The sequence below is a fragment of the Momordica charantia genome (genome assembly GCF_013281855.1).
Source record: "Momordica charantia cultivar OHB3-1 chromosome 11 unlocalized genomic scaffold, Mcharantia_2.0 BLBB01000011.1, whole genome shotgun sequence".
In the NCBI taxonomy this organism is placed as follows: domain Eukaryota; kingdom Viridiplantae; phylum Streptophyta; class Magnoliopsida; order Cucurbitales; family Cucurbitaceae; genus Momordica; species Momordica charantia.
In genome coordinates, this window is record NW_028275159.1 from 10,445,209 (window position 1) to 10,517,297 (window position 72,089).

At 32.2% G+C, this 72,089-nt stretch overlaps 3 protein-coding genes across 5 annotated transcripts; all 3 read left to right on the top strand.

Annotated features, from left to right (window-relative positions):
- The first annotated feature begins 31,836 nt into the window (after positions 1-31,836).
- LOC111021699 (thylakoid lumenal protein (Mog1/PsbP/DUF1795-like photosystem II reaction center PsbP family protein)) lies at positions 31,837-34,538 on the top strand. The gene is made up of 5 exons (XM_022298736.2): positions 31,837-32,226; positions 33,107-33,210; positions 33,727-33,838; positions 33,922-34,149; positions 34,248-34,538. The coding sequence occupies exons 1-5, from the start codon at positions 31,956-31,958 to the stop codon at positions 34,310-34,312; spliced, it is 780 nt and encodes a 259-aa protein (XP_022154428.1). The 5' UTR covers positions 31,837-31,955; the 3' UTR covers positions 34,313-34,538.
- An 11,570-nt stretch (positions 34,539-46,108) lies between these two features.
- SCL1 (SCARECROW-like 1) lies at positions 46,109-49,191 on the top strand. Of its 3 annotated transcripts, none has more exons than XM_022298743.2 (3): positions 46,109-46,263; positions 46,373-46,498; positions 47,158-49,191. In XM_022298743.2, exon 3 carries the CDS (start codon positions 47,234-47,236, stop codon positions 48,959-48,961), a length of 1,728 nt encoding a protein of 575 aa, XP_022154435.1. In that variant the 5' UTR covers positions 46,109-46,263; positions 46,373-46,498; positions 47,158-47,233; the 3' UTR covers positions 48,962-49,191. The 3 variants fall into 3 exon arrangements, with proteins under 3 accessions (XP_022154435.1, XP_022154434.1, XP_087976213.1); XM_022298742.2 differs by having other exon boundaries at positions 46,461-46,498; XM_088120087.1 differs by lacking the exon at positions 46,109-46,263 and having other exon boundaries at positions 46,270-46,498.
- A 13,283-nt stretch (positions 49,192-62,474) lies between these two features.
- Positions 62,475-71,976, top strand: PIN6 (Auxin efflux carrier family protein). Its single transcript, XM_088120019.1, has 7 exons — positions 62,475-63,028; positions 63,670-64,235; positions 67,256-67,445; positions 68,268-68,353; positions 68,451-68,608; positions 69,887-69,963; positions 71,567-71,976. Exons 1-7 carry the CDS (start codon positions 62,595-62,597, stop codon positions 71,631-71,633), a joined length of 1,578 nt encoding a protein of 525 aa, XP_087976145.1. The 5' UTR covers positions 62,475-62,594; the 3' UTR covers positions 71,634-71,976.
- Positions 71,977-72,089: the final 113 nt, after the last annotated feature.

Here is a 72,089-nt window from a genome sequence, read left to right on the forward strand (position 1 = left end):
CCTTGTGCAGGTCCACTCTAATGTTCAGGTCAGATCCGGAGACCAGGTTCGAGTTCAATTCGTGAAGAACCGTTGTGCAAATTCCTGTATAAACAAATGTAAATTGCATTGGAGTTTATAAATATATTATGAATAATATACTAGACTAATTATTTAATTTTATACTATTATTTCTGTCATGATTTGCATGTTTCAGTATTGGCGTTCAAAATAAATAGGTCAAATTATTTTTTGTTTTTGTGATGAATTTTGCCTCAATTGAAATTATTAAAATATTGTATTTTCAATTCAATTTATTACATAAAAATCAATACATAAATCGTAAAATTAAAACATTTAAAATTTTAGGTAGCAAACTTTTTGGTAAGATATATCAAATGGTCCCGTAATTCTCAATTTTTGTCCTCCATATTTTAAAAATTTTTATTTTACTCTTGAGGTATTAAAAATTTTCAATAAAAAGAATTTGTTAAAATATGTGAGTAGAAAGCTTATATGTCATTAAAATTATTGTTTTATTAACCTATTTGGATATTAAATTTGTACATGTCACTTGAAAGAAATTGGTACAACATATGTGAAGTGAGATTTGAACTTATGAATTATGAGGTTGAAAAAATATTGAATTTTATTAATATATCGGTCGGATTTTACTGACAATGTGGATTGAGTTTCGTGTGTGTCAAATGATATCCAACTCGTATGTCGGTTCTATAATAAATATATATCATGTGCAATAAAGATACTAAATATAAAATAGATTTTTTAAATAATATTTGTTTGCAAAAATAATGTTTTTGAAATTATTCTGCCACTTGGTCGTCTTTTCAAAGACGATCAAGCCATTTTCAGCACTTGGTCAGAGGACCATAAGCTTTTTTTTTTTTTTTTTAATCAAAAGATAGTTGACCATCTATTGACACGCATTTGTGATCGTCTCTCCAAGAGACGACTACCCAATTGTTGATTTTTAGAAAAATAAAAAATAAAAAATAATGTTATATTAAATATTATGTAGTGGTTTTATAAGCAAGATAACTCTTAGTGGTAGTGGGTCAAGGGCTTTTTAACTTAATGAATTTTATTGATATATGGGTCGGATTTTGCTGACAATGTGGATTGAGTTTCGTGTGTGTCAAATAATATCCAACTCGTACGTCGGTTCTATGAATATATATCATGTGCAATAAAGATACTAAATATAAAGTGGGTTTTTTCTTAATAATATTTTATTAAAAACTTATTTTGAAAATAATGTTCGTTTAAATAAAATTAAATAAAAAATATGTTTTTTCAAATCTATTCTAAAAATAATGCTTTTGAAATTATTCCGCCACTTGATCGTCTTTTCAAAAGAGGATCAAGCCAACTTGGTGGATCATAAGCTGGTGTGTGTGTGTGTGTTTTTTTTTTTAATTCAAGAGATGGTCGTCTCTAATTCACACGCATTTGTGGTCGTCTGTGCGGGAGGAAAAGGAAACAACGGAGGTAGAGCGATTGCCGGGAATAGCAGGACAAAGACTCTCTTTTTCATATGTTGTGAAAACCGGACTCTGGTCTTCGGCCTCCAACTATCTTTCTTTCTTTAGCGTTTTTCTCCATTCCTCTCGTATATCGTCGTAACGCCCTTAATGCTAGGTTTTGAAAAAGACTTTTCATGTCATTCCCATTTAGGTCTAATTCGGATCCCTCCGTTGTTTCCTTTTCCTGTTTCATCCAAACCCACCGAAGCATCCAAACCAAAAGCTCTTGTTTCCCCCTAATTGTCGATCTTCTAAGTCGGCTATCAAGCACAGTGCCTTCAGCAGGGATCCTTCCCGAAAGCGTGTCAATCCCTATGTTGTGCGGAGAGAGAAGAAAAAGGGAAGGTTCCGCTGAGACTCAAGTCCCCCTGCCAGGGAAGTGCATCAATTCTTGGAAAAAGAGGGAGCGAGCCGCAGGTGTTCGTCAACGATGAAAGCCGCTGAACTTCAGACTCGAGAATTGGCTCCACGATTCCTTGGTGACGCCGGCCGAGTCGCACTCATGAAACCTTGGATGGTCGTCAGGTATAAAAATCCGGAATTAATCGAACTGGAGGGAGCAGAGCTTACTGCTAGTAGAACAAAAGCCAGGAAAGGGGGTTGGCTGATGATGTGCAAATTCTCATTGGATCTCGGTTGTTCTTAAAAGCGATGGCTATTCATTTAAGTCTTCGGGTAGCACCACTAGATCTTCAACAAGGTGGAAATTGATTTTGGATTAGCTCCTGGGATTTCGGGTCGTTTTACTCTCTTTCAAACAGCCTTTCGATACAATCAAATAGAAAGCCCCAAGGGCGCCATATTCTAGGAGCCCAAACTATGTGATTGAATAAATCCACCTCGAGATGTTGCGGGTCGAGGACTCCTTCTCCTTCCCCGTCAAAGGGTGACTGAGAGAGAATTTGGGCCTGGCGTGCATCCGGTTCGGTCAACAATAAGGTACAAAGCGGATTTCATGGATGATAAGGCATGCCTATCCATGTTTTATCCAGCCTTTGCTCCACTATCAACTACCGGTCATTTCTCTTTCCTATCGTGACAACTCTTGTTCCCCCACCTTTTTAGCGTTCTGGGGCCCTACTACGATTAAACTATATATATACCTTTCTTCCACCTCTACCTCATATAGCTTATCGTTAAAGTTCCATGAGCTGGAGTTCGTCGCTTGCTGATCTTAATGACAGCTTCATCATCTTCGAACTTGATCTTTGAAGCTAGAGTGGCCAAAGAATCAGCGGAGAGATCAGAGGAAAGGAAGGCTCAACTCGTCATGGAAGAAACCCAACCCATTCATTTAGGGACCGCAGACGAATCGTTGCTTCTGTCGGCCTTTCTGTGCAACAGTCCACCAGTAGCGTAGGAGAGGGTTACCGTACATACAAGAGTCTTCCCGTTTTTACGTGGAGTGCATAAGCCCCCTTAGAGATAGGAGCGACTTTCTTGTGGTAGTCATTTCGAATGAGCAAGTAGGGGGCGGCAGGAGAACAAGAGAGGTCAACTGGAGTGGAAGCCAAACGACGGGAGGCAAGAACCATGCTTTCAGAGAAGTGGCGGTCCGAAACTCATTCCTTTTTATTATGTTGTGACGCTTTGGTTACCGGCGAACGCTTCCAAAGGCGACCCAGGGAATGGCGCAGATGGATCAATCACGCGGTTCTGCAGCGTCCTCCAACTTGCTGTCCGCTCCCCTTCACTTTCTTTGCTGGACAGTAGACGAAACCTTGGACTTCTATCGGACTTATAGCATTGCCTGGTGAGCGGCATCCGGGCTATTACCCTGAACCAGGGCTTACTGTGGGACTCCTCTGCCCCTTAAGAAAGTAAAGAATAACAATGGTCGGACACTCTATCCTCTGTTTTCCCGCAATAAACCCTTAAAAAACTAAGTATAGGCTGTGCACTCCCTAAAAACACTCTTGTTTCGGCTCTCCCCTTTTATATAGCATATTTCTCTCCCAACAAGTCTTTCTTCCTTCATTTTCACTAGCCGCTTCCCGGAAAAGAAGTTGTTTTCTATTTCGACTCACAAGGAGGTCTTGTGCACCTTAGCGTTACAATGAAAAAAGAACTTTCTCATCATTGCATCCTTTTTTCTAGAGCTAGGCTATCTTTCTTCAAGTGAGAGATCGGATCGTGAAACCTCCGCCTTTGGGCTCCTCTGAAATCCTATGCTGATCGTACATGGACGGTAGTTGGAGTCGGCGGCTCTCTTAGGGTTGATTTTTAGGAAAAACAAAATATTATGTTATATTAAATATTATGTAGTAGTTTTATAAGCAAGATAACCAGGTGTAGTGGGTGCAAGAGCTTTTTTTTAATAATGTTTTTTTTAACTTATTTCTAAAATAATACTGGTTTAAATAAAATCAAATAAAAAATACATTTTTTTCAAACTTATTCCAAAAATAATGTTTTTGAAATTACTCGGACACTTAGTTGTCGTTTAAAGAAAGAAACGACCATGTTTTCAGCACTTGACGCCACGTTTGATTTTTTTGGCACCATGTCTGATTTTTATTTTTATTTTTAAATCAAGACATGGTCGTCTTTTGGACCATGTGTTGGCAGACGACGACTACTCGGACATTATTTTTTAGTAAATTAATAAAATATTATTATGTTTTATATATTATATAGTAGCCGTAATTACAAGGACGACGACTACTCGGACATTATTTTTTAGTAAATTAATAAAATATTATTATGTTTTATATATTATATAGTAGCCGTAATTACAAAATAACTATTGGTAGTGTAGTGGATGAAACACCTATCTTATATCCCTTCGAATGGGGCACATGCTTTTTTTTTTTTAAATTAATCATTTCTTTTACTTATTATTATCATTGTATTTTCTTTTCTTTTATATATTATTATTTAATTATAATAATAAGTTTATTGTTTTTTCTTTTCTATTTTTTAACTATTAATAAACTTTTTTACTTATTATATTAAATAAATAATAATATATTATTATTTATTTAATAATAATAATAAGTTTATTATTTTTTCTTTTCTATTTTTTTAACTATTAATCAACTTTCTACTTATTATATTGAATATATATATATAAAACACTTGATCTCCATCTCAAACCTGAGAAAGCAAGGATGAGGGGTTGGCATCAAATCCACTGTAATATTACCAACTATATTGTATTTAGAACTACTGTTTAATATATAATAATATATTTTTTTCCCTAAAATTCAGCATTTGGTAGAGACTACCACAAATGCGTGTCAATAAATGGTTGTCTCTTGATTTAAATGGTGTCAATAAATGGTGTCAATAAATGGTTGTCTCTTGATTTAAATGGTGTCAATAAATGGTGCCAAGAAAGTGCCACTTCTTATGCGAGAGACGACCAAGTGGCAGAATAATTTCAAAAAGTATTCCTTTTGGATTAAGTTTTAAAAAATGCATTTTTTATTTAATTTTATTTAAACCAGCATTATTTTAAAAATAAATTTAAAAAAACATTATTAAAACAAACAAGCCCATATAAAATTGTTTAATACATAATATGATAGGAAAATTGAATCTGTATCATAGAGACAACGAAACCTTAAAAAATAATAATAATAAAAGAAAATTAAATTTTGATCTCTTAGTTTAACTATATTGTTAAAACGTTTTGAAATTCAAAAAACGAGAGAGAGACTTAGGATTAAAAAAAAAAAAAATCCTTTGTGGATGAGATTTTTGTGGGAGGGAAATCTATTTTATGAACGTCCTTGAGAGGCCACCGACAGTTAAAAGTGGGACTATAATTGTCATAATCTTGTAGACAAATCTCTTATTTTAGTGATCAGCCATCAATTATTTACTGTTTTCGGTTCTCAAAAAAAAAAAAAAAATATATATATATATATATATATATTTACTGTTTTCTACTGGTGATGAGAGTGAATTTTTTAACCTAGGATGTGTTTTTAACCTAGGATGTGACCCAATGATTGGATGGATCAATATATTTAACTTTGATATATATCACGACATTAGCCAATTTAAACATAATTCAGTTAGTTAGAGATTTATTTCTGACCCGAACGTCGGAATTCAAATCCTCCCCATGTAAAAAATCATGATATTAATTTTTTGTCCACATGTCAACATTTCTATATGTCATGGGTTTAACATCGATATTTTCCTAGTTTACCAAAAAAATTGTCAAAATATTAAAAAAATATCAATCCAATGTTACTAAATAATTTTTAAACTTATTTAAAACCGGTGAAATGCTTATTTATTATTGTAAATATTTGTTATGAATTTTTTATTTTTATAACATTTTCATAAATATCTATCCACAACGATATTTTATTGAAATTTCCATAAAATTGAGATCTCAACATTTCTATCGACATCAACATTTAAATAAATGGGTACATTTTCTTTTTCACACTCAAGAGATCGTATAAAAAGAAAAAATAGTTATGCTTAATTTAATAAATGTCCAATTGTTCCGTTTCATTAAATATTATTATTTTGAAAAAGCCTATTAATTAGGCTAGTATAGCATGTCCAATAACTCAACAAAAAAATGCAAGCTTTCAATTTTGTGGTTTAATAAATTATTTTGTATTCATGTTTTTAGGGTCACAATCTAAATCACTTGAGTTATGTTTAAGTTTTTATTTATTTATTTATTTATTTTCTTGACATTATTTTGTTTAATTTTAATTTTAATTTTTTTATATATGTCAATTATAGCTGAGTTATAATCGTTTTGATTTTTTTCCTTTGTTTATAGTATATGCATTGCATCGGTTTTGATTAGGATATTAGTCCCCAAAATTAATGTCTAGTAAACCTATGTTTATTTAAATTGATTTATAACGTCAAAAGTTTAATATTTAAGGCCCCATTAAGAATAGGACTTAGATTACATCTTTTTTTAATTTAATAGTGAAAATTTATAATTAATAATATGTACTAAACTAAAGTTATTTTTCAAAAAAAAATCTTAAAAAAAATGTTTGTGAAGACAATTTTGTTTTTTTAGTTTAAACATTTTTGCTATAATTTCAAAACAATTTTTGAGGGCGGAATAGTAAATAAAGAAAAAAAAGTAAGCATAATTTAAAAATCCTTTAAGTAAATCTTTTTTTATAATTCAAGATGTTTTTTTTACGATAATATATGGGGTGATGATTTAAACTCTCAATTTTTTCGATGAGATATAGATGCTTTAATCGTTTGAGTTTAAGTTGATACAAAATATATATATATATATATTTAATTATTTATTTATTTACATTTAAAACTAATTTGTACTAATGAGATAGAATTGTCCCCTCATTCTTAAATTCTTAATTGAATTATGTTAGAGGTAATTTCATGTAGAAAATTTTGAAACACATTATTTCTTTATTTTCTACTAGTCAACTTTGACTATTCGTCTATATTTATTGTACTGTCAGAATAAATTATTGCACTCATTTAATAACTATTGGACAACCTTTAGACTTTGGGGAAAACGAATTTCTTCCCTTTTACATAGAACACCATCTTTATGAGAAAAAATAATAATAAAAAATAAAAATAAAAAAGATCAAATAAAGATAATGGTAGGATTTATAATTGCAAAGTTAGGGAGTTGTGAGCCACAAATGTTGTAAAAAATATCCAATAAGGGTTTACTTTTGTGAAATATGTAGGCAAAATATATAATTTCGTCTCCTAATTTTGCTAACTTTTAAAAAAACTTATCGTCATTCTTTAAGCATTGGATTTTATTTTAATTAATTAAGTTCTCAATATTGTTGTTGAAGGTAAAAATCGAGCAGGATGCGTATCAGTCACGGAGAGGTACGAGACCACAAACGATTACACACTGTACACTACGACGACGGGGAGAGATGTGCCACTTTACTCTTGCGGTATGGGGAGCATATCAAGCCTCGCTACATGTGGATGGCAGGTGAGGCCTACAGGTGGAGGCGCGATCAACCAATTGTCAGGGGGCGTGCACTCTGTTAGGCATCGTACAACGCGACGCATCCCTGCCACACCAACCGTCGTCCTTACTGGTCGACCATCCAAACTTATAAATGGGGAGGACCCACCTCCACCAAATAAGTGAAAAACCTATCACTTATACCTAAGGTTTCTTGATTGCAGGATCATTTGTTCTTCGATAACATCACTCGTCCGAGAGACACGTGGACCCCCCAGAATTCACCATCAATCATTGTAACTAAATGTTAAGACAACAGCAATATATAAATTTAAAAATGATAAGTTTACGAGGTTGTAAATTGTTTAGTATACCAATTTAATGTCTATTTTATCAAATTATTAAAATATATTGTATTTTTCAATTCAATTAATAAAACTTATTTTAATATTACATCAATCATTTTGCCAATTAATGAACTTTAACATTTTGTGACATTAACAATTTTCAATAAAAAGAATTTTTAAAATTTATTAACCTATTTTAGATAGGAATGGATAAATTGATTTTTTTAATACAACAATACACGTGATGGTGGAGATTTGAAACGAAAACCTTTTCATTAGAGATATATATCTCAAACAGTCGAGCTATGTTTAAGTTGACTAAAAGAAATAGATTTTATTGATAGGTGTGAGTTGAATTTTGTTGTGGGTTGGATTTCGTGTGTAAAATAACATCCAAGTCGCAGTTTAATATTTACAAATAGTTTAATAAAACAATAATTTAATAATACAAAACATTTTTCTTTTAACAAAATTTAACATTTTTTTTAACAGAAAGCCTTGAAATTTTCAATACATTAAGGTAAGATTGATAATTTTTAATACAGTAATGACTAATTTAGAATTATCTAAAATATCATGGCCATAACCTAACAAAACTCAAACATTAACTGTTAGTGATTACATTATACATTTAGCAAAAGATATAACATATTTTTAACCATGATACAAATAGTGATGTACTTTCCATAAATTAAAATAAGTGTAGTATCTTTATTAATATGTCTACTCAAATGATGAACTTTATCTTTCCCTTGAAAGATAAAAAGAATATATATATATATATATATATATATATATATATATATATTGTTCACATGGTTAAGCACCAAAAATAAAAAAGAATAATAGGTGAGTAAAAAATTATTGTAAAAAATTTTAATTCAATAGCTACAATCTTTTTGTTATAGTTATAATTATTTACTCGATGAATGATTTTACAGTCAAATCGAGCATAACTCAACAGTAATTGACATATATTTTCGATCAAGAGGTTGTAAGTTCGAACCCTCACCCCACGTGTACTAAAAAAATGAAGATTTCACTTTTCAAAAAATGCATGTTTATGTTTTTTAATATTAAAAAAGAAAAAAGGAAAAATGCATGTTTAGAACTATCTACCGAGATGATTTCAACATTATTTTATTTATCTAGTTTTAACAATTTTTTTAGTACGATATGTGGGGTGGGGATCGAACTCACATCTCTTGGTTGAAGATATATGTCAATTACCATTGAGGTATGCTCACTTTGGCTAGTTTTAACAAAATTAACGGCCATATTTTAGAGTCATGTATTTCAAACTATTCTACATATCTAAATTGTCTTCAAAATTATCAAAACTAAGAAAATTCAAATTAGCTAAGAGAAGAACATGGTAGACTTTTCAAAGGGATACTTGTTCAAATGCCAGAAGATGGAAAAAGAGAAAATAAAAATTTGTTGATAACATGTGGTATTAAATTTCTATCAACAATGTCTAATATTTTATATGCTTATGGGTTCAACATTGACACAAGGAAATAATATAATTTTTATAGTAGTATAGCATAAAACTTGACAAAATATCACCAATATTGATAGGTGAAATGTTTTATTTGTTATAAATGTTTTATTTTTATAATGAAATATCCATTAATACCAATATTTCCATAAAATTGAGACCTTAATATTTTATCGACATTGACATTTTTAAAACCTTAGCTGAGAATTGCATAGGGGGTTAGGGTTAGGGTTAGGCCCTTGTCTTTTGCTTTGGAATTCATTATGATTTGGCTTTTTTCTCTTTTCTTTTTCTCTTTTGGTGTGAAGAGGGACCCTTCATTTCTCTCTTTTTGAATGCAATAATTAATTACATGGGAGAGGGGAGACCCCATTCTCCCACCATATTATGCATTTTTCTCCATATTTGGAGTAGTTTGGTGGAAGAGTTTGGACAAAATAGAGTTCAGGTGCCCATCTCTTTGTCAACATGCAAGTTTGATAAAGAAAGATGATGGGTCCTATTTTATGTTCATTATTTTGTTGCAATGGTAAAAGTAACTTAATAATGGCTTTTGAATATTCGTAGAACATTAGAGAAAATTTATGGGCTACTATCGCTCGTGGTACAAAAAAGAGAAATGCATGACTAATACCCATGAAGCAAGAAATATAAATAGTTGTCAAATTCTTAATCTTTTTAATAAAAATAAAAACGAAAAACAAGAAATAGGAATGTTACCAACTGAGCCACTTTTCTTGTTTTTGTTTCCTCTTTTTTAACAAGGAAAAAAATAAAATTATATGACCTCTTCGATAATACCCATGAATTCAAGAATGATAAAACAAGATCTTTATTTATGTGGAAACAAAATGGGATTGAGAACAAGAAACAAAAAAAAATTGTTTTGTTATTTTCAAAGTTTCTATATAGTTTTGAAAATCTTTAAAAACATAAATAGTCTTCAAATGCTTAAATTTCTTACTAAAATTAGAAACGAGAAATAAGAAATAGGAACATTACCAAACAGGCTCTATAATATATAGGTTGGTTTAGCGCATAGTGTCAACTAAACATACTACTGCTCTAATATGTCTAGATTGTTAATGATTCCACGTTGAAAAGAAAAGAAACCTTATAAAGGTTCATGGACTATTTCCTTCATAGCCAATTGATCTTGAGATAAAACCGTGAATATTATTATGACATTAGAAGCTCAAATGAGTATCCGGTCAAAAACTGGGATCTAATCAAGATAGTGACTAAAAAGAGACGACCTTACAAAGGTTTATAATAAACATATATGCTACTCTTATCGGTGCCAATTGATTTTGAGATCCCACCAAAAATATTATTATAACTAACTCAAAACTTTTCATGCTCAACATACTTTGGTATGTATTTGCTTTCTACCTGTCTCATTAGTTTGTCCATTTCAAAAATCATACACATATTTGAAAATGGTCTCGATAAAATCAAATCAAAATATTTTTTTTACAGTTTTATTACTTTCTGGGGGCAATGAATTCAAAAATTATATCCTTTTATTAGTTAATTAGTAACAGATTTGTCACGTAAACAATAAAATTTGGTTAATAAAAGGTGATAGCTTGGAATTATATTATTAATTTAGTCTTTAATTTTGTTAGTTTTTTTAATTATATATTTTGAGTTACTTTAATATCTTTTTCTCTCTTGTAGGTATTTGAGGGTGCTTTGTTGTTTGGTTAGAATCTGATAACATAAATGTAAAAAAAAGAACAAGAAAAAAAAATCAATGAATAATAATTGTATTCTATATTTTTAAGTGTTTTTAGATATCCGTTTAAATTTAAAAAGTTCTGGATGGTGTTTAATAATTAATATATTAGTAAATGAGGGTAGTTATCAATTACATATTAATGAGTTATATCTAAAATAATATTAATTACTTTATTAATATATATGTTATAAATTTTCTAGAATTATTATTTTATAATATTAGGTAGCTTATAATATATCATATTTTACATATTTTAATTTCAACAAAAATGAAATAAGTTTATAAATACTGTATTTATGAAAATTTTTAATCTTTTTAATATAATTTTGTACTTTAAAATTTCACATTCAAAATATGAAAATAGGAAAAATTATTTTTAGAATTTCCATTATTTAGTTCATGGAACAAAAAAAAAGTTTTTAAAAATAAATGATAGAATGAATTTGAAAACAAGAAACAGAATTTGAATTGCATGCCACGGTAAGAAAAGAGATTTTCTGCAGCATGGTTTTAGCGACATGTTACAAAACACGTCGCTAAAAAAACTTTTCAACTGACGGCATCACTAAAACGCTACTTTCAGCGACACCATGTGGACCTACACCTTCTTGCGCCTCGTCGTTGCTGCTCCGTCGCCCATCATTATTTCTCCGTCGCGCTCGCCGTTCCTTGCAAAAAATCACATTAGGTAAATGAATTAAATAAAATAGAAAATAATTAAACAAAATCATGCCTAATTTAATTAGGTTAAAAGAGTGACCTACACCTATTTTCTGCCTTGAAAAGAATCGGTTTGAATTATTATGTTCTTAAATGCTTCTTTCTTAGTTGATTTTAGGCTACATTTTAATAATTCAACAGAGGAGTTTGGTTGAATGAGGACCTACAAAATCCTACGCAAGACAAATAAAAGTTTTGTTTTTAATCAATTTCTAATTTTTAATTCTTGATAGGAATATTAGAATTGAATCAGATATTAGGCCTAACTTGCTCGGGAGAGATAATTAGATAAATTAGAATTCTTGCCTGGGAATCAATAATTGAAGATTAATTGGCATGATTTTATAAGTCAATCAGGTGAAATCCATTCTGCATGAGTTTGTTTTTACCATTTTTATCTTTTATCTTATTTTATCTTTTTTAGTTGAAATTTCAAAATTCTTTTAATTTTGTGGTCCGAAACCTCTGGAATTATTATCCGGGTCTCCCTTCCTGTCTAATAAGATGGAAGGGAGAAAATTTTGGTGCCATAAATAAAAGAATATGGAAGATGGTCCAAGGCTGGAGAGTAAATCTTTTTTCATGAGTATTGCCCAAGTCATTCAAACATATGCCATGAGTTGTTTGAAGCTTCTGAAAAGTTTTTGCAAAGACGTAACTAGAATTTTTGTAAGGTTCTGGTGGGGAGCAACATATGGTAAACGTTGAACTAATCGAAAGAGCTGGGAGAATATCTGTTTGCCTAAAGAGCTTGATGGTTTAAACTTCTGGGATCTAGAGGTTTTCAATCAGCAAAACAAGTTTGGTGTTTAATCAAATATCTAAACCTAATGGTATCAAGGTTCCTTAAAGAGTGTTAACGTTTCAGACACATATATACTTGATGCCGACTGGCTCTACTACATCCTACCTGTGGAAATGTCTTATGTGGGGCGTGATCTGTTGATTCATGATCTAAGATTTCGAATGAGACATGAGCGATCTATCCGCTTTTTCAAAGATAAATGGATTCCATGCTAATCTAATTTCTGACCTATATCTCTTTTTGAAATAGGATCACATGCTATGAAAAGTGGCTATAAATTAGCCATGAATCTCAAATTCTAAGAATCGTCAGCCAGTGTTAATAAAAATGGAATGTGGTGGAAATGTTTATGGAATCTACAAATTCCCCTAAAGATAAAGACTTTTATTTGGAGAGCTTTCAATGACAGCTTATTGCCAACGATGGGCAATGTTGATAAAGAAAGGTGTTGATGTGCATTCAAAATGCCTAGTGCGTGCGAAACGCTTGGAAATAATAGACCATGCATTATTTAGTTGTAAAAGAGCAAAGAAAGTTTGGAATTTCTCTTGTCCAAATTTCCTCTAAGCCAGGACCTCCAAAATTTTTCATACTTATTTGGTTGATGTTGACGTTTTATTTAGGGCTTCGCCAATTAGTCCTTAGTTTTTTTATTTTTTATTTTGGGTCAAGTGTGACCTTACTATTATTTAATTATTTTTGTTTAGTTATTTTTGTTATTTCCTTTTTACCATAATAAATTGAGATTAGGATTAGTATTTGATGCCACCTAGGTTTGCATTTCTTTTTTCCTTTTTTTTTTCCGCCATATATAAACTTATCATTTAGGTTGTAAAATAGATTAGTTTTGAATGAAATATTGGGTCTTTTGCGCCATATCTTTCAAACCATCCAGAACACTTTGAAACCTTTTGCAACTCTTTGTCTAAATTGCAATCTTGGAACATTCAAGGTAGGTTTGATTAATCTCTCGTCTAGACTAGTGTTCAACATTGAGTACGAAATTGATTCTTGTAACCTCGTCGTTTTCGATCAACAAGGTAACTCTATTCTAACTCTTTCCCTGAATTGATTTTGAGAGGTTTTAGTGTATTTATAAATTAGGTGTTCACATACCCAAAAAATATATTCCTAATACCAATTCGTTAGGATTTTCATATAAAAACAATTCTATTTCTGTCTATGTACGTGTATTAAATCACGTCTATGGAATAAGATTATTGAACCAAAAAGTAAGTATAGTTACAATTAATATCGATTCATGCATAACATAAACAAAAGAATTTCTTACTCAGAGTTGATGTCTCAATAATATATCATTGAAAAAGTCAGGTCACTGTCTCTATTACTCTTTATTCCTCTCCTTTTTATGCGAATATTCGTGCGCCAAAGCAATTCAAACAACTTTTCCAATCGAATTCGAAAAGTGAAAGCAAAACTAAAGATTTCATTTCATTGGAAGATTCATTCAGGTCCATGATCTTTGTTATTTGAAGTTATATTATATACTTTTTGTTTTTGAATTGTATAAATGATTAACTTTAAATTCTTTTTAACTTCCCTATCTACCATTTAACTTTTGAATAATCTTAAATTTACCTCTACTGACGGTTGGAAATTAACGGTCCTGTATAATTTTTCCCTTCCATAGAAACTATGGAAACACAACCATAATATATATTCAAATAGGAAAAAAAACTGTAAAGTACAAGAAAACGACACAACATATTATACTGATTCACCATTAAGGGCTACGTTCACTCTTAAATTCACTAATATTGTTAAGGATGAGTTACAACAACTCTCTCAAAAATATCCCCTAGAAATTCCAACAAAAGTCCCCTAACTTCTAAGTAATCTAATACAATTATTGACTCATTTTCAACACTGCCCACAACCACTCAAGTTTCTTTTATTTTGATTATGTACCAATGAGGTCTTAACATAAGTGCTCTATTTATAACAGGCCAAATATCATAATTCTTATAGGAAAACAATTATATGTCAATTACTGTTGAGCTGCTTGCTTTGTCTAATTATTTTAGTTTTTGAAGGATATAAAAACATTCAACATAAATTAGAAAATCAAAGAAAAATGTTAATAAATAAGAACAGTTATTAAAAATAGAAAGTTCAAAAAATATATTATTAACCTTTGTACAATATGTGAAAGTAGGAGATCGAATTTACAACCTCTTAATTGGAAAATAATTACCGCTGAACTATACTTGTTTTGACTATATCATACCATTTTTAAAGTTTAAAGGATTTTTATTTAACGTGAAAATTATAGTTTACCTTATATATATATATATTATTTATTTAGATTCACCCTAATTAAATGGGTAAAAGAAGGTGTTATGTGGTTTCCTCATATTTTATTTTTCTTTTGTTTTTTTCTCTCACTTTTGAAAAGAAAGGCAAGGTGGATCTACTAACTTTATTCTTCTGTCATAATCTATCATCTGCTTTTTGTATTCTTTTAAAGAATTCACAAGTAATAACAAAAACTCCTATTACCAAAAAAAAAGAAAAGGCTCCCTTTATCACACAGATTGGAAGAAAAAGAAAAGATAAGATATGCAAAGTGATGGGATTTAGGGGAACAAACCAAATTAAAAAAAAGGTGTAATTATAAATGTTTTACCATTTCAAACCATTTGATCAATAATTATTCAAATGATGGGTGAAACAGTATGTGATGGATCATTCATTTCTAAACCTCTTATCTTGTTTGGTTATCTTTTGGGCACTAATCAATCTACTATATCTTCTTTTTTCTATTTATTCAAATATGTGAATAGTGGTTTTCTATTTATTCAAATATGTGAATAGTGGAGCGAAATGATATGTTTGTCTCTTAAAATGGGACTACTTGATCAGAAAAACGATCAACTCCGCGAACGTCGGATCGTCTAGAATGAGCTGGATGGTGAGCTCTGGATACCGCACAGAAGACCTGCAAAACAAAGTAAGCAATCCGATGCCAAAGTCAGTAAGTGTCCAAATCAACTCGAGAGAGAGAATTGGGTTGCTCGAGTACCTCAAAATGAAGCGGAGTGGTTCTATTTATAGGTAGAGTCCCCGACAACATTCCCAGCAAAGCCTCAACGGTTCTTTAAAGTAATTGTGAAGTGCAGCGTGATGTCATAAAGTCTGTTGGAGAATTGGCTGAGTTGAAGTGGTCCAAGTAACTTATTTGGTAAGCTCAGTCGTTTCAGGAGGTCGGCTCGACATGAGAATTCATGACCAAAGCGAGTAAACATACTTCTTAGTAAGGGGAGACACATGTACTTCTGAACATGCAATCATAGCACGCCATGTGTGAGCTGAGAAATCATCTCCAACAAGTACTAAGATTGAAGTTCACGAATAAGGATCTTGTTTGAAGAAATGAAAAGTGATATGATCACTATTCAAAATGATATGTTTGCCTCTTAAAATGATACTAAGATTGAAATTTACGAATAAGGATCTTGTTTGAAGAATGAAAAGTGATATGAAAACACTAAGTGAATTGAAATTAGGAACTCTTTGATATGTGAACCCCCTCTTCTATATAAAGAGTCTGCAGTTATATTGGTAAAATAGATGAGAAATTCAATGTCTTATGGTCAGTATGGATTTTGTACTCATACTAATATTGTGTTATGGTATCATAGCTATAGCTTTACAGCAATGGCTTCCTTAAGCTCAACACCAATTAACGATGGAGTCACATCCCTTCTAGGGCAGAGTAATCTAGTGACAAACATGAGAAATCGTATTCTAGTGATTAAACTCACTGACAACAATTACTTGTTGTGGAAATTTCAAGTATTAACAACCATTCAAGGGCTTTGCCTACTGAAATACATCAAAGGAGCTGAAGAACCAACATCACAATTTCTCAACCAGACAACTCAAGAATGCTCCAGTTCTGAAATAAATCCAGCATACGATTCTTGGGTTCAACAAGACAAAATACTCTCATCATGGCTCTTAGGATCTATGACAGAAGATATTCTTGTGCAAATGGTTGAATGATCCTCTGTCCGAGAGATTTGGGAGTCACTAGAACAGAAATTTGCCACCGCAAATACGGCAAAAATTATGCAAATCAAAGTAGAACTTCAGAATATGAAGAAAGAAGGTTCAAGTATCAAGGATTATGTCGTAAAGGTAAAAAATCTTGTAAATTCACTCACTGCTGTGGGATGCAAAGTTACTTTACAAGAGCATATTGTTTTTTTTATCCTTCGGGTCTAGGGTCCGATTATGATTCAATTGTCTCTGTGATTTCTGCTAAGACAAAAACGAAACCACTACAAGAAGTTTATGCGCTTCTAATGTCTCATGAAAGTAGACTTGAAAGAAATTCTGCAATTAATCCAGATGGTTCAACCCCAATAGTTCAACCTTATATTTCAGAATCATGAAAAGAAATCTGCAGAAGAATGGTAACAGTCATAACAACAATAGAGGAAATATAACAAATGGTAGTAGATTTAATCGTGGAGGAAGAACTTGGAATAATGGTAACAGGATTCAGTGTCAAATTTGCGGTAAATTTGGCTATACGGCATCAAAATGTTACTTTAGATTTAATGGTCAACAACAGCGAAATGGAATGAACAATTACTTCCAACAATCATTAAACAATCAGAATTTTCAATTCAATGGTCAGAATGAGTCTCATGGACCAAATTGTCAGATGTAGGTTATGATAGTTACTCCTAACCCAAGTATAGACAATTGTTTGGTATCGTGATTCTGGTGCAACAAATCACATCACCAACACTTTTGATAACTTCACAACTGGTAATGAGTATTCCGGTGGCAGTCAAATTCATGTGGGTAATGGTGCAGAATATTCTTTACACTGACAAAACCTTTCTCACTCCCATAAATTCTTCTTTAGTTAATTCTATCTCTCCCTTATCTCATGTCTTTCATGTTCAAAATCTACTACATGTACTTAAAATGACCAAAAATCTCCTCAATGTAAGCCAATTTGCAAAAGATAATAATGTGTTTTTTGAATTTCATCCCTCTACTTACTTTTGTGAAGGATCAACTTCACTGGGAAAATTATGCTCCAAGGACAACTCCGTGGAGGACTTTACAAAGTATGATGAAAGCTCATCCTAGACATGACTCTTCTTCCACATTCAATTCTACTGCTCTTATTGCTTCATGCATGCAGTTCTTCGCCAAACTCTAATTTTGATGTATCTTGCACTAATAAAATACATTTATCTTATCATTCTGCTACTTCTTCTAGTATAGACTTGTGGCATAACCGCTTAGGTCACCCTACTTCTGCTATTGTTTCCAAAATTCTCAAAGATTGTAATGTTTCCTATTCACCTAATAAGATACATCAAATTTGTCACTGATAACTCTCCAAAACAGAGTTATTCTAGCGTTTATTTGGGTAGTTTTATACAAGGAATTGTCAAAGTGTATCGGTTTTGGTGCGCAATTAGCATAGAAAAGAGTAGAAAATGGAATCCGAGCTAAAAGTCCAATGTATTGAATGTTGTGGCTAAATATTGCACTAAATGCTTTTATTTCTGGTATAAATGCACAGGTTTGGATGCAAAAGACTAAGCATAAAGGAAGTGCGAAAATCCAGAGAAGAGCGCAGGATAATTTCGAGGCAGAGCAAATAAATGCTGGAGCGAAGCAGAGTTGGAGCATGGATTCACTGTGTAGTAACAGCCCAGACACGGGATTTACCGTGTCTGTACAATTTTCAGCTTGGTGCCCTAAATTTGGAACCCAATATAAAAGGGGAATGTTGCCCTAGCCGCCACATACAGAGATCCCTAGAGAAGCATGTTTTTTAGAGCTGAAAAGATAAAGAGAACTATTCTCTCCATTTCGGGAGAAAGTTGACAACAGAAGGAGACATTTCTCTACGATTTCGAGCTAACAACTTCTTTCTTCGGTTTTCTGTTGTCTCCCTAGGATGAGTTGTCTTCTTCTTCTACCCATTTTATTTTCTTCTTCATTTATGGGCTAAACCCCATTTCGGGGGAGATTCTCATGCTGTAACTATTGTAAACTGAACCTCTAACTACTATATTTGTTTTTAAATGAAGCTGTATTAATTTCTGATATCTTATTGAGCATTTTTGGCCACTATGTTTTATTTGCTTGCTTCTATATTCACCCGGGAGGGCTTATGGTTGTTGACTTGCTTCATTTGGGATTAACGCTTTTCTATAGCTTTGTGGATTCTCAGGAATGGGGTCCCTTAATCTTGCCTAGAGCTTATTTTTACTACTTGGAACTTAGGAACGAGAGTTGTGGGTTTTCAGGTTCGGGTGTCTCGGAAGGGAACCAAGTCGAGCTAGGCATTAACGCATGTTTGTTGGTTAGAGGGTAGGTTGATAGGTTTGTGAATGCATATGAGTCTCCCCCACTTTTCCATATCTGTATTCTCCCCGTTTTCATATTCTGTGCTGGTTCTTTTGCTTGTTATCAGCTTCACGAAGTGTGTCTGCTGCTGTGATCTGTTTAGTGCTTGTTTATTTTATGTTTAGAGCTTGGAATATATTGTAGATCACGAGACAGGACGCATATTTCATAAGAATCGAAGAGAACAATGGAGAATCCAAGCTGAAGCAAACATGAATCCACCCAACCCAAATATGCGCTAGCCACCGAATGTGAGGATCGAAGAAATAGTAGATGGGGTTCCTGTTGCTGCTGACCCTGAGGTAGCAGTCCACCAACGACAGAGAAATCGGGGCGTATGCTGCTCCAACATTTTATAATTTCAACCCAATAATCATGGAGCCAGAAATTGCAGCCGTAAAATTTGAGCTTAAGCCAGTTATGTTTCAGATGCTCCAAACGGTGGGCCAATTTCTCGGACATTCTACGAAGGACCTGCATCAACATCTGAAGTTTTTTATAGGAGTTTGCAATTCTTTTAAGGATGAATGATGCAGCAAAGAAGTGCTGTTCCCTTATTCAATCAGAGATGAAGCATGGACTTGGTTAGAGTCACTCCCTTCATAATCGATTACAAGCTGGGACGACTTGGCTGGAAAATTTTTGATTAAGTACTTCCCACCAAGCAATAATGCTAAGTACATAAGTGAAATCAACAATTTTTAGCAATTTGTTGGGGAGTTGGTTAGTGAGTATTGGGAGTGTTTTAAACGGCTTCTACAAAAATGCCCTCACCATGGGATTCCAAGATGCATCCAGATCGAAACATACTATAATGGATTGGATAACACCACCCGTCTTGTCATCGATGCGTCAGTAAATAGGGCTTTGCTAGCAAAACCTTATGCTGAAGCATTCAATATCTTAGAGTGGATATCATCGAACAATCATTCATGGTCTGACCTTAGAGCCATTCAAGGAAGAGGAAGCAAGGGACTGAACGAATTCGAGTCATACTCTACATTAAATTCAAAGATTGGAAATTTGACAAATTTGGTTATGAAGAGCATGACATAGTAAAGCACAGTGGGAGCATCTCATGGTAAGGCAAATTTTAGCCACATCCAAGGGATTTCTTGCTCTTTTTGCGAAGGAGATCACCATTACAACAATTGCCATGACAATCCAGAGTCAATGTACTATTTGGGTAATCCGCAGAATAGTAGGAACAATCCATACTCCAATATGTACAATCCGGGCTAAAGGAACCATCCCAACTTATTTTGAAGCGAACATCAGGGAGGAAACAATGCTGGTACATCTAATGCTCCAGCATATCAGCAAAAAGGAGGTTATCCCCAAGGCTTCTCAAACCAAAGTCAGGTAGTAGTGCAAAGATCATCTGAAAGATCATTCGCATCTTTGGAGAATTTGATGAAACAGTATATGGAAAAGAATGATACCACGATGCAAAGTTAGGCAGCATCGTTGAGGAATCTAGAAATGCAAGTGGGTCAATTGGCAACAGACTTGAAAAGTAAACCCAATGGAGCGCTGCCCAGTGATATTAAGGTGCCCAAGAGGGATGGGAAGGAGCAATGTAATGCTCTGACATTGCAGAGTGGCAAGACATTACCTACTGCACATCCAAATGCTCCAAGATTCCGTAAAGAATTAAATCGAGATGAAATAAGTGGGCTACAAACAGAAGAATGAGAGTCAGCCGAAACACTTGTAATCATGCCAGTCAAAAAAAGGGCAAACCTACTGCACATCAGATAGTGGGCAGTGATATTAAGGTGCCCAAGAGGGATGGGAAGGAGCAATGTAATGCTCTGACATTGCAGAGTGGCAAGACATTACCTACTGCACATCCAAATGCTCCAAGATTCCGTAAAGAATTAAATCGAGATGAAATAAGTGGGCTACAAACAGAAGAATGAGAGTCAGCCGAAACACCTGTAATCATGCCAGTCAAAAAAAGGGCAAACCTCAGGCAGTTAGTGAACAGTAGCGATCAGATAGTGGAACTGCAAAGCAACACAAGCAAAGAGGTCGCCTAGTAGAAGCAAGGGCAGCCAAAACAGAAGCATCACATCTGCACATGACTGGAAAATAGAAGCAGACAGAGCAAAAAAGTGCTCCAGCCGAGTATTGACCCGCACCACCATACCCAAAACGACTGCAAAAGAAAGAGTAGGATGTGCAATTTAGAAAGTTCCTTGATGTGTTGAAGTAGCTGCATGTGATCATACCTTTGGTGGAAGCTTCATAGCAAATGCCAAATTATGTGAGATTCTTGAAAGAGATACTCACAAAGAAGAGAAAGCTGGGAGAATATGAAACTGTAGTAATGTCTAAGGCCTGCAGCACTATCTTCACAAGTAAAATTCTAGTAAAGATGAAGGACCCTGGGAGCTTCACCATACCTATTTCCATTGGAAGACAGAAAATAGGGCTTGCACTGTGTGATCTGAGAGCGAGCATCAATTTTATGCCCTTATCCATTTACAACAAGCTGTGAATAGGAGAAGCAAGACCCACCACGTCACCTTGCAGCTAGCAGATCGATCCATCACCTATCTAAAGGGAAAAATTGAAGATGTTATGGTACAAGTAGATAAATTCATTTTCCCTGCTGACTTTATTATTTTGGATTATGATGTAGATAAGGAGGTTCCTATCATTCTTGGGAGGCCATTCCTTGCAATGGGAAGAGCACCCGTGGACGTCCACAAAGGGGAGTTAACAATGCACGTTTAAGATCAGGAAGTGAAGTTCTCAGTCTATGATTCCATGAAGTTTCCTGCTGAATGAGAAGAATTCTCAGTGTTGAAGATTTTGGATGAAGCCTTAATGGAGGAATCGAGTGCAGAAGCAATGCTGGAGCTCAAGAAGGTTTTGGTGATGAGAATAAAAAGATGATGGTAAAGGAAGATCTTACCACTAAGATAGAAACCCCCAGCACCTGGAGAATAGTATAAAAATGTTGAGCCGTCAGATGCCCCAGCACAGCATGCAGAAGCCAGTGAGGGTGAACCAAGTGGAGAGAGAGTAGATGCTCCAGCATCTTGTGCCATCAATAAAAAACAAAACCTTACAGCCTCGGTTGATAAAGTGCACATCATTGTAGAGGAAAAGCCATAAAACTTACCTAAAAAAGAGCCACCCGACATCAAACCGACTCCAAAAGGTTCAGAAGCAAGGATGAGGAGACCAAAAAGAGAGTTAGAAGCATCATGCAGCAAAGAGAAAAAGGCAAAACCTTCCAAGACATCGACCAAGGTACGAATCGAGCAAGCGAGAGCAACTCCAGTCACCACTTCCAAGAAAAACAAAAAGGTAAAAAAGAGAAATTTCATTTCCCCAACTGAGGGGAAGGGGTATGCTACAGCTATTCCACAGGAGCATGCCCCAACTGTAAAGAAAGGGAAGAAGACAATAGATCTAGAGAGGAAGATCTGTCTTTCAAACCTATCTTTGCATATTTTTCTTTTTGTAGTTCAGTATGTGAATCCTCCCCGAAAGTAATGATACAAAGAAAGTTGTTAGCAATCTTGTGTTCTCAACATCTACCTTTTGCCTTGCCTTTTGTGAATAATCTTGATGCTAGAGTCTGCTAGTGCACAGTTTTCCCTGTTGATGCTGGAGCATTTTAATGAGTGTTAGCCTTATTTTGTTCACCTCTGGTTCATGTTTGCCTGCCCATGCCCTAGCATCCCTCTCGTAGTACTGGCCCTAGGTAGCGCTTACCCTAGGGAGGAATTTCAATGGCTATCTATCCAAAGCCGCCCTTATCTTTGTATAGCTATCATGGACCTCTTTCTTTAAGATCCCCCTAGTTGTTAGCAAACACCCCTTACTCCTCTATGTATACACTTAGCGACCATTCCTCTCAAGCTCATATTAGTCGCGCTTTAAGTTTCGGGGTGTGTTAGAGCATTACAGTCTAGATGTCCTTAGCTGCATTGAAGACAATGCAACTTTTTAAGTTTGAGGGAGTGAATGTTCAGTTCTTACATCTTTATTAGTGATTGTATAGAACCATGAATCTTTCTAATCCTGTAATTCAGCCTCTTCAAAAAAAAAAAAACTCAATAGAGGGGCTAGTAGCCCACATCCAGTACATAAAGAGGCTGCAAGATTAGGAAGGGCTAGTAACTCATGGTTAAGAAGCCCAAGTGGGTCATACAAGGTTTAAAGGTTTAGGCTAGTGAAAGGGGCTTGAGAAAGGAATCCCTAAGAGAAATTAAGCTTGAGATTGGGAAGTAGAAGGAAGTTAGAGTTGGGTAGAAAATAGCATCTTCCAGAGTGTGAACAAACTTAGGTTTCTTTCATTTCTTCGCTCTAACTAAAGCACTATAGCAAAGTATGTAAGTTCTAGCATTTTTGATCAAACTGAAATGGTGAGGCATGGGGCTGCATACTTGAAGTGCAGGTTTCTAAAATTCTTCTTTTGTTAACAGAGGTAAAATACATGCTCTTGATTAAGGACAAGCAAGATTTTAAGTTTGAAGGTGTGATAACTCTCCAAAAGAGAGTTATTCTAGTGTTTATTTGGGTAGTTTTATACAAGGAATTGTTAAAGTATGTCGGTTTTGTTTCACAATTAGCATAGAAAAGAGTAGAAAATGGAATCCGAGCTAAAAGCCTCAGGTCTTGAATGCTATAGCTAAATATTGCACTAAATGCTCTTATTTCTGGTGTAAATGCACAGGTTTTGATGCAAAAAACTAAGCATAAAGGAAATGTAAAATTCCAGAGAAGAGTGGGCAGGATAATTTCGAGGCAAAGCAGATAAATGCTGGAGAGAAGCAGAGCTGGAGCATGGATTCATTACGCAGTAACACCCAGACATGAGATTTACCGTGTCCGTAAAATTTTCAGTTAGGTGCCCTAAATTTGGAACCCGATATAAAAGCGGAATGTTGCCCTAGCCGCCACATACAAAGATCCCTAGAGAAGCACGTTTTTTAGTGTCGAAAAGACAAGAAGAACGATTCTCTCCATTTCGAGGGAGAAATCTGACAACAGAAGGAGACATTTCTCTACGATTTCGAGCTGACAATTTCTTGTTCTTCGATTTTCTGTTGTCTCCCTAAGATGAGTTGTCTTCTTCTTCTACCCATTTTATTTTCTTCTTCATTTATGAGCTAAACCCCATTTCGAGGGAGATTCTCATGCTGTAACTACTGTAAACTGAACCTCTACCTACTATATTTGCGAAACTGTATTAATTTCTGAAATCTTATTGAGCACTGTTGGTCACTATGTTCTGTTTGCTTGCTTCTTTATTGACCCGGGAAAGCTTATGGTTGCTGACTTGCTTCATTTGGGATTGGCGCTTTTCTATAACTTTGTGGATTCTCAGGAATGGGGTCTCCTAATCTTGCTTAGAGCTTGTTTTTACTGCTTGGAACTTAGCAACAGGAGTTGTGGGTTTTCATGTTCGGGTGTCTCGGAAGGGAATCAAGTCGAGCTGGGCATTAACGGATGTTTGTTGGTTAGAGGGTAGGTTGTAGGTTTGTGAATGCATGTGAGTCTCTCCCACTTATCCATATCTGTATTCTCCCCTTTTCGTATTGTGTGCTGGTTCTTTTGCTTGTTATCAGCTTCACGAAGTGTGTCTGCTGCTGTGATCTATTTACTACTTGTTTATTTTATGTTTAATTGTTCAAGTCACGAAACAACATCTATACTTCTTTATTTTACGCTTTTGGTATTCGTGAACGCTGTTTAAAATATAATCCAAAGTCTTTGTGGATTCAACCTTGTTACGTACTGCAATCGACATTTCGTGTATACTTGCATGTGTTGTCAACACGGTTGTGTGGACACAACAGTCACTCATGTGCTGTTGGTAAAATTCATAAACTGCCCTTCTCTTCCTCTACTACTAATACATAACCTTTGCAACTTATTAAATCAGATCTCTGGGTTTCGGCTGGCACCATATCTAGAAATGGTTTTCAATATTATTATGAGTTTTTGTCGATGTTTATTCTAGATATACTTGGATTTATTTCCTTCGCTCTAAATTTGAGGCATTACAAACGTTTACCTCCTTTAAAACTCATATTAAAAGCTTCTCAATCGACCCATTAAAATGCTTCAAACTGATTGGGGAGGTGAATATAGATCCTTTACATCTTTTCTTAAAACTCATGGCATTGTTCATCATTTTACTTGTCCACATACATCTAAACAAAATGGCCTAGTTGAAAGAAAATATCGTCATATTGTTGACGCCGGACTGACACTCTTATCACATGCCTCGTTACCTATGTCTTTTTAGGATGATGTTTTCTCTACTTCTGTCTAACTTATTAATAGACTTCCTACGTATGTTCTTCATGGAAAATGTCCTATGGAGCTCCTTTTTTAAACCAAACCAAATGACCATCTTCTTAAAGTCTTTGGATGCCTTTGCTTTCTCTATCTCCGTCCTTATCATAATCACAAGTTGAGTTTACGTCCCTCTCCATGTATTTTCCTTGGATATAACAACCTTCATCGAGGTTATAAATGTCTCAATTCCTCTGGTAAATTATTTATCTTTAGGCATGTTCGGTTTGATGAACTTGTTTTTCCTTATTCAAATAAGTCCATTTTAACAACTTCTCCTTCCTCACACTCTATCTTTATCTGCCCTACCAATTTTTCCAACTTCTGAATCTACTTCTTTCACACCTTCTCACAACAATTCTACTTTCTACTTCCTATGCACCATCACCCTTGCCTACTGCATCCACTTCTCCCATTTCACCTACCTTATCCTCATCACCCAATCCTACTCCAAATTCCACTTATACATCTACTAATCCTAATCTTTCACTATCTCCACCACAACCCAATTCATGTTTTGATTCTGCATCCTTACCCACTGAATTTCCATCCTTAAATAATCATGCTATGACCACTAAGTCCAAAAATGGTATATAGAAGTCAATGGTATTTTTATCTGAAATCCTTGATTCTGAGCCTCCTATAGTAAAAGCTTCCTTATGTTGTCCTCATTGGAAACATGCTATGCAACGGAAGTATGATGCTTTGTTAGCAAATTGTACTTGGGAGCTTATTCCATTACCTAAAGATAAAAAAATAATTGGTTGCAAATGGGTTTTCAAAATCAAAAGGAATTCTGATGGTTTTATTTCAAGATACAAAGCTCGTCTAGTTACACAAGGGTTTCATCAGGTTGCTGACATTGACTACTCTGAAACATTCAGTCCGGTGATTAAACTTGTCACCATTCGAGTTCTCTTAACTCTAGCCTTTCAAACAACTAGGGTGATTCGATAGTTAGACATTAATAATGCATTTCTTCATGGTTTATTGTCTGAAACCTTATGGCGCAACCATCTGGTTTTGTTATTCATAGTTCATGTCATATCCCTTGGTTTGCAAGCTAAAGAAAGCCTTATATGGCCTCAAACAAGCCCCCGAGCTTGGTTCGAGAGACTGAAAATTTTTCTTCTATTTGTTGGCTTCAGTAATTAGAGGGCTGATACATCTTTGTTTAGGAGAATTAACTTTGATGAGTGTTGTTATGTACTGATCTATGTTGATGATATTATAATTACTGGGTCTTTAGTTGCCTCTCTCCAAACTCTCATTATTGCTTTAAATTCAACCTTTACACTTAAAGACCTTGGTGATTTGAACTATTTTCTCGGCATTGAGGTATCTCGCACAAAGGGTGGAGGTATGTACCTTTCACAATCAATGTATATTTCTGATGTTCTTCATTGCTCGAGTATGTCTACTACCAACTCCATTTCAACACCCATGGTTAGTAGTTCTATTTTGTCAGCTAGAGGTGGTGAATTGTTTCCTGATCCATCTCTTTATATAAGTATTGCTGGCTCCTTACAATATGTCATAGTTACGCGACTTGAAATCGCTTATGCTGTTAATCGTGTGTGTCAGTTTATGCATCAACCTTCTTCATTGGCAAGCGGTTAAACGGATCCTTCGTTACTTGAAAGGTACATTACATCATGGTTTGTTATTATCTAAACTTTCCCATCTTATCAATGGATTTGCTGATGCCGATTGGGCCTCCGACCCGGATGATATAGAAAGTCCACCTCCGACTATTGTATATATTTTGGAGGTAATCTTGTTACTAGGGGATCCAAGAAGCAACAAATTATTTCACGGTCAAGCACCAAAGCTGAGTTTCGTTGAATTGCTAATGTTGCTACGGAACTTATTTGGTTGCATTCTCTTTTAAAGGAGTTTCCACTATTTCCAGTCAACCTCCAGTATTGTGGTGTGACAATTTGGAGGCTGTACATCTTAGTGCGAATCCAGTTTTGCACTCGCGAACAAAACATGTTGAGTTAGATATTTACTTTGTTCGTGATTTTGTTAGAATCTGTTTCTCCCTATTTGTGACAAGCTCATTGTCTTTTCTCGTGAAGTTATTAGCTTGAGGGGATATTAAGGTAGCACACTAAGTTTGTTGAGGTGGCTTTTTACGTGATTATCTTTATTTTGGTTGAACCTATAATAACAACTAAATGCATATTTGTTGCCGTTAGTTGGACCGGTGATTTTGTCAAATTGAATTTGTTAGATTTTGTAATCTTTTTGTAATATTTTGACTGCACCTCTTCTATATAAAGAGTCTGCAGTTATATTGATAAAATAGATAAGAAATTCAATGTCTTACTGTTAGTATTGGTTGTACTCATATCAATATTGTGTCAAGGGGTCAGTATTGGTTGTACTCATATCAATATTGCGTTAAGGGGGTAGATGTCACCTTGATAAAAGAAGCCATCGATCCAAAAATGGGATCCGGCAAAAATCGACAAACCAAAAGAGTCACAATCTTGAGGGAGCATGTTAAGGATCTCGCATTGATAAAAAAAAAGGATATAATAGACATGACCTACTCCTCTCATTGTCGATTGATTTTGAGATGGACCACATGATTGATAAAGAGCAACACATCGTTGTACCTATCAAGTTTGACAACACACCAATACAACATTTTATCTTCCTGACTTATTAATCAATTCCAGTTCCAAATTTTTAGCGTTATTCTTATGATCGACCACCTCCTAACCTGCTCATACCAACACATAATTCCTTAGCAAAATTTTCTATAAGTAATAGCTTCATGCATAGACATTTAATATCATGATATTACATGCGTTTCAAACTTTGTATGGCTCCCAACACATAATAAAGATATTGCAATACAAAGCCATAAATTAATGCTTCCACCAACACATGTTTAAAAACTATATCGACCACGCATGACCAACACATCTTTGTTCACTTTATTCCTAACAACGTGACTTCGCACTCTCACACTTATTAAACACACGCTTCAAATCCTAAAAACTCTCTCAACCATAAATATCAACACAACTCTTAATTAACTACCATCACTTGCAAGATAGCCCACACAACTATTCACTCCACATCACAAATATCATAACTGGTTCTTAATTGGCTACCACAACTGAAGGATAGCTACACAACTTTGTCACACCACAATATCCAACCAGCATCAAAACTATATACATGTAATTTAAATCGATTAGAAGTAGATTATTCATACATATCCAAACAATGGACATGATCCTGAGCTTCGTTGACTACTAACAAAACTAACTCTGGACGCATCTCATTTTCGTTCTCCTTAATAGCAACCAATCCTTGTCTAGTTTTGGCTAAGGTTGTTTGAGTCTGGGCTAATTCTCCTTATTTTTTGTTAGGTCTTCGCTATTTTGTTGTATGGTCAATTTTTTTTTCAAAATTCTTGATATTTTAAAATATATATATGTGTGCGTACTAGTCACTAAATCAAATAATACCGAAAAAACCTACAGGACAAATTCTGAGTATATACACCTTTTTTACCAAACGAAAAAAACGTCCAAAAAAATAGAGTAAAACATGGTAATTAAAGCAAAAAATAAAAAATAAAAAAATAACGTCAATCATAGTTGTCGGCGACCCGAGGAAAAAAATGATAAATAAATCCAATAATATTTTTTATCAGAAAGGGCACTTGGAAATATGGTAGAAAGTTGTAGTAAAATAAGCAAAATAACAACTCATTTAGTTTTTTCAAATACAGCAGTTTCTTCAACAAAAAGAAAAGGAGGTCTAATTGTAAAATTACAAATTCACCCTTTAATATATTTAATATATATCTGTAATATATCTGACTACTGATATATATCTCTAATATACTATTGATATAATAATGTATACAATTGATTTAGTTCTGATATAACTATGATATCTACTGAACTTCTAACATGTCTTACCACTTATACACGTATGATAACCATTGATTTACCACACTGATACAATACATATATATGTGATATATATTTTATATGACTTTAATTTATCATTGATATACAAATGATATACCACTGATATAACTATGGTATCTACTTATATAACTTCTTATACGATTATATGATCTACCACTAATATAACACTGATATATACTTAATATGCTTGCAATTTACCACTTATATACCTCTGATATAACCATTATATCTACTAATATAACTACCATATATGTGTGTTGATATCATACTATTATATCCAATATTTTTTTCATATGAAAACAATGATGCAAGATTTTTTATTTTTTATTTTTGAAATATAAAGTTATTATATAAAAGGTTTATGTGAACCATGCACGTCCAAAAAGACGAGTTAAAATTTTGATATACTTTATAAATTTAAATAGTTTATATCGCTTATATTTAATATCTAATTAATATTAATATTGAATAAATAGTAGTGATATAGTATTCAACATTATTTATAATATTAGTATATTAATCAACAAATTGAAATGATAAACTATAATTTAAACAGTTGATATACCACTAAAAATTAAACATTTGATATACCTTATATTTAGTATATCCGTTGCAAATATGTTGCAAATATATTTAGTATATCAGTTAGAAATTTATTTAGTAAATTAGAAGTACATCATACATATATATATATATATATATTATGTATAATACGTACATTTGATGTATATCAGTGGTATATCTGATAATGTATATCATGGTACATCTGATACTGTCTATTAGAGGTACATTGAATGCATATCGGAAGTATATCAGAGTTAGATCAGATGTACATTAGATATAGATTTGATGTATATCATATACAAATTTATGTATATCATACATAAATTGGATGTATATCAGATATAAATATACATTGGATAAATATCAAATATAGATATACATTGGATATATATCAGATATGATAAGGGTAAAATTGGAATAATAAAAATTCTGAAAAAAAAAATTCAAATATTTTGCTATATTTGAAATTTTGAAAAGTTGGTGACATTTCTTTAAATATATAAAATATTTTTGCTAACCACCACAATTACACGAACAAACGATAATGATTTTTTACAAAAAAAAAAAAAGGCGTAAACTACAAAATAAAAAATAAAAAAAAGATGTTTGTCAACACAATAAATGGAAAGAAAATGGGTTAATAGAGAAATTCATAAGATTAATTATACTGTTTTATTAGGAATTATATTCCATTAATTAATAAAAATTCAATATTTTAAATATTAATTATTAATAAATATATTTGGAAAATCAAATTATTAGGAAAGTATAATTTAAAATCTCATGTGGTAGGAGAATCATAAATGAAGGTATTTTGATGACAAAAATCATGTTTTAGAGTTGAAAATATAAAAGTGTAAATAATTATAAAATTAGACATTTGTGAAACATTCATTTCTTACAAGAATTTCTCAAAACAAAAGGCTAAAGACATCGGCTTCCACAAACTACAAAGAAAGTCAGCCCCATACCTCTTGGCCTTTCACAAATAAAAATTTCCAGTCCAAACTTCTTCGTTCCAAGTTAAAAAGGCTGATCTTCTCAAAACTTTAATTTTCTTTTCCAGTTTGATTTTTAACAAGAATTTTCCAATGTCTAACGGTTTCAAAAGTATCACTAATGCTTTTCAAGTTAAACATCCACAATTTCCTAGAGAAATTATCAACAAATACTTATAACATATTTTGTTCCTTCAAGGATTGAAACCCCACAAATCCCATAAGTCCGAGTGAATATAATCTACCATATATTCCTTTACATAGCTCTCTACTTTTTCAAAAAATTTCATCTTGGTTGATTTTCCAATAGTTCAATGCTCACGTAATTCCAGAGATTTGAATTTACTAAATAAAACTTGTTTGTGTGATTCATTTAAGTCTCTTTGAGAGACGAGCTAATCTGTAGTGTCAAACAACATTTCTTCTTTATCGCTTTGTCCTAAAACCACAATGAATTTGAGGTTCTATTTAAAACATTCAAACCATTTCTAAGACTAACTTTCTTTTTTATAAGTGGACATTTATAAATTTGAACTTATGACTTATAACTAAAACCTCCTTTATCGAGTTGTCTAAGTGTGGAACAAATCGAAACAACTATTGGAACATTCTCCATTCCATCATATCATGCAAGTTTAATCATTAACTAATTTAAAATTTTGGAGAAAGAATTAGAAACTTCCCTCTTTTAGATATCATTTTACTTCTTCAAATGATTTATAAATTTATCATCAATCAATTTTAACATTCATTCTCTATGAATAGAGACTACTATGAATTAACACCCAAATATGAGGGACTAAAAATATATGAAAGGCGAATCTAAAGACGAGTGGATAAGACATTTTTTTACCTTCTTACATATCAAAGGTTCGATCTTCCGATCCCGCATTCAACTCAAAACAGAAAAAACTATTTGGAGTTAATTTCTTGAATGGATTGAATTGAACACTTTGAACTACATTGAAGTAAATTATTAATTTTTGATGAAGAAAACCTCTTTATCTACATGGCTCCAAACAGATGCAAAGCTCAGGTTGTGGTCTTTAAAACGTCTATAGTCCACACAAAATCAAACAACCAAATCCCTCTCTGGGCTTCCAATTTCTAATCTCTTCCATTTCATTTCATCATCCGCCATTCCTCCATTCCCAAATTCATCCGATTCAATGGGAACTTCATTATTCACCAGTTACAGATTCTCCTGCAACTTCCACCACCCAAAACTCCCTTCTCCCATTCTCCATCCCCAGTCCATTTCAGTCGCCGATGGAGAGAACCAGAGGCCGCTAGGGGATTTGAATCGGAGATCGATTTTGGCATCGGGGATTTCTTTGCTTTCTACTGCGCCATTGGGGCTGCACGACCACTGTTTGGCTGCGGTTAAGCAAGGTCTTCTGGCAGGGAGGATACCGGGATTATCCGAACCAGATGAACAGGGTTGGCTTTTATCATCTCATTGATTGCTATTTTGTAGTACCCATTTCTAGTTGGAATGTATGTGTGATTTGTGTATGTGTTTGCTTTGGTGAAATCTTCGGATTCTGTGCCATGTAGTTGTGTTGGTGAATGAGATTTAGAATGTGAATGTGGTGGATAATTTTCTGTTTCCTTTTAGGTGATGGATGTAGTTTGTTAATTGAACAGTTTCGTTTGGACTTTCAATTGTTTTATTTTGGCAACTCTGTTTTTGTAGATGTATTAATTTAGTCTCTTTTAAGTTTTATTAGTTAAAGTAAATTGTGATACAGAGGTATGGTGGTATCATATCAAGTTACCATGTCAAATTAATATTAAGGACTGAATTGATATATTTAGATAAACATAGTAGCTAAACTTAAACAATAGGGACTAAAATGTTAAAAACCACAACATACAAGGGTTAGAGTGATAATTTTGTTAAGGACAACGATACCTAAAGTGGCTTTGCTTTTGGTTTTACCCACCAAAAGGCCTCATAACAATATAGATAATTGTCCTTGATCTATATATTATGGATCACTCTCTTTCCTAACCAATGTGGGATTTTGTTTGAACACCTTGCTTTTTTGTTGGGAGGGGCCTATAGCTGAATCTCCACCGTCACTGAGAAAACAAACAGGGCTGATCATGCCATATTTTTCCATATCAAGTTGCATAGTGTTTATGCTATGCTTATGCAGTGGCAGTGCCTTGTGATCAACATAGAAAAAGTTCTACTTCATGAATCAACATCCATCTAGAAAATTCCATTTTGAGCATTTGAATGTTTTGTAACTGCTTTCCCTTTTCAACTCAAGCTCAGCATATCTGGTTTCTTGTTTGTTGCCTGCTCAGACAGGTTGGAGGACATATCGTAGACCCGACGAGAAGTCCGGTGGGCATGGCGTCGGATGGAGTCCTATTATTCCTTATGTCTTTTCAGTTCCACAAGACTGGGAAGAGGTACATGCTTTGCTTGATTTTGCCCTTATCGTCCCTGTTGAAAATGCTGATGCAAACGGAAACAAATCGCTTCTACTCTAATCAGCTTCTTCATTAAATGAAAAAACTACTTAAACTAGATCAACCATTGAAACTGATAAGATACTAACACAATCCCCTCGAGGTCGCCCCATCTGTTAGGTTGGTGCTTCAGGTGGGCTTGTGTACGTAGTCTAGGTCCTCTGTTAGGTTGGTGCTTCTACTCTACTCAGTTTCCTGACAATCAAATATTGTAGGGGCAGACAGTTGTCCTCTAAAGAGTTAATTAAAGAAAATTCAAGATATCTTCTACAATTGGCTTTGGGCCACGTCATGTTTTTCGTTGACTAGTGGGGTGAAGTGTATATATATAAGCAGAGAAAAATCCCATTGACATAGAATCTAAAATTCTCATGCTAGTTAGATAACTCTATGGAAGTTAATTTCATGTTCGTCTTGACTAAAGCATACATGATACAATGTGCATTTATGTAACAGGTTCCTGTATCAATTGCTGATCTTGGTGGGACAGAGATTGATCTTAGATTTGGAAGCTCAAAGGAAGGCCGACTCTTTGTTATCGTTGCACCTGTTCGTCGATTTTCCGATGGTGCATTTCCTCGAAATTTATGCTTCTTGTTTAGTTTGTGCATTCCCTCAAACTGATGCTTTTATTTTCATTGTCCTGTGAAGTTATCGGTGAGGATGCAACCATCGAAATGGTCGGACCCCCAGAGAAAGTAATCAACGCATTCGGGCCTGAAGTGATCGGAGAAAATGTAGAAGGAAAGGTGATAAACATGAATGTGGCAGAGCATTCTGGAAGAACATATTATCAGTTTGAATTGGAGCCTCCTCACGTTTTAATCACGGCGACAGCGGCGGGAAATCGTCTATATCTCTTCAATGTAACAGCAAATGGTAAGAGCCTTTATCAAGAACCTTGCTGATATGATATGGCTTAAATTACATAAGTTTTCCAGCTGAACTGAAGAAGCTTTTCTCCCGGGATTTTACAGGTCTTCAATGGAAGAGACATTACGGCGACTTGAAAAGGATAGCGGATTCTTTCCGTGTCGTGTGATGAAGTTCTTTGGGAGCTGAAATGGAAGTACATATACAGTGTGATTTACAGGGCAAACTTTAAGGATTATGTTAAAGCCTTCAAGTTTTTGCTTGATTTGTTGCCTCTTTTAGTCATATGGTGGCTGAGACATGGCTTTGATATATACCTAGTTGTAGTTGTATCGATGAGAGATAATTCAAATTATTATGTTAAGTAATTGCAAGTGAAAGAGTTTGATGGAAAATTATGAGCCCGGTAATGCTCCCATTTCTTGTTTCTCCCTTTTAATTCTTGAGTAACCATTTTATATTTCTCGGTTCTCATTTATAAGAAACTTTCCAACATTTTTGTTTTGATTCTTACTTTTTCCCCTAAAAACATAAATAAAAACATTTATTTTATTATTCTTAATGATAAAATGTATAATAAATATTTATAAATAAATAATAAAATGTAGAAAATTTGAATATTTAATCTAAATTTTTAATTTTCATATAATTTTTTTAAAATTTGAAATTGTAAAGAACCAGAAATGGTTACCACAAAACATAAACGTTATGAAACTGGTCTTAATATAATTTTCAACGCAAGTGTAACATCAATAATGACAATATACATTTCATTGTTGTCTAAGTGGTTAGTCATGATATAGGAAAAAAGAAGGATGTTCGCCTTAATTCTAATTAAAATTTTGGTTGAGAATATACACACATAATGTTAACTAATAAATTTTAATATTCAAAGTAAGTATGAGAATGAACAAGTGCAAAAGTGTAGAAAATGAAGGCCTAAGAGTTTTGACATGTTGGCCAAAAGGATTCCACTTGCCTAATTAGCTCGATGCTACATAAATTTCAGATTCAATTACAGGTGTAGTCACGAACTTGTAAGTTTGTATATAATAGGTTCTTGAACTTTCGATTTTGTGTCTAATAACTCCTAAATTTTAAAAGTATGTCGATCTTTGAACTTTCAATTGTTGCATCTAATAGATCTCTCACATATTCAACATTTTAAAATTAATGGATCTATTAGACATAAAATTATTTTTTTTTTTATGTCTAATGCGATCCTCAAAATTTCAAAATGCAAATTCGATATCAATGATTTATTAGATACAAAATTAAAAGTTACGAGGAATTTGAAGAAGGAATTAGAGGGGAGATGGGGGCAATTGCCAACGATGGAATACTAAAAAATTTTTGTAGTTTTTTTTTTTTCTATACATTGCCCCCCTCTAAATTTTTATAAAAATTTGTCCCCCTTTTAAAAAAACCTTCTAACTTTGTTCTTTACTTATTAGACACCAAATTAAGACCTTAAAATGTATTAGATACCTTTTAAAAAAATTATACCAAAAATGTATATTTTCTTGAAAGATCTAAAAGAAAAAAGAAGCTAAGTTCAATTATTAATTTGAAAAAGTATTAGAAGTTAATCACTCCCGCTGTGAGATGAATTGTTCATTCTTCGTTAATGGAGACCTTACACATCATTTTTCCCTAGTCCTAGCCAAACCCCAACTTAGGCCATAATTTGTCTTCCACCACCTTGCAATTGATGAAACTTGTATAATATATGGAGATGTTGACATGTTGACGTAAATTTAATATACCTTAATTTCAATTTAGAAACCCTCTTTATTATTATCCTCTAAAGGATGACACATGGATAAGAAGTATTGTCTTCGGGTCCTGCACTGGTCATAGTATTATATAGCTTAGGCAACGAGCCCCAATTATAGAAATCTACTAGTGTAAGCCACAGGACATAAATTCCGAGAAATTTAAAAGAGAAAAGAAAAGAAAACAGCGTTATCTATATTATTATTCTTACTAATTTTGTTCCATTGAACTAAATTTGTATAAAAGGACCAAAATACCCTTGACCTCTTTTTCTCTCCATTGACTGATCTCCTACTTCCATTTCTAATCCAACCTCTCTCTCCATGCAATTGGTAGTTAGTGATCAACTCAAAATGGTAGTTAGAATTAGGTAACATCTTACAATTAATATATATTTTATTTATTTATTTATTTATGTATATGGTTTCCAACTCCAACCGCTATTTTGAATTGGCAATCAACACCACATTATCTTCTTTTTCATCTCATAATCATTTATTTTTACTTGATAATCTTAAAAGGAGAATGACAAACAGAAAAGAAAAATTATATATAATAACCAAAAGAACAGAACAAAATTCTACTCCTGAAAATCAAAAGGAAAGAACATCCTTTTAAAAACAAAAGACAAAAAAGGGTGAAAAATCACTTTTGGGTAAAGTGCGAAACAAATTGTTCGAAATTTGGGTAAATTGTCTTTCTCATCATAAGGAAGAGAGAGACAGAATGAACCCTAAATTTCTGTGGTCGCCTCTGGTTTTTACTTTTTTCCTTTTTGTTTTGTTTTGAGGAGAATTTGTACACAGGCATTATGAAGTTTACCAAGTCAAAAGTTTTTTTTTTTCTCTTTAATTCTTCCAACTTTAAAATTATTTTATTTTGGTAAGTGCCCATTTTGTAGTATTGTTTTATAAAATTGGAAAATTGTTTCTTATTTTCAATTGTTTACAAACATACAATTTAAAAGTTTATGTTTATTATTTGTAAGAAATGTTTTCAACATTGTGTAGAAATTTTGAGAACAAAATATTTTTTTCTAATTTGTTGTACAAAACATAGATAAAAATATTATTTTATACTTAAAAAATGTATAATAAATTTCGAAAAATAAATATAACATAAAAAGTTTTAATAGTAATCTGAATTATGTAATTTCCATATAAAATTTTTACTTTTTCTAATTTAAGAGAATAACAAACAAACCATGATCGTGGAAGAATCAGAAACAATAAATAGTTATAAAAAATAATTATATTTTGCTTAATTGGAGGATGAATAAATAATAAATAAGAACCTAGAAAAGAAAGTTGTAAAAAGTGACCTTAAATTTTTTAAGTATCTATATTTTAATATTTAAATTTTTCTAGGAGATAATTATTTTGATCTTTTTGTTATTTAACACGGAGTAAATGAATAACGTTACTTCAAATATATATTAATTCGCGGACTTGAAAATCATTTCAACCACATCAATTATTTTGGTCAAATTTCTTTTTGTATTTTTGCTATTTTGTAAGGTCCATAGATAATATATTTACAATATCTACAGAATCTTGCCTTTTTCTTTATTTAATAAAAAAAACTTTCAGATAAACAAAAGAATTTAGTGGACGAAAATCATTAATCCTTAAAAATTACTATCATTATTAGATTAACATTCTTCTTCTTCTTAAAAAATAAAAAAATAAAAAAATAAAAATCTTTTTTTCAAAGGTTAAATTTAGGAATAACCGAAGTACATCTCTATCTTTCTGGTTAATACTTATACCACTAAAAAAACAAAACTAAATATACAAAAATGGTCCTAATCTTTGTGTCATTTCTTAATTTCATCCTCAAATTTTTCAAAATTTTCCATTTTATGTTTAATGTATTAAGAATTCTCCATTGCTAAAATTTTGTTAAGAAAAAAAAAATATTTGCCATTAGATTATTGTCTCAATAAGATATATTTAAACATATGAACATCCTCTTAAATATACTATTTTGACACCTAAAATGCAATCTATATATCAACAAAATTCGGTCAGTGCCGATTAAAAAAATCTATTATTATCAAGTGACATTGTCTAAATCTAAGCATCTATTATTATCCGGTGACATTGTCTGAATCACATGTCTAAATATGTTAATAGAATAATAATTTAATAATGTTAACTTTATGTTACAAATTTTAACGATTTTCTTTACGAAAGAATCTAATGGAGATTTTTAATATACTGAAGGTAAAATTGATAATTTCAAAAAAATTAAGACCAAATTGAGAAAAGCTACCAAGATTAGTAACCAATTGATATATTTAGTAAAAAAAGAAAAATGATACGCAGTGTAAAATACATAACAAATATTAATTTTAAGAAAAAAAAAACCCCATAATAACTATTTAAGTTAAATTATTATTCTAGTCGTTTAGGTTTTATGCTGGTGCTAGAAGGGATGAATAGGATTACTTGCCAACTTTTCAAATTTAGAAATAAATTCAAGAGAAATCAAACCATTAGACAATCAACAAAATTAATTAACAATTAAGAAGAGTTATTATGTGCAAAATAGTTAAATAGTCATATCATGCAATGTAGCAAAATTAACTCAAAAAAAAAATTAAATACGATAAACTAAGAAGATAAGAGAAGAAAAGATAAGAGGTGACACTATAAATTTTTATAGTGGTTTGGCAATGCCTACTCTACTACTCAAGACTCATTCTCAAGTATTTTACTGTAATTGTTCAACGGGTGAAAACGAAATCGATCGACCATCTTATTATCTTAAGGCTCTAAGCCAAAGAGAAACCTCATGGCCGATCCAACCAATTGAGTTTTCTCCCAGAGATTTTTTACTAGTTCAAGATCCAAACATAAGATTTTTTTCTTAAATATTGTTTTTCTTAAACTATTTCTAGAAATATGCTCCCTACCAGATTATTTCGAAGAATAATGCTTTGAAAATAGTTTGTCTTTTGTTCTTGAATAGTTAGAAGAATGTTATCTTTTGTCTCTCATTTTTTTCCTAAATCCTAGGAGTTCTTGGGTTCAAGTTTTTCCACCCGACTATTTCTAATAATAATGCTCGAAAAATTAGGCATGTTGTCTATTCAAGAGACAATCCTGAATCACCACCAAGCATGATTGTCTTTTTAAGAGAGTTCATATATCTCTCATAGTTTATATACTTTGTTTGGTGGGGTGGGTAGACCATTATCTTTTATTTTGGAGTTCTTGGGTTCAAGTATTCTTATTTGCTAAAAAAGAAAATAAAGTGCAATATAAAAATTTGAATCTTCATATTTGAAAGCGCCACATGTCGTCCTCTCATGTGTTTTCTGAATGGTTCACTTGAACACGTCATCCGCCATGTAGGATTTTTCTCCTCATCTATTTTGACTATAACTTACTCGTCTGAACTCTCATTTGAGTGATTCGAAAGACGTTGTATTTGTATTTTCGAGCTCTACACTATGATTATTTTGAAACATTCAAATTCTCAGTGTATACTTTGGTGTAATCATCAAAATATTTTTGGTTGAAGCCATAAAATTAAGACCTATAATTTTAAGATCTACAATAAAAGTTTTGCAAAATTTCCAACATGTCTCTATCATTAAAATGATAAATTTAACCAAATTTCAAGAACTAAACAGAAAGCATCTACAATAACAAATATGATAGTTTGACCTAATATTTAAAATAATTATAATACGTCATGTGGTGCGTCGATGTGAACAGTGAATATATGATAAGGCCGAATTTGGAATAAGCTATAAAGTAATATAACAAAACAAAGAATTTTTGGGTGGCGATAAGCACAACAAAACATTGGTGGGTGTAACCTTTTTCCAACTTATACAGATTGCCATTTTGACCCTTTAATAGTAATGGGAAATGAATCACCAAATGGCCATAATTTGTCATTGTCGATGCTTTGGATAACATGGCACTCTAATTATTTTATGGGTTTGAAAACCCCACTAAAATGGTGACTTTAACCTAGATTATGCTCTCCATTTCCACCACTCAACTTTTACTGCTTTTCCAACCGTATTGTCGGATATCTCACAGATAAGAGATCTAACAAAGGTTTATAATAGATATGATTTACTTCTTTCATTGTCAATTGATTTTGAAATGGAATTAAAATGAAATTCGATCAAGATCGATGAGTCAAAAGAATCGATCTTGAAGGAGCGTGTTAAGGATCTCATATTGTTGGGGACATAAAATAACACTGCCACATAGAGGACATAGAATGCACAATTACTCAACGATTCGAGATGGTCGAACCAGGAGAGCACCAACCATCTGGTTGGTCTTGAATGCAAGGGTATTAAATTCAGAACAACTAGCACGAGCATCTCCAACAGGAATAGTTGAAACCAAGCATGCTTAATCGCTGGTCGGACGCACTGTCAGACACTCAAAGCTATAAATAGGAAGTCTCACTCCAAAATCAGGTATCTTATTCTATCTCGGTCTTAATATCAAGGTCAATCTCTTTACTGATTTGAGCATTGAAGTGTTTGCTCCCTTGGACATGTCCTTTATGATCAAGAGATACGATTTTTTGATATCTCCGGTTCGCTCAAGTTCGCTCTTTCGACTTATCTCCACCTAGTCGGTCTAGAATATTAATTTTATTGTATAAACACAGATTAAAAATATGGCGTCTTACAAAAATTTATAATAATATGTATTATGGTTTAAAGTTTTGGGAGCGGGAGCTAGAAGAAAGTATAAATCTCTATTTTGTCAATTTCCATGTGCTACAGTCAAACTCGGTGATTTGAAAAGAGGAAGAAATGGAATATTTAAGAGTGTATATGATTGATACTTGAGAAAAATTTATTGTTATACTTTTGACCATGGGTTATTGATGTGGCTTATAGAGGTTAGGCTAAGATTCGCTAGGACTACATGACGTAAAGACTACGGGACATGATTCAACCTTAACTTCCTTTTAAAGTACATTCACGGACTTGAAGAGTGATATATATTAATGGCTTCTTGAACTATTCGATAATGTGATCGTAGTGCTTGTTCATATATAATAGAGAAGATACTAGAGTGACATACCATCCCAATTCAAGACTTTGAAGATTTACGAGCGCGACTGAATTTCGATGTTCATCCATCCGAAATATAGAATAAAAAGAAGTTTCTTATATGACCAAATCTGATCAATTTGCCTATAGGATGACATTTTCTTTAATTATTAAGACAGTAATAAGTTGAACCAAATTGACGAAGAATAATAAATGTTTGACATTTCATATATTACTTTAACATTAATTAATTCGAAATTTTAATGCACAAGAAAAATAAAAACAACTATTATTCATGTGTCATATATTGATAATTTTCTTTGATAAGATATAGGTCAGTCCACGTTTTAGTTGAAATGTCTAGATTTAAATCTCATTCTCTTCTCATTTAGGAAAGAGAAATAAAAAGAGTCATATTTTCATTTTAGTACTTTTATTTAGTTTTTATTTTTTAACTTTTGGATAATTTTAATCTTTCATATATCTCACGCAGTTCTCGTCTCAAAACAATATTAGTAATGAGACGAGTAACCATGTACCATGACCAACAAATTAATATTTATTTTAATATATATATTATATACAAATTACCGTCAATAATAAATATTTTAGAAAAAACCCAAACCCGATATCAAGAGAATTTATTTAATCAGAAAACTCCAAGTTAGATTATTTAAAACTATTATCGTAAAAGATATTTTGTTCGACACTTACCAACAAGGTTAAATTAGGGGCATGAGTGTAATACATCTTCAACATTTCTACAATAGTATCATATCGTTCACTTTGAACCTAAACTCTGATTCCTTTGTTTCTTCATTCACTCAAAAACAAATTCATACCAATAGAGATGTTATCCTTCACTTATATACCATATATATTTTTCCTTTATTTAGTCAATTTGAGACTTTAGTCGCATTTTCAACATCATTGTAAGTTGTTTAAGTTTATATCCAGTAACCCTAATATTTTCAAATATCGTTTAAATAAAATATTTCATATTAATGGTAGAAAATATCAAAGTGTTAATATGATAAATTTTATTGTATTCACATATTCAATAAAGTATATGAATTATTACACTACTTTTTTAAGACTAAATCCTTTCAAATTTAGGCCTACTGATATAAAATCATATCAAGCTTATGATAGGCAATGCTAAATAATTATGAGCATGAGGACTCATCACGCCAAGTAGAGAAAATTATTACATTTCAGCAACCGTGTTACAGTATGGTTTTGTTTAAGTTAATTCACTAGTTGTAATAGGCTGAATTTTGTAGATTCGACGACATAACATGGCAACCGAGCTAACTAGTTGTAGCTACTGATCATATACATAATTTAATTCGTGAATATTGGCGGCTTGCAACGTGTGTCACGGAGATGCTACATACGTGTTTGTCTCTTAGCTCTTGATTACTTCGCACACAGAAACCTAGCACCGATGTGATACTTTATCTAATGCACTCTGATTCTTTAGTTAGAACTCAAGACGATAGCAAATGGTTATGAAGTAAGTAGAGCAAAGAAGAAGTAATCTCCGAGTGAGAATCTGCTTGAGAGTATATGCCGAATTCTCACGAGGAGTTATGTAGGAAAATTCGACTTACATTCATTAGAGTTTTCTTCTCCTTTATATATGGAGGGAGAGAGAGAGGTTGTGGAGGCAGATATAAAGGGCAGAATGCGCCGCGTCAGGAGTAGTGGGTACCAGCAACATCCTCTTTCCCTCAGTGTACTGTAAAATGGAGAGGGGGCAACATCCTGGATGATTCTCTAAAATATATCGTAGTTTGGGCACAAGGTGTTGGTGCCTTAGCTGTTGGCTATCTCTTGTACAAGTTGTCCAGGTGCACTTTTAACCCCTCAAATCGGTGAGCTCGTAATTGGACCCAGTACAATATTCGTCCGATTCTCATTGACTTGGTCCACGTGGCTTATTGAAGCTTGGACACTTGTCGCCTTTGATTTGCCAGATAACAAACATATTGGACGCAAATTCTATAACTAAAATATTTGTAAAACAAAATGGCGAAAATATGCCATTTGCTTAAAATATGAAAATTTAAAATATTTTATCTTTAACTTATTTTGAAGATTCACATAATAATCAAAGTACTTAATAAATATTAAATATTAAAAAAAATAAATATTAAATACATCAAAATGTCAATTTGAACCTAATTTAATTGATTAAGGTATATATTTTCGATCAAAAAGTCGCGAGTTCGAATCTTCAGTCCTATATGTTATACTAAAAAAAAATTAAAATATGCGGTGGTGGAAAGAAGAAAAAACTACAAAATTTAACCTTTGTTTTTAATTGGTAAAATAAGATAAATAGAGATTATTTACTATAGTTGGAAAAGTTTGTTAAAAAAAAACATCGTTATAAATATTTCAAAAATGGTCTTTACATTGTAAAAGTATCAATGTCATATCTCAAACTCACCCACGTCAACAAAATCATCCAATATCGAACAAAAAAGTTGTGAACTTTTTAGATGTAGTCATATAAATTTATGGATGAATCTATTAAAGTGAACTATAATTATGTCAACAATATAATTTAAAATAAAGCTTAAAAAAATCAACAAGCAAAATGAAAGATTATTGTTGAAATTAGGAGACACTTGATAGATTTTTGTTTAAAGGAAGGATGTTGAAGTGTGTGATAAAATAGCGGTCGTCAACTAATGTAATCTGTGATTGAGTTCTGCCAAGACAAGCAATGTGCTTTATAGATTACAAGTCGACATGAATAAGAGAGCAATCTTTTATAATGTACTCAAAAGTACTAAATTACAGATTGGATAACTACTTGAGGGAGGCTCGGTAATGTTTTATTCCAAAGGGAGGATTAATTATTGGATATTTAATAAAGACAAATTGAAATCAATTATAAAGGGGAAGATCCTTAATTTATAGATAATGACAACATCTTATTTAGTAACAAGACGTTTGGATAGAAGTCAAACCGAACATAGCTCAAATGGTTAAGACATTTATCTCTGATCAAGAGATCATAAGTTCGAACCCTCACCTCCACATATTGCCCAATCTCTTGACTACTATATTGAATCACTCACTTTTTTTGTTTTTATACATATTATTTGAGAGTTGAAATTTGTGTTTTGAGTGTTTTTGGGGACACACGTATTTGAAAAAATAGGTGTAATCACAGAGTAAATGGAAAGAAATGGTGGTTCGAGGAGTTGGTAAAGTCAAAGGGGAGCGTCCGAAAACATTGACTTCATTGCACCAAATTCAATATTCTAATAATTAATATTCTGTACTGCCATTCCAAATTTATTTATTTATTTATTTTTATTATTTTTGCAAAACTAATTAATTCCGCGTTATTCCCAACACTCTCTACTCATGCATCTTTGATTTTCTCTTTTCTTTTTCAAGAGAATTCATTAGTTTTTTTTTTTTTTTTCTAATGATGAAATTTTGGTTTGGGTGGTCAAAGATAGTATGTGCACAATTTGTTTGTATCAATTATTTTTTTTAGTAATAAAAAATCTATCCTTTAAATTTTATTTTCATCTTTAATTTTTGTCCATTTTAATTTATTGAGTAGTTTCAAAAAAGTGGAAATGAATGTTAAAGAGATTAGATTTTTATTCAAAAAGTAAATTAGATAAAATTTGAGTGCACGGTTATTCTAAAAACAAAATGATTTAAAAAGAAATAAATAATCAAATAGTTTTTAAAAGTATTTTATATTTATTATTTTTTATAAAGGCATATTTTTATAACTAAAAAATTCATTTAATGGATAAATATAATTTTTTTTAAAATACTAATCACTATCAAATTTTGCAAAAATAACAAAATTTAGAGACTCAATCCACGCAAAAGAAAGCAAAAGTTCTATATATCATTGATAAACACGGAGTCCAAATAATGATATACTGATATACCAATGATATACATGCTACATATACCTTATTATGAGTACTGATATAAGTATCATGATATAACTGATATGAAGGCAGATTTACCTGATATATTACTTCTCTATAGCATGTTTAATTTCTCTTCTGTTGTGCTATATATAGATTTTAGATTAAATGCATATCTTTTTTTAACCTAAATATATGAAAGCTGATATACCAACATTATGTCGATATACCTTATATAAATATTGATATACGAATGATATGCATGATATATAAATCTAATATACCATTGATATTATCCTACGTAGTATACCTGAAAATTCTAAAATTGAAATAACTAACAAAAATCGAAAATCATATTTCAAAATTTTTGCCATACAAAATTCAAAAGCTGTTAATCACCATTTAGCTGGTATGCTAAAATTTGGGTCTCTTTCTTGGCTATATTTACAAACATGAAAACATTTTTTTAGCTACCCACGATTAATAGCAGAAGAATTTGAAGAATGTTTAAAGAAGTTTAACCAATCAGAGATATATGTCTTAACTAATTGAGCTATACTCATGTTAACAACAAATTTTGTACTAACAATACAAACATATTTCAATAGATCCAACATGTATGACTCCTTTTAATCTAAAGTTTCTATCCCGATCCCACATATGTTGAACTTATAAGAATAAAAGAAAAGATACCTCTTTGTAAAATCGAACACTCGTTTATATATAGTCAACTCAACTCAAACATACTAAAAAGAATAACATTCTATTCGTGAAAAATTCATTCTTCTTAAAATTTCTAGCAAGTAAAGAGTGTTTCAATTCCTTCACCAAATCTTCCCATTTTTGTACTTTCCGTTTAGAAAAATCACTTCCGTACCCCATTTTCACTTTATCCCACCCCCAAAAACCATTTCCCAAAAGCCTTTCCAAAATCTCCCTTCCAAAAAGTCTTCAACTCATCGAACGATGAGGATTGAGTTTGAAATTACATGAATGATTCATTACAATAAACTCAATGGAGTAAAGCGAAGCGATATATAACTCTGAGATCGTGAGTTCGAATTTCCTCTCCAATATTTTATATTAAAAAAAATAAATAAATAAACCCAAATGGCGCGGCGAAGATCGAGCTTCAAGAAAATGGCACTACTCATCCACGGCGGTGTCGTCAGCATTTTGTAGGGGTGATGTGATATTTTCCAATTTCAAAACCATCGTTTTTAGTCAGACAAAAATTGGTACAGGACCAAACCATTGACCATCCACCCATCCATCCATCCATCCGCATGCAACCCAAAATCCCAACTCAAGAAACCCCAAAAATCTTCTAATCCCCCTCAAGAAATTTCCTCAACCTCTTGCGAATTTTCCCTTCTCCATTAATAAATTCTGGTGAGTTCTACTTTTCTCGCACTTGGAACTCCAGAACATCGATTTTCCCCTGTTGGGTCTTGTGATTTTTTCTTGGGTTTTCTTTCTTTTTCTTATCTTTCATCTCCAGATATCGAAAAGCGGCAAATATTGAAAACCCAGAAGAAGGGTTTGATTTTGGGTTCTCCCGATTGAGGGTTTTTTCTGCTTCTTTTCAGGTCGATTTCGAGGTTAATTTTTGCTGATTCTGTATCAGGTATTTGCCCTTTAGATGAATTGGTTTCTTTCTTGTTTGCTTGCATGCTAGAGCTTCTTCTTCTCTGTTTGGGATTGTTGAATTTAATGGAGATCTTGTTTCTCTTATAGTTCTGATTTCTGTTTAAACTGATGGGCTAAATTTGAGAAGTAATCTTCTTCTTTTTCTCTGAAACTTCTGTCCTGTTTCTGGTTTTAAATCCGTAACCAAATAGCTCTGATTCCTTTGCTATTTCAAGCCTTTTTCTTCATAAAGCTTCTTCAATGGAGTTTTTTGTTGAGCCACATGTTCATCATGCGATTAAGCATATTAGGTAATTGTTTTCTAACAAACAAACATTAGAATGATAAATCTGTTGGTGGATCGGATTCTTAGATTTCTAAAATTGACACTTACCAATTTTGTCTCAATTTGACCATTATATCTCCTTTTATCAAAGAAAAGATAGCTCCCGAACTTTGATCCGATCTATTAGTACTTCAATTATATAACTCTCTGTTTTTCCCTGCGAATTCGTAACTCTCTGTTTTTCCCTGCGAATTCGTAAGGGATTGATCGAGAATTTGAGAGAATTTGAGTGTTATGCTCGATTTTTTATTTAAACTTTTTGTGAGTAATCTGCGATTTATGGTTAAAAGAGCTGTGTTTACTTTCCCCAGCTTTCAACAGAGGGTACAAAATCTATGGTAAAAGAGTTGGTCTTCCTGAAAAAGCAGAGTTAGGACGAAGGGACCGATGTCGTTAGTTAGGCCGTCTGATCCATCTCCGTTATCGTACGGAAGTCGGAAGCTTTACTCGTTGAAGGGGACCAAGAATGCTCCTGATTTGTCGAACCAAACATTTGGCTCCGACAAGAATAGGACAATGTACATGAATGATTCATATTGCAGTGAGAACTATGAGAAGTATTTCCTCAACTTCCCGATAGAAGAGTTGTCAATTTCGGGCATTTCTACCAATTCGTTTCACCCAGATGCTGCCTCGTTTGGGCTAAGGGCTGATTCTCTCTCCCCTTTGTCTGGTTCGTTTACAATTTTTGATGCTTATCAATCAAACTCTGAATCAGCTTGCCTCGAGAGTACAAGTCCAGAAGCATTGGATTTTGAGGATGATCAAGTGAGACTGAAGTTGCAAGAATTGGAGAGAGATCTGCTTGGTGACCCCGATGCTGCTGATTATGAGGACGTGATATTTGCAAATGGCCAAAGCATGGAAATCGATAGCGAATGGGCAAACTCGATTCGAGACGCTCTGCTTCATGACTCGCCAAAGGAATCTTCATCGACTGATTCTAATTTCAGTACCATCAGCAGCAATAAGGATGCATCACAGATATCTTCACTGAATCCCAGACAAATGCTTTTAGAATGTGCTTCTGCTATCTCAGAGCAGAACATTGGAGAAGCATCAGCCATGATCGAACAGCTCCGGGGGATGGTTTCTGTTCAGGGAGATCCCTCACAGAGGATTGCTGCGTATATGGTGGAAGGTCTTGCTGCTCGGATATTGGAATCGGGTAAATGTCTTTATAAAGCTTTGAGATGCAAAGAACCCCCTTCCTCTGACCGTCTCGCAGCTATGCAGATCCTTTTCGAGGTCTGTCCTTGCTTCAAATTTGGCTTTATGGCTGCGAATTGTGCCATCATCGAGGCAGCAAAAGATGAGAAGAGAATTCATATAGTCGATTTTGACGTAAGCCAAGGAACTCAATACATAAAATTGATTCAGATGTTAGCAACCCAGCCAGGTAAGCCACCACACTTGAGGTTAACCGGGGTTGATGACCCCGAATCGGTACAGCGCCCTGTTGGAGGTCTTAGACACATTGGACAAAGGCTTGAGCAGCTGGCAAAAGCGCTGCGGGTTCCATTTGAGTTTCGTGCAATCGCCTCAAATGCTTCAGATGTCACTCCCTCAATGCTCGCCTCCCGACCTGGAGAAGCACTCATAGTCAACTTCGCTTTTCTGCTTCACCACATGCCAGATGAAAGCGTTTCGACCGTAAACCTACGAGACCGACTTCTCCGAATGGTCAAGAGCTTGAACCCAAAACTCGTAACAGTCGTCGAACAAGACATGAACGCAAACACCACCCCATTCTTTGCAAGATTCGTCGAAACCTACAAGTACTACTCAGCCATTTACGATTCTCTCGATGCGACACTCCCAAGGGACAGTCAAGACAGAATAAACGTCGAAAGGCAGTGCTTGGCAAAGGACATAGTCAACATAGTAGCTTGTGAAGGCGAAGACAGAGTAGAGCGATATGAAGTCGCAGGGAAATGGAGAGCAAGAATGATGATGGCGGGGTTCACTTCATGTTCGATGAGCGAAAACGTGACCGACCCGATCCGTAAACTTGTCGAGGAGTATTGCGACCGGTTCAAGATGTACGATGAAATGGGGACAATTCATTTTGGGTGGGAAGAGAAAAGTTTGGTTGTAACTTCGGCATGGAGGTAAGAAAAAAAGTTGCAGTCTTTTTCCATGGTGTTGTATCTGTATGCTGCTTCAAATTTCAATACTTGTGTGTGTGAAATGTGAGAGAAGATAGCTTTATGTTTCATTCTAATTGTCTAACATTAGTTACAGTCTTATCCTTTCTTTTCTATGACTTTTTTTTTTCTGTTTTTTTTTTAAGAAAAGGATAAACTTTGATCTATATAATATATACATATATGTATATTTGATAACTTGTCTTTATTTTTGGAAGGATGAAATTACCCTTGCAAGTCAACTAAATACCATTTTCTAGTTGTTCAAAACTGGGGCACTGCCACTTGGTTCTTTTCTGACTTTGAAAATGTGAGGAAGTTACATCACATTATCCTAGCTTTAAAAAATTGCCATTCTAATAAAGCCAGCTGGGGGGTATTTTTGTAACTTTATTATGATGGGGGTACTTCTGTAACTTTCTTTGTGATGGGGGTATTTTCGTAACTTCATTTATTAAGAGGATATGAATAAACCTTCCACTTTTTACTCGAAAATTACATAAATAAGATTTTGTATGGGACGCTTGCTAATAATCTTAGTAATTATTAAAACAAGTACGAGAGTGAGACCAACATGAGTTTAGTTAAGTGGTAATTGATATTTATCTCTTATTAAGAGGTCATGAGTTCAAATTTCTCTCACCTTTATACTAAAATATATATATATATATATATAAATGTGCGTGAGAGCGGAAGATTGAACATTTCACTCGATGCCTTAGATAAGTTTGAGAAATGTTTATTTTAAAACTTGAGGGACCAAGTTGACACCTACTTTAAACCTCAATGATCAAAAGTATTCATTTTGAAACTTCAAGGACGAATTAGACACCTATCTCAAAGTGTTCATTTTGAAACTTCAGGGACCAAGTAGACACCTACCTCAAATCTTAGGGACCAAAAATGTATTTTGCCAAAAATTTAATTAATAGGTTATATGACGATATACATACTCAATATTTTATTCATATTCTTAACTATTTTCCTTCTTGTTTGAATCTTCTACAAAAATACATATTTAGATCTAAAATCTATGCCTTTAATATACTTTTCCCATAACCTAATACTTTAGTCCTAAATGAAAGTATAAAAATTACCCAAAAATAAAAAAACAACAGATTCATCAAAGCATTCATGAAATTACAATTCATAGACTACTAATCTTCTCCTTGACAATTTCATTAAAAAAGAAAAAGAAACCAGTAAATTTAAACCTTGAAAGTCAAGGATTGACTTGCTAAAGTCTTTATAATCTATCTTCTAGAACATTAATTAATTTCAACCAAGATTGAGTAATTTATGTGTGTTTGAAGTCTAAAGTAGAATACTCAACATATATCCTCCTTTTGGATATATCTCTCCCATTTATTATAAAGTGGCAAATTTTAATTTTTTATTCTTATACTTTTATAAGCTTTTCCAATCTTTAACAATAATCAAGGCGAGGAATAGATGTTTGAATATACAAGGATGGTGTGCAATCAAAACACATATTAGAGACGGTCAATTCAAGCATAACTTAGTAGATAAAGACATTTACGACCATCTTAAGAAGGTCAATGATTGGATCCCACACACTTGTAATTGTTTAACTAAAATGAAACACAATTCATTGACTCTAAATTTAGTAAGGATTCATACATGATTTTGGAAATTTGATAAAACTAATATGAAGTATATCAGTCGTACTAAATATATTTTATTTTAGGTACATCGTTTTAGGGTTATCATACTAAATATATCAGTGATATACTTCGTTTTAGATACATTATTGATAGAACTAATATATCTAGTGTGAAGTATATTATAGATATACATGATATCACAGGTATATAAACCTGAAGTTTTTTCTCATTTTTAGAATATCGTCGATTTAAGGGTATAATCGACTTTTCTATTTTTTCGGACTATCCATTTTTATATATATATATATTTTCTAATAAGAAAAATAGTTATTATATTTACAATCAACTTTAATTTGTTGGCATATCTACGAGGTAACCCTAAAGAATACATATATATATATATAATACAATGCTAAATTTGTTTTAGCATGTAATTTATAACGAGTTTTATTAATAAAAGTATGTCAAGATAAACTTATGTAGGATCCATAATTGGCATACTATTTGTTGATTAATTATTTCAAAGGCTCTGAAAAGGCTCAAGAAAATCATCATAAATCTGGTGAAGACACAACTCTGCATTTAGTGTAGCTTCTTCACAGCGGAACAAGAACTATCTGAAAAAGTATCTACTCCTAAGAGGAACATTTGAAGAGCATCTCTCGCAAAAAGACAAAAAGTTAGAGAGGCGTCTTTCACAAGAAGATTATAAGATTGCGAGTTTAAACGATGAAGTGTCAGATTTGAGATCAATGGTGTTAAAATTTATAACTCGTTCTAGTGGAGCCAGCTCGTCAAAATAGGTACGGTCATATAGAGTGTTGTTAGAATTAAACGATTGTAAATGTGGTTATCTTATGGTAGTCATTTAGAACGTGGGTCATAAATATTTTAACTATGTTTCTATTTGAAGTTTATAGCATGTGAAGTGAATTAGGCATTTTTATGGCTTGCAAATTAGTTTTTAAGCATTAAACACATAAGTTTATTTGTCATTTGTTTTTTTTTAGGTTCGTTCGATTTCTCTATCGAAAGCTTTTGAAAATTAGAGAAGGTTTCGTGAAGACTTGATGATAAAACTTTTTAGAATAAGTTTAGATCGTCGAATTTGACTTATTGTATTAAACTATTTGTACTAGATTGCGAAACGAAATTTTGTTTAATATTTATTTGACAAATTTGAACCCATATCCAATTCTAATATTTGAATTTATTTGGGAAAATAATAGGAATATTGAAAAAAAAAAGGAGAAAAACTGTACCTTTTGCAACGAAATTTGCCATTTGTAGCGAAAGATATCTTTGCCAATGAATTCCTTTTCATTGCCATAGGTCTACTTCACGACGAAATCAATTTCGTCGCCCTAACTATCTTTTGGTGACAAATTCAGTTTCGTCACTATAAGTATCTACGACGATGAATTTATTTCATCTCCAAGAAGATCTATAGCGACAAACTAGAATTCGTTAGTAAAGATATCTTTGACGATAAAATTTGAAATTCATCGTCATAAGTTTTTCATGACGGGACTATAACGACGATTGTGGTGACGATGAAGCTAAGTATCGTCGCAATAACCCTTTTCTGATGATTTTTTTTCTTTTAAATTTTTGGCGACGATTCATTTCATTGGTAAAGCTAAATTTTCTTGCAGCGAAAGTATTAAGTTTTCATACATACTGACATTTCTATAGTTCAATAAGTTGGATATCATAAATCAACCTTCCTATTATACTATAAAAAAAATGGAAGAAATATAAAAAGTATCATTAATAATAGGCATAATATAATTAATAAGAATTTTAATCGTATTTTAAAAGTGAGATGCTCATATTTCTGAATGAATTTCTTGATTTTCAAAGTGTATTAGAAATATATATTAAACATCAACTTTTCGTTGATATTTTTCGACATTTTCATATAATTGAGACCTCGCGATATTTAAGAACTTTGATGACGATATGCCATGGAAATCTATTCATTAAGAGGCCGTTTATTTTTTGGGATGTAGATATCTGGCATCTACAGATGTTTTGAATTTCAGATGTTTAGAATTTTAGATATGGTGCATCTTCAGATAGCCATGTTTATTTTGTAGGAAAATTTATAAGGATATACATAAATATTTGGATAGCCATGTATAATTTATACATTCGTTTAACATACTAGATTTATCTGAATTAATTCAAAATTTTGTTTTTTATATGTTATTTTTTACAACATATTAATTCGTATTAATTTAATATAAATTCCATTTTCAACTTTAATATTTTTCTAAAAAAAACAATCATATAATTGGTGTTATCTTGGGTGAAATTTATTTATCTTATTATCACATTCTATTTTTTTTAATAGGAAAAATATCATAGGTATGTCGGTTGTAAAAAATTTTGCTTTGAAATTATATATTTATGATAATAAATATTAGTAATAATATAATTCTATCACTATATTAAAAATAAATGGAGATATTATATAATTTAATTACAGTTTATTTTATAGGTAAATGTAATGTACAGATATACTTAATTACATATAGTTGTTTATGCTATGATGAGTACGTTAATTCATTTAAACTATAATATAAAAATAAAAATAAAGATTTTTTAGGAAAAATAAATAAAATTGATGAAAGAAAATGTATGGGAAAAAAATGAAGGATAAAAATTTAAAGAGTGGATATGCTCAACACGGGAATCTTGAAAGCCCATGTTTCAAAAAGACATCTAAAACTCGATTGTTAAATGCCTCCCGTATCGGCATCCCTGGATACCCTGGAATCTCAAGATGTCCGTGTATCTTACATTCTTGTAAAACAAATCTGGGGATCCAGATGGACGTTCAATGAGAATGTTTGATTACCACGAAAAAACGGGTTGTTTGTTTTTCGAAAAAGTAGATGTCCGACATCTGTCTAGAATTTTAGATGTCCAGCATCTTTTGATAGCCATGTTTATTTTATACGAAAATTATAAGAATGTCTGAGAATTTTTGGATAAATACTTTTGTTTTGGAGGATTTATTCTGAGAATGCAGTAAATTTACTATGTAATGTTCAAAAAATGTCCTTACAAATATATTCAATTAATTTAATATAAAACATTTATTTATATAATGAATTTGTTTTTATTAATTTAGTATTTTGTTTTTTTATATTAATTTTGTATATATTAATTTTTTTATGTTTATTAGGTAGAATTCATATTAATATAAAATTTATTTTAAAAAAAATTATTAATATTAAATATAAATTTAATTTTAACATTAATATTTTTTTCAAACACAATTATATAATTAATATTATATGAGGTGAAATTTATTTATCATATTATCAAATTAAATATTTTCTTTAAGAATAATAATATCAAATGTATGTTTTGTTAAAAAAAAAAGTTGTTTTAAAATTATATATTTAAGATAATAAATGTTATGGATAATAATTCCTTCCAAATATTAAAAATAAGTTGAGGTATTATATAATTTAATTCAAGTTTATTTTATATATAAATATATTTAATTATATAAAGTTGTCTATTAGTCAATAAATACATTTATCTATTTAAATTATAAAATTAAAAATAAAAATATTGAAAATTTGATGAAAGAAAATATATAAAAAACGAATCTCGAAAACCCATATTTCAAAAGTCCATCCAAATCGACTCAAATGTATAAGTATTTTAGGATACACGGACATCTTTAGATATCCAAAAATCTTACATTACCGCGAAAAAAACGTGGAAATTTAGATGTCCGTCTTACGGAAATCTTGGATTCTCACGAAACAAGCGGTCCGTAAACGTTATCTATATTTGAGTGGTATCTTATGGTTTATAGCATTTTTAAATTGAAATTTTGCAGATGAGATCCATCTCTATTTTTCCTCTCATATTTTCTGTCAGGTATCTTCTGGTAGAAATTAGGCCTTCACTCACTATATTTATTTATCTATCAGTTAAATTAAAATATTATTTTTATCAAAAATAAACGACCAAGAGCAAAAACAAATTTTTAATGCAAAGCCTAATTTAACTAAAATAGAATATTTATTAATGCAAAGCCTAATTAACTAAAATAGAATATTTAAGTATTGGACAAAAATAAAATAGGTAAATTTTGTTTTATTTCTCAAAATTGATGTCTTGTGGTTTGGGCCGAGTGAATCCCTTATAGGCTCATTGTATGGACTGAGTAACTATATATCAATGCATGACTCGAACTTGGAAAATCGACCCAGATGGTGGAGACAGATAAAACAGGTTAAACTATTACTTTTTTTTTCATATAACTTTTTAATTAATATTATATAATTAAAACTCAATCCAAATTCATATTTTTCAATCAGTATAAGTTATCACACTTTAGGTTTTTTTTTTTTAACAACAAATATAGCGTGGGGACTTAAACCCCGGACCTTAATTAAGAAAATAAAACAGATGCAATTAATCGTTAAGTTATGCTCATCATAACGATGTACATCATAAGTTACTAAAATAAAATGTCACGTATATATTATGGGGAGTAACACTTCACCAATAACATAAAATATGTCAAATAAAGTTTAATTAAAAGATAAAAAGAAGTGATCATAAAAAGATAAAAAGAAGTGATCATAAAATCAGAAGTATGAGGTCGAACTCGAGGAAATGAGAAAAACCAAATATGAAACAAGAAGCTATCGGTTTATATTCGGGAGAGGGTTTTAGGTTTTAGGTTTGGACGAACCAGTTTTGACTTAAAATATCGAACTCATGTTTTCTCCGGGAGATTAATCAAGTCTAGAGTTAGTTGGATAAACTCGTGGGATTATTCTAAAAACGTAACTTACTTTCCCAAACCCACTCTCGCATGGATTTCTTTAAACCTGCACCTCAAACACAGATCAGAAAGGTATCGAACTCGTCATGTTTTAATAACCCGAACATTTGGTAAAGAGTTTGAGAGAGGAGGGAAGTGAGTTGACAGGTTGCAGAAGGAGCATGCGTGGTGCCTGCAAGGAGGAGGGATAAATTGGCTAGAATTAGAAAGTCCCCACAGCGACAGAACATTGTCACTTACAAAAACAAAAAACTTTGCCGCGGTTTTAGAGACAGAAGTCTCTCTAGCTCAGTTCCTACTGTTCCCATTTCACTCCATGCCATTGCCTCCATCGTTTTCATTAATTCCAAATTACAATTTTTTACCCTTTTGTAGGAGTATTTTCGTAAAATAGTGGAAGAGAAATAGTTGTTTGAATGGTATGGAGCGAGAGAGTTTTTGTGTAATTGAGTTCGGAAAAAAGGAATTCTGTGTGATTGTAATAATTTTTTACATAGTTTATTTTTTGTTTGTGACCTGTGGTTTTTCTTCGATTTAGAATTTTTCACGTAAATTCTCTGGTGCAGGGCTTGATGACATTAGTTTTTTTGGTTTTTTGTTTTTCCTCTTATGTTTCTTGTTTTCTTTTTCTTCTTTTTCGATGGGTGAAAAATAGAATTGCTTTTGGAATGTTTTTTCTGGTCTTTTGTTCTTTTTTTTTTAATTGAAAAAAGAAATAGAAACATTTATATTTGATAGTCCTTTATGGTATCTTATTTCCTAAAACTCTAAATTAAAAATGGTAAAAATTAATATAAAAAATTAAAGTAGGCCCTATAAGACCCATTAAGACTAAATTTGAGTCATTCAAAATAAGTAAGATTCAGAGTGAAAGAGAATTCAAAGTCCTCTACAAACATTTAGAAAGAAGAATTCAAGAGACGCATAAAGCATAAGAAGAATATAATCTTTGAAGACTTGAAGACTTGTATTTGTATTTATATTTATATATGTAGTATTACAATTTCTAGTGCATGATTCTCTCATGCTTTATCTCGAATGCAAACTTTGGTTTGAGGGTTGATGAGCTTGTTTTCGAATTAACGAGGTTGACACCTCCAGTTTCTAGCTTGTTGAAGAATTCTTTGAAATTTTCGGCTTTGAGCTCGTTGAAAAGATCTTTGACTTGTTAATAAAGTTCTGGGGTTTGATGAAGTACTTCGACTATGTAGCTTGATCAAGTTCTTCAACTTGTTGAAATTCGTTGACTTATAGAAGTTCTTTGACTTGTTGTAGCTCTTCGGCTATGGAGCTTGATGAAGTTCTTCAGTTTGTAACTCGATGAAGTTCTTCGATTGGTTGTAGCTTGATGAAGTTCTTTAGCTATATAGCTTGATAAAGTTCTTCGACTATATGCAGCTTGATGATGAAGAGAAGACTCAATTTTTGAAGTTCCGTAATTTTCGATTCTTCATATCTTCAAATCTTCGCAGAGTCTTCTCATGCACATAAGACACATGGAGTTGAGGAGAAGTCGTAAAATTGCTCAAAAGTTTCATTAAAGAATGACAATTCTGTAAATAACAAAGCGTCCTCATTTTTTGCACAAAGGTAAAAAGTGTGGCTTTCGTTATGTTTTCGCCTATTTTTGCCATAAAAGCTAATATTTACATAACTAATCTAAGATAAAGTGACTATGATTCACTTGGACACGAAACTAACTCATTCAAATCCATTTTTAAGTGAAATAAAGTCGAAAATTTATGGAATTGAACTCGTTTTTACTCTTGTAATCAAGGGTAATCAATATGGTTGAAGTTTGTCGTATGAAATTCAATCTATGATCTTTAAAGGAACTAGGAAAACTGAGCTAGGAAAACTGGGTGTGGAAGTTTCCTATCCTACTCCTACAAGTTTTTTTCTATCACAATCAAAGTATGTATTAGAGGTTTTTGTTACAAATGGCAAAAGTGTTTGAAGCAAATGCAATAGCTACGGATATGATAAGTGGCTCATTACCTTCTGCCTCGGATATGATAAGTGGCTCATTATCTTCTGCCTCTTAAGGTGGTCCAATATCAGATCCATTTCTGTACAGAAACATAGTTTGTACCCTTCAATATGTCACTCTAACACGACCAAAGATCTGTTACTCTATAAATAACGTAATATGTCACTACTAATTGGCAAATGGTTAAACGCATCCTTAGGTATCCTAAAATGCTCATTTGATCATGGCTTATTACTATCTAACCCTCTGAAGATGCAACTTGAAGGATAAGCTTACGTCGACTGGCCGCATAAAATCCAAACAATCGAAAATCGACATATGGGTTTCGTATCTATCTTGCTAATGATCCTATTTCATGTTCAAAGAAACAATATTAATAATTTAATTTCGAGATCTAAGTACATAGAGGTTGAAAATCGTTCAATTGCTTTGACTGCTTTTTTAGTGACGAATTAAAATTTCGTCGCTACAAGATACTTTTAGCAACGAAATCTAATCGTCGGCGCTAAAAGTATCCTATGGCGATAAAATTTTAATTTGTAGTAAAAAGTTTTGTTTAAATTGAAAATTTTTAGGCAGAAAATATTAACGACGAATCAAACGTTTGTTGCAATAGGGTGCTTTTTACGACGAAAATTACATTTCGTCTCCAAAAGTACCTTGTAGCAACGAATTGAATTTTGTCGTCAAAAGTTTTGAATGATATGAGATTTTTTATTCAAAACTTCCAACGCTATAATGCACTTTTGGTGACTGAAAATTATATTTTGTTGCTAAAAGTTTTGAGAAATGAGTGGGAATTTTATAGCCAAATTTTTTAGTGAAAATTAGGACAACAGCTTATGGCTATGAAAGATATATTTCGTCACCATAGAGTACTTTTGGCCACGAAATGTAGTATTCGTCTCCAAAAATTTTGAGAAAAAAGTAGGAATTTAACCGTCAAATTTCTTAAATGAAAATTAAGGGGACGAAATTTATTTCATTGCCGTATAGGTCACGATTAAACCTCCTTTCCCTTTCATTTCTCCATTTTTTTCTCTTTCTTCCTCTCCCTTCTTTCATTCATCGCTTCTCCATCCTTCCTCCCCCTTGCTACCACGGTTTCCTCTCCCCTCCATCCTCTCTTTCCCCTCCCTCCGCTCTTCTCGCCGCTCCTCTTCCTTTGAGGTATAATTTTTAATTATTTTGTTTTTATTTTTTTAAAAGTAATCTAGTCATCTCGAAATCATAGGCAACTCATGCTTATTCGTCGCTATCATTGTCACTTCCGCATCTCTCTACTGTTCTTTGTAGGTATAATTTCAAACTTTCTCTACTGTTCTTTGTAGGTATAATTTCAAACTTTATTTTTCTCTGACTCTATGTTGTTACGAAATTGAAATCAAATTACTGTTGTTTTTTTTTATTGTAGATTTTTTAAGTCTGAATTTGATTGTTGAAGTATTACCGTAGAGAGTTGAATACTTAGAATTTTTATTTTGTGTTAGTAGGTGTTGGAAAATTTAAATTAATATATTTTCATTTTATCTCTAACCAAAATCACGAAGATAGATGTTAGCTTCAGTTGGATCTTTGACTACTATATCTTGAACTTTTTAAAGTTTTTATGTGTCCTTAATTCTGTTTATTTGATGATTCTAGTTAGTTTTCTATTCATGTGAAGATAAACTCATTGGTTAATGAGTTTTTGTATTGTGAAATTGATTTTTTTTGTGTTGTTTGTATCCTAGTTTTTGGTTTTGATAAATTCTTTAGAAGTTACTTAAGGAAGTTTGTCTTCTTTTAGAATCATTTTTCAATTCTTCAAGTAGGTTTGTGCCCTAGTTTTTTGTTTTGATAAATTCTTTAAGAGTGAGTAAATTAAATATGTTTAGTTTCCTTAGCCAAGTTTTAGCTAGTTTGACGCACATAGTGCTGGTTAATTTAGAAGGGTTTGTGAGTGAGACACGTACGTTTAGTTCCATTAAGCCAAGTGTTAGCTAGTTCGACATACATTTTAGGCTTGCTTGAGGTTATATTTAGTAGTATTAGAACAAACTTATTTAAATTTAATTTGCTCTAGCTAGTATAATTATTATGAACTAAACTATGCAATTGCATTAATTTTTTGTCTTCTTTCGATATTAGGTTTAGATTTATGCTGTAATCGAAATTTAACTTATATTGTATTTGACTTTTTGTACAAGACCATTGTAAAATCACTTTTTGTTTAATATAAATCTAAGTTTATATGATAATTTTGAATGCATGTTTATGAAGTTTCATTTAAGTTTGAAGAAATATTTAGGTAACAAGATTGTAACAAAAAAGAAAAAAAAAAGGATGGGTGTGCAGATTTTAGACAAAATCGAACATTTGGCTGAATTTTGTCGCCAAAGCTCTATGACGATAAAATCTGATTTTCATTACCAAAGGCATGTGGCGACAAAATTTGATTTTCATCACCAAAGGGTCTTTTGCAACGAAACAAAATTCGTCATAATTAGTCTCTTTGGCAACGAAAAATATGCTAAGGATCATTCAAATTTAAAAGCAAAGTCACGATGACTTTGAATTAAAATGATGGACAATATCATATACTATGGTAAAATATGAAGAATTGAATTGATTTTAGAGTAGCAAATAAGAGTTAGGTTGCAATTTTAGGTGTGGGTTCAATTCATTGCCTATTGGGATTGTAGACATCAATCATATCAATAGGCAAATTATAGCATAAGTGGTAGTGCTATGCGCATATCATAATTGAATACGTGGTTTTTGAATTTCACAATATATAGTTGGAGATTTTAATTAATTTTAATCTTTTGATGGAAAAAAAAAATAAGAATTATGCTAAGATTATTTAAGTGTTGACCACTAAGAGATGGATTCTGGTACATTATCTTTTTTACTCATGTTTTCATGTAAGTTTGTTAAATAGTTTAGCGGTAATTGACACATGAGACATTTTAAGTAAATTATAGACAATGGTCAAGAATTAAGGTTAAATCTTATTTTTTTTATTATTATCCCGGTGTTGGCTCCATTTGACCTTTTTATCCCTATACCTGTGGTATGCGCACTGTCTTCATATTTGGAAGTCGTCATTGTTGGATGGAGTGCATCTCAAGGATATTCCTTGAAGCCCCAAGCCATCCGATGGGGATAAAAAAAAAACTGACTAAAATTTTTAATACATCTACTCTATATATAAAAAAGGGCTATAAGGAAAAAATTTTCTCCCTACTTTATCCTTTTAATTTAATAATTTTCATATTTATTTGGGGATAATTTTGTCATTCAATATAAAATTTTCTCTTCCATTCTTTCCTTCTCCCTCATTTACCTTTCTTTTTTTTTTTAACTTTTATTTTCATTTCTTCCCAAATATTTTATATCTATCTTACAAATTATAATTAAAATATTTTGTAATTATAATTAATAAAGAATCTCAAAATTTTCGTACCTTTTATTTTCCACAACTATATAAAGAGTTTTTTCTCACTCTTTCTCCCAACTTTTTCTTCATCAAAACTTGAGCTTATTTTCTCTTTCCGTATGTTTTACTCCTCTAGTCAATCTCTTGTGTTTTCTTATTCAGTTAGATTATTTGATCGAACATTCACCTTTTAGTTTTTTTTTCTATTTGTAAATAATTTAATTTAAGGGGTGAGGAAAAAAGGTAAAAGAAAAAGAAAAAAAATGTTAAAAGAAGTTTAACTTTATCTTTTTTATGCTATTAAACCATGTGAATATATCATGTTACATGTAAGTGATAGTTGCATTGCTGTTGAGATAGGGGTATTAGTTTTTCCATAATTTTGACATTCATATTGTATCAATTTTCCCCAATCTACTCCTTTTTTATTGTTGGCTTATACGAAAACTTCCTCCTTTGAATTTTCAGTAGATGTAGGCCAAATGCTGAACCATATTTATTTGTGTCTTGATATCTAATTTATTATCTCTTGCGTAAATTTTCTTGATATCTTAAACTTACAATAATTGAGCCGTTAATTTGTGATGGTGGTCATTTGAAGCTAAAGGGAAAGAAGAAAAAAAATTGCAATTTTAATCCAATGTAAACTTCTTCAATTACACCCCTTTGCAAAAATGGGTACGAACAAAAAACTACAGAAGTCCCATTTAAATTAGAAGACCATGAGATGCAAAGCAAGATAATAGAATAAAGAAAAAAATGATATAATGTTAAGCGACTCTTCGACAATCATTTAAAACTATGAAAATTAAAAATCAATATACACATATGTGTGTATTTGTAACTCTAAACTGTGAATATGTATTTTTTATAGTGTAAACTTTAAGTTGTATTAATTTAGAAAAAAAAAACGAAGAAGAGAGAAAAGAAGGACGTTAGAGTGATGCGTAAGTTGTGTGTGTTTGTAACTCTAAATTGTGGATATATATTTTTTATACTGTAAACTTAGGCTGAAAACGTTAGATGATCCACGAGTTGAGGAAAAAATGGATACCAATAAGTGAGAAAAAGAAGGAGGTGAGATGGTGTAGGGAGTAAAAAAATGAGACAATGAATGGTCAAGACACTTTTTTAAAATACTAAAAGAGATTTGGATGAGATTATGAATTCTGATAAAATAATTAAAATAAAGGAATAACTAACACCTGTCATTTTAGTATTGAGACACGTGAGTAACAATGAGGAGCTAAGTTGAAACTAATTTTAGGAGTATGTGTCCTTGGCTCCCACGTGGATCCGTCCCTTACAATGGTTAATTTTGCCCAATAATCAGCCTTTATAACCTCATATTAATTTTCAGCCTTTATAATCTCATATTAATTTTTATATTTCCGAAGTTGTCCCAAATAAATTGACGCATTAAAACCAATGAACCAAACATCAATTTTTTTTTCTTATCTTTTTTAGTATGACATATGAGAGTGAAAGATCCAACTCACGATCTCTTTATTGAATATATATATTAATTACTGTAGAGTTATAGTTGTTTTGATACCAAACATCAATTTTTAATAAAAACATTATAACATATATAATTGAAACCAATTTCAGGAGCATGTGGTGTCTTTGGTCCCTACGTGGATCCGTTACCTTGTAGACCAGGGGTAATTTCGCCCAATAATCAGCCTTTATAACCTCATTATTTCTCCTCCCATCACCACATCCCTTCCCATAATCTAGAGAGAGATGATAACAGGAGGAGATTTCTACAAGGTGATGTGCGCCATGGTTCCTCTCTACTTCGCAATGCTGGTGGCGTACACCTCCGTGAAGTGGTGTAAGATCTTCACGGCGGACCAGTGCGCCGGGATCAACCGCTTCGTGGCGGCGTTTGCAGTCCCGGTGCTCTCCTTCCACTTCATCTCTCAGAACAACCCCTTTGAAATGGACACAAAGTTCATCGTGGCCGATACCGCGTCGAAGATATTCGTGCTGGTTCTCGTCTCGCTCGGGGTCGCCGTCTTCCCCGGCGTCGGCGGCCTCGACTGGGTTATCACTCTGTTCTCGTTGGCCACTTTGCCTAATACTTTGGTGATGGGGATCCCTCTTCTCAACGCCATGTATGGCCATTTCACTCAGTCTCTTATGGTTCAGCTCGTCGTTCTTCAATGCATCATTTGGTAACTTAACACATTAAATTCAATCTTTCCCTTCCTCGCAACTTCTTCTTCTTTTTTTTTCATGCTGTACTATATAAAAAGTAACCAAAAAAATAATAATAATAAAGTTATCACGTTTTATTTTTTTAATATCTGGAAGTCTAAGTTCAACAAATCCAAATTTTATTTCTTATTTTCCAATTCACTTATTGAAGTAAATTTGACAAGTTTTTGGTGGGTTTATTTAAAAAATAGTAATATATGTACTTACTGAATTATATGGGTAGATTTCCCATCCACCACTGTTATGTTTTTGTTACCAAAAACATACTTAAACAGGGGATTACAAGTTAAATTGTATGTCTGTACTTATTAAGGTAGGCAATATATAAGTAAGGTTTTTAATTTATCAATATAATTGTGTTTTTTTAGTTAAAAATGACCAGAGATAACTATCAACCTCTTTTATTTAATCTACTTTAAGTGGGGTGAGAGATTCAAACTTTCGATCTCTTTGTCCTAAATATATGTTAATTAATTACTCTTCTAGATTCATGTTGGCATAACCATCAAATTTTAGTATCTTATAAAGTCAATTATATACGGATTAAAGTCAATTATATACGGATTGACTATATAATTATGTTACTATCGTTTTTCAGGTATACATTGTTGCTCTTCCTCTTTGAATATAGAGCGGCTATGTTATTGATACAAAACCAATTTCCTGGCCCCACTGCTGCAGCTATTACCAAATTCAAACTCGACGCTGACGTCATCTCACTCGACGATCGAGACCAGTTGATCTTGACGGAGTCCGAAATCGACAACGAAGGTCGAATTCGAGTCAGAATTCGACGGTCAACCTCGTCGGCGCCAGACTCTAGTTTGTCATCAATCGGCATTACGCCGAGAGCGTCGAATCTCTCCAATGCGGAAATCTTCTCCATCAACACCCCGACACAGCTCAACAGCCCGCACCAACCCACCAACTTGAATTCCGGGTACTCGTCGGACATGTACTCACTCCAGCCGACCCCTCGGGCATCAAATTTCAATGAGATGGAGACGACAACGACGGCGGGGAATACTCCGACGTGGGGGAGGTCCCCGATGGGTGGGAGGATTTTCCGGCAGGGAAGTCCGGCGGTTGGGAGCGTGAAGATGGTGTGGGAGTCGCCGGAGAATGGAGGAGGAGAGGGACAAGGATACAAAGCTGTATTGCCAGGTACGTAGATTGTTGTCGTTTTTAGAAGATGAAGGGACAAGACATTGTCGTTTTGACAGACAAACTTTTCAGTTTCATTTTTGTACGTTTGGTCTCCGCATAGCCTACGAAGTGGACCTCCCGTGTCAACAGAATTAACTAACTATATTAAGTGAATAATAATAATAATAATAATAATAATAATAATAATAAAACCCTCTTTTTCCCCCCTCAAATTCAAATTCATTACTATTTAAAATGATACTCTTTTTCATTGCTTAATATTCCTTCTTTCATAGAAAATTAGAACCTATTTGCTTTTCTTAAGCGCAATTTTATTTTTTTTTCATGAAATTAATTTTCTTTTAATGGTTATTTTCTTTTTTCTTTCTTCTTTTTTTTTTCTTTTAATTATAGTCAAATGTTAAAAATAAAAAACATGTCTGTGAAAATGATCACTTTGTTTCTTTTGATATTTTAATTAATAGATTACAAATAAGTTGAAATATTTTTAATTTTGTGAACAACTTCTCTCACTTTTCAAAATTTTGAAAATAACAAAGAAATATTTGAAAACTGCCATTTTTGAGTTTGATCGACGATCTCTTTTTTTTTTTTTTTGACCCTAGAATTATTTAGAAACGATTTTCTTAACTTGTTTTCGAGTTTAGTAAATTGGTTTTTAAATTAGCTCAATTAAATAGCTAAAAAAAAATTAGTTTTGAAAATTCTGCTAATTTTTTATGTACTCAGATTTGTCTAAAATATCAATGTGTTTTGTTTATTCAAAAATTATATATATATATATAAACTAAAATAATTAATAAATAGACTCTAAAATTATAATAAATTTTACGGCCTATTCTTCAATGTTTCTACTGTCTTTTATAAATTAATGTCCACATAAAATAATTAGAACGAATTTTATTTTTACACCTAAATCTAGACCAATAAATCAAATTTAACCTTGAATTTTTAGTTCCATCCTATTGAATCCTAAACTTGAATAAATTAGTCCAATAGAAAAAAAAAACAGCAAAATATCTTAATCCAACTAAAAAACATGATAAGAAGAAAAAAACTTAATATTAATTTCACCCAACATTGAATTTCAAGTTTACTTCATCCTATACTCAAATCTTCCAAAGTAGAAAACTTAATATTAATTTCACCAAACATCGAATGTGAGGTTGATTTTGATGAAATTTAAAGTTTAGAAACTAAAATTGACACACAAATTTGAGTAGATAACTGATAATATAATAATAATAATAATAATAGAATCGAACTATTTTTCTTTTAATGTAGAGTTGCAGGGCATAAAAGGCAACAGAATAGAGTCAAAGGAAATAAGTAAAAAGATTTGAGTTTTTTATGAATATAGAGGGAGCCATCATTTGAAAGAGATCACGTGCATAATCATGGAGGATGGCTTTAATTGATTGCCCAATTCACAATTAATTGTCAACAATCCAATTATGATGCAACAAAATTATGATCTTTGCCTACAAATTTCCTTCCTTTGATTATGGCTGTCTAACCATGTTTTCATTCTTTTTCTTCCATTCTTCTGTTTGGTAATTGTTAGGGTTGTAAAAACTACTTTTAATTCCATAGCTATGTTTTTTTCTTCATCTTTTTATTTTGTTAACTACTTTTTTAAAACATTTTCAAAATTTAAATTACAATTTTGAAAACAAAAGAAAAATTATTTTTGTTTTTTAAGTTCGACTAAGAATTCAAGTGTATATTTTAATAAAGGTGGAAAAACATATCAAAGATCAAGATTACAATGAGGAAGCAAACTAATTTAAAATCGAACGAGGTCTGGAGTACTTGTGTATATGTCTTTATCATAAATTTAGTATCAATGTTTCAGATCGTGACATGCTTCTATTTAGTCTCTATATGTTGTTAACCTAATTGATAGAATGTTTTGACCAATGTGGTATTTGTTAGTCAAATTTTGGCTTAGTTTGCATGATGTGATAAACTTTTTCTCTCTTTTTTCGTTGGGTTCAACAAAATATTGTTTGGAGGGAAGATTGAAGTAGATTTCATCTTAAGGAGGTAATAACTGCCTTATCAGCTTAGCTGTGCTCAAATTGAGTATATGATAAACATTGAAATATGCCAAAATGAATGTATAATATCAACAATTCAGTAAAATATGGTGTTTAATGACAGAGAACTACATATAATTAAGTATGATATCTAAAGTTTAAGAACCTAGTAAAATTCTTTTATAAATTTAATGAGGGGTTAGATATATTCAAATCTCATGATAACCACCTACCTTAGAAATTAATTCTTATATGTTTCTTAGTGTCAAATGTGGTAGAGTAAGGAGACTGCCTAGTGAGATTAGTCGAGATGCGCGTAAGCAGGTTCGAACACTCATGGAGATCAAAAGAAAAATTAGATATGGATTTAAGTTAAACTTAAATCTTTAATATAATTTTTTTTAATATAACATGTATTGGAGTGAGGATTTGAACTGACAATCTTTTGGTTGGAGATAGGTACCTTAACCAGTTAGTTATTCTCGGTTGAAAATGTTTAATATAAACTAACTCAATAAAATATCACAAAAGAAAAAAAGGTTACAAACATACAAGATTTAATATTATGAAAATTTTGATTTTTTTTCTCTTTTTTGTGAGTTAATGAAATTTGACCTTAAAAGTTGAACAAGGTGGCTAAATAGCATCTTCAAAACCAACTATAAAATTGTTCATCCAATAAATCATGTAAAGTTCATATACAAAACCCATAAAATGCCCAAAATTCATATAAAAAACACTCAAACAAACTAGAATGACCAAACTACCCATGAGCCAGAAAATGCCCAAATCTAAAAGTGAGAGGAAAAAAAACTAAACCAATAGAGACCATTGAACATGTCAACAATGAAATTTTATGTTCTTATAACATTAGATATGTTAATTTTTTTTTTTTTTTTTTTTTGTAAATTGCGTTGTTTATTTAATTTGTTTACTAATTTGTTTGGTATGTGTATATACACAATGGTTTTTTTTCAGAAAAAGAAATTAGCTTCAGGGACAGCTCGGCAACGCCGATGCCGGAGGCGGAGACGGCGAGGGGCCAAGAAATGCCCGGCGCCTTTGTGATGATGAGGCTTATTCTGACCGTCGTTGGACGGAAGCTTTCCCGTAATCCAAATACATATTCCAGCGTGATAGGCCTTCTTTGGTCCCTTGTCTCATTCAAGTAAGCTCCCTCTTTTTCTTCCTTTTCCATCAAATTCCCGACCAAATTGTGACTAATAAGTCCATCAACGTTAAAAAAAGTGTACTACCAAAGTCTAATAAGTTAAACAAAAAAAGTCTAATATTCACGGATTCTATCTCAAAATCCATTGGTTATGAGAGGATCGCGTAGTCCATGTCTATTATAAACTATTGTAAGGTCATTTTTTTTAACGTGGGATCATTAACCAGGAATCTACTCGCGATTCAAAATTGAAAGTTCAAAAACTTTGTTAGACACTTTGTTAAAGTTTAGAAACCTACTAGACACAAATCTTAAAAGTTCAAGAACCAAACTTATAATTTAATTACTTAAAAAAAAAAAAAACCCTTCCAATTACCCTTCTAGCAAACAAAATATTGTCTATTTAATAACACCATCTAAATTGTTCCCAAAGCAACCAAAAGTCCCACATTAACTAGATAAGAGAAAAATCATGGTGGTATATTGTAGAAATGCATAGAGCCCCATTGTCCCTGACATAATGAAAATAAAGCCAAAAAAAAAAAAAAAGACATCATTTTGAACAAGTTAAATGTCAAGGATCCACGTTGATAAAACAATTGAATCTAACGGTTAAGGATCCCACGTTGAAAAGATAAGTTGTCTAATAGGTATGAGTTATTCTTCATCCATTGCCAATTGATTTTAAGGTATTCGAGCTCAAAACGCTCAAATGAGCGTTCAGTCTAAAAAATGGAATCTGGTCAAGATCGATGAATCAGAAGAGCTAATTATATTAATACTAAACATACATTATCGTATTTGAAATGGTATCCATAGATGGAAGGTGGCGATGCCGAGTGTGGTGAAATACTCAATAAAGATAATATCAGACGCAGGTTTGGGAATGGCAATGTTCAGCTTAGGTACCTGTGTTTGTGTAATGTACAGTATATGATTTGGTTGTTTTTAGTGTAAAAAAAGAGAGGGAAAAATGGGTGTGGTGTGTGGTGTAATGCGCAGGATTGTTCATGGCGCTGCAGCCGAGAATCATAGCGTGTGGGGGAAAGAGGGCGACGGTGGGGATGGGGATCAGGTTCATATGCGGACCCATCGTAATGTCGGCTGCATCACTCGCCGTTGGCCTGCGCGGCGTTACGCTACACGCTGCCATTGTTCAGGTACTATCCTGTCCCTCATCTCGCCAGCTTTATATTTAGCTTCAACACCCTAATTTTCTGACCACTCACTCACCACACATCCCACCCTTCTCGAGAATCTCAAAAAAACGTTTCAATACTATTTTCTATCGAGGATCTCACGTTGAAAAGATAACCGACCTAACAAAGGTTTATAATATAGGTGTATTCATATTCATGGGGTTGCATCTCTATTTTTTTAACGGGATGCTCATTTCAACGTTTTGGGTTCTGATACCATGCTAATATTTATGGAGTTTTACATCTCAAAACCAATTGTCAATGAAAAAAGTAGTTCATGTCTATTATAAACTTTTGTTAGATCTCTTATTTTTTCTGAGATTCTAAGTTGGACTATTTCTCTCATATTTGAGATAGAAACCTATAAATACTGATATGGTACCGGTATTAGAGCCCAAAAAACTCATACGATCATCTGGTCCAAAAATGATATTCGGCCAAAATTGGTGAGTCCAAAAAAGCCACCATCTTAATATAGGTGGACTACTTCTCTTATAGTTAATTGATTTTGAGATAGAAATTGAATATTGATATTTTGGTTCATCTTGATTTTCTGTACTTTGAAAGTGATATTATTTGCTCCCTTTATTTTCATGTTTAAATCATTTCTTTAGATCATTATTTTAGTATGACACTAAAGTTACTAAATTTCTAGAAATGAAGATATGAATTATTTGTAATAAATTAAAGGTTTCACTAAAGTTACTAAATTTCTAGAAATGAAGATATGAATTATTTGTAATAAATTAAAGGTTTCAATTGTGTGTAAAATTTGTGTTAAAATTTTGCAAATAAAAATTAAATATTTTTTAATAGTATAAGAACCAAAACAAACTAAAAATGAACTAAACCAAAAATACAAATATCAAAATAGTATTTAAGCCTCCAAAAAACCATCTCAGAGCCATTCGATTGTACAGCTACAGACTTTTTATTTGATTAATCAACGCCCATACACTAATCACTCCCGAATATAGTAAGTAATGTGGTGCAATCAAATCCTTAGTTTGGGGATCATTATCCAATCAAATAATCCAATCACTGAAATAGTCGATCGAAATTTTAAGATTAAAACGAAATGGTTTAGAGGTTAAAATAGACATTTTAAAATTCAATCAACCTAAATAATAAAATTGGATTTAGATTACCTAAATTTAAATGCTAAAAAGGAATTTGATTTTTTTTCTTTTTTCCTCATTTTCTTCAATTTTGGATTGTGTTTGATATGTGTATGTTCAGGCAGCTCTTCCACAAGGAATTGTGCCCTTCGTGTTTGCGAGGGAGTACGGGCTGCATCCAGATATTCTCAGTACTGGGTTAGTATCATTTTCTTTCCTTAATATTTTAGTTTTTATTCACGAGTTTAAATATTATTTTAATCTTAATCTATTTTGATCCGTGTATTTTCAAAATATTTATTTTGATAGCCTCTATATTTTCAACTTAGTTTATATCTTAAAAACGTTTGTTTTAGTCTATAAACTTTTTAAAAAATAATCACTTTGGTCTAGATGACAATTTAAGCGTAACACATTTTGTTCACTAAATTTTTTGAGATGTAGTCATAAATTTGTATTAATTGAGTTTAATTTGGTATAAGATTTATGTTTAAATTGTGTCAAATAAGGATCAAACACTACAAGAAATTTGGGATTCGGCGACGAAGTCTTACGACATATAGTTTCATCGCCAAAAGACGCTTTCGTTTTGAAATTACAATGTTTTCGTCGCCAAACGTTTTGACATATAGTTTCGTCGCCAAACATTTTGAAATTACAATGATTAAAATGAACGAAAATTAATAGTATATTTCTTCTAGTATAAAATATGTGATAAAACAATATTTAAACCTTATTCCTGGAATATACAAATTATTTTTTTGAAAATGGAATATACACATTATTGAGTCTAAGAGTAAGTCTCACATAATTTTTTAAAGATTAAAAAGTTTTTTTTTTTAGTGTTACATGCTAAAAATGATTTTGAAAATTTTTAAATGGTTAAAGAGTTTAATGAGTACTCTAAAAAAAACTGTTTGTACAAAAACAAAAATTCATATTTACTAGTAAAAGAATTATATATATACCATTACCTGCATTATATTTATGTGAGAAAATTAAAATTGATTTTTTTTTTTTGAGATAAAAATTAAAATTGATTTGAAAGCTATGAGTTGAGGGTGTTGGGATATGCAACATGCATAGATATTTAGCCATGAGCTTCTAATTATAATTTAGTTGGATAATTAATGTCATCATATTAATTATCATAAACTAAAGAGAAATACAATAATCAAAATTTCAATTAAGAATAGTAAAATACAGAACCCTTTTATCAGGGAGAAGGACAAAATAAACAGGATCAAAGAATCAATTACAATTTTACATAGGAAAAATGTTATATCTTAAATTAGAATTAAATATATTATTTTGGTATACTTCCAAATTTGGTTTATTTTGATTTATGGTATTTTCAAAACATTCATTTTGGTCTTTATACTTCTGGCTTTTATCTATTTTGATCCCTCTACTTTAAAAACGTGACTGTTTTTAGTCATTTCATTTCCTTTTCCATCTCCTTTTTTGGACCACAATTTCAACCTAACACTATATAGTCCATAAATTTCATGAAATATAGTTATAACTTTGTATTAATTAAAGAGTTTGACCGTATAGAATTTGTGTTAATTTTTTTTTAATATGAAGTATATGAACCAAAGCAAATATTTTGAAAATACAAAGATTAAAATAGAAAATAAAAATAAAAATACAGGGACTAAAAGAACCAAATAATTAGCTAAATGTATAGACCTGTGCAACATTACCACGTAGTTCTTTTTTTTTTTTGGTATATTTCTCACCTACTTTAATAAAATGGTTCCGATATCTCTAACTCGTGTTTTTGTTAATAATATTTCAGGGTGATATTTGGAATGTTAGTCTCTCTACCAGTAACCCTCCTCTATTACATACTGCTGGGCCTCTGAAGATTGATCATATAAATTAGAAGCAGCAATAAAAGGCAAAAGAGAATCCAAAGGCATTGAAATTATCCCATCACTCAACATGACAAAAACCCCAATTATAAGTCGACCAACTTCTTCATGTCGTTTCAGACAATCATGTTCAAAGCCGACAATTGGTGTATTGTCATTAAACTGTCGATGCCCAAAGTCAAATGGGGTTTTAAGGTTTTCCCATTTTTTCTAAAGAGAGTGGGAATGTATAATTGTTCTTCGAAGTTTCAGTGGTGGCCGAAAGTGGGAGTTTGAAAAATGTGTGTGTGTGTGTTTTTGTTCTTGATTAAATGGCTTATGATTATGGTCGGTACAGGCATGGATTTTTTCTTTTTCTTTTTTACTTTCTGATTGTTTGCTTAAAGTTTCAGCAACCATTTAGTAGATATGGGTTTTGTGTTGAAGAATTAGTAATGAGGAATGGAT

Bases quoted from the DNA above. Each gene is read 5' to 3' on its own strand.
- LOC111021699 (XM_022298736.2), top strand. From the start codon at position 31,956: ATGGGAACTTCATTATTCACCAGTTACAGATTCTCCTGCAACTTCCAC. The intron at 32,227-33,106 runs GTTGGCTTTTAT...CTGCTCAGACAG, and splicing joins ATCCGAACCAGATGAACAGG to GTTGGAGGACATATCGTAGA. The intron at 34,150-34,247 runs GTAAGAGCCTTT...GGGATTTTACAG, and splicing joins CTTCAATGTAACAGCAAATG to GTCTTCAATGGAAGAGACAT.
- SCL1 (XM_022298743.2), top strand. From the start codon at position 47,234: ATGTCGTTAGTTAGGCCGTCTGATCCATCTCCGTTATCGTACGGAAGT.
- PIN6 (XM_088120019.1), top strand. From the start codon at position 62,595: ATGATAACAGGAGGAGATTTCTACAAGGTGATGTGCGCCATGGTTCCT. The intron at 67,446-68,267 runs GTAAGCTCCCTC...TGGTATCCATAG, and splicing joins TGGTCCCTTGTCTCATTCAA to ATGGAAGGTGGCGATGCCGA. The intron at 68,609-69,886 runs GTACTATCCTGT...GTGTATGTTCAG, and splicing joins TACACGCTGCCATTGTTCAG to GCAGCTCTTCCACAAGGAAT.